At 27.2% G+C, this 58,465-nt stretch overlaps 3 protein-coding genes across 4 annotated transcripts; 1 reads left to right on the plus strand and 2 right to left on the minus strand.

Moving 5' to 3' along the window:
* Window positions 1–16,365: 16,365 nt before the first annotated feature.
* On the minus strand, window positions 16,366–18,893 carry LOC132935644 (uncharacterized). Of its 2 annotated transcripts, none has more exons than XM_061002241.1 (7): window positions 18,702–18,893; window positions 18,406–18,609; window positions 18,161–18,296; window positions 17,693–17,952; window positions 17,415–17,626; window positions 16,774–17,120; window positions 16,366–16,708 (listed from the first exon to the last, which is right to left on the minus strand). In XM_061002241.1, exons 1-7 carry the CDS (start codon window positions 18,827–18,829, stop codon window positions 16,550–16,552), a joined length of 1,446 nt encoding a protein of 481 aa, XP_060858224.1. In that variant the 5' UTR covers window positions 18,830–18,893; the 3' UTR covers window positions 16,366–16,549. The 2 variants fall into 2 exon arrangements, with proteins under 2 accessions (XP_060858224.1, XP_060858223.1); XM_061002240.1 differs by having other exon boundaries at window positions 18,104–18,296.
* On the minus strand, window positions 18,859–20,000 carry LOC132932710 (uncharacterized). The gene is made up of 4 exons (XM_060999076.1): window positions 19,671–20,000; window positions 19,121–19,313; window positions 18,914–18,945; window positions 18,859–18,864 (listed from the first exon to the last, which is right to left on the minus strand). Exons 1-4 carry the CDS (start codon window positions 19,896–19,898, stop codon window positions 18,859–18,861), a joined length of 459 nt encoding a protein of 152 aa, XP_060855059.1. The 5' UTR covers window positions 19,899–20,000.
* A 13,829-nt stretch (window positions 20,001–33,829) lies between these two features.
* LOC132932711 (uncharacterized) lies at window positions 33,830–36,050 on the plus strand. The gene is given in 3 exon segments (XM_060999077.1): window positions 33,830–33,856; window positions 35,033–35,137; window positions 35,388–36,050. Coding segments are annotated over 3 exon segments (795 nt in total).
* Window positions 36,051–58,465: the final 22,415 nt, after the last annotated feature.

Below are 58,465 nucleotides of genomic sequence, written 5' to 3' on the forward strand. Positions count from 1 at the left end.
TTCACAATAATAATATAATATATAAAAAACAACTTCAAGAACCAATAATTATACAAAATACAAAATTTAAAGAATGGTATTAGTAATTGTTAAATTGAAACTATAAACATTTCATATATTATGGTTGACCAGTTTACCACTAAACTCTATAACACAGTAACACAGTAACACACACACACACACACACACACTCTTAGTAATTTCAATTATGTAAGAGTTTGACAGTTTGAGATGAATTTTTATATTTATTATTAAATACTATATACAATATAATATGGGTATAACATTCTTATATTTAAAAGTAAATTTTTAATCCATATTAATTTCTAATTGTTTTTGAATCAGACTTTGTAGTCTATCGGTTGAGTGACGTAACCAACCAGTTACAGATTTTTGAACAATATCATCTGTATAATTTGGGTAACAGGTTCTTCCAACATCTAAAAAATTTAACATATTATCAATCAAAAAGTTATTTAAGATAGAGTACACACTGATTTAATAACAATACATACCACATATTATTTGAAACAGTTTAAGTTTGATTAAAGCCAACTTCGGAGAGGAACATTTTTTAAATGCTTTCCCAGTAAATGATATTTGTGTAGATAACTCGGTCGAAAATAATTTTTGTAAGCAGCTCTTTATAAAATGTGATATGTCTACTCCTCCAAATGTTTTAATTCGTTTTATCTATAAAATAAATTACATTAATTATAGGACAAGGAAAGACAAAATACATAATTTTTAATTAAAAAACATTTAATTTTTATTTATGATTGTTCTGTTCGCCCATGTATGTACTTGATACTACAAATAAACAATTTACTATGCCAAGAGCTCTTCAAATAAGTTTAAAATTACAATTATATGTGTAGATAGGTAAATAAACACACCACTATAGAAAAAAAAATAAGTAGGTACCTATTATTGTGAATAAAAAAAGGATTAGAAAATAATATTTAAATTACTTCAATTAATTATAATAGTAAGTTTATAACTCTATATCACAGATTTAAGAATTTATTATTAAAAAGTAAGATTAGAAGCAGTGGTGGTCACATGGTGTGGTGAGGAGAGGGGGATATATTCCCCACATGGCTTTTTTTCAATGTCTATTAGCTGATAAAGTGGTAACCATAAATTATATTTTTAATAATTAAATAGTGAATATTAAAAATCAGCCATACGGGCCCCCCCTTTTGACAAAACCACTGATTAGAAGTATATTACTAAATATAAAATATAATTATACAGTAACACCTCTCAATTACAGATCCTCTATAATACAGAATCCTCTTTATAACGGAAATGTCAAGAGTGACGGTTCAAATATATAAAATATCAGATATTTCTATAGCAGAACATTCTTTTCACTGGAAAAATTTGTTTGACCCAAGTGATTCTGTAATATAGAGATTTTACTGTATCTCAAAATGTTTGTGTCCATGATAAAATATTAAATACGTACAAAATTCATTTTAAAATCATTATTGAGTAATTTTTCTTCAACTTCCATAACTTTTTCTTTATTAGGCAATGGAAAGTATTCAGAAAACTGCATGGAAAACTGTTCAGGTATTGGTTCAAATAAATCTGTTGATTTAATACTCGTTAGATGAGCTATAATTTCTTTCTGATTTTCTAATATCATACAATTTTGCATTTTTAAATGAGCATTTGAACGCAGAATATGGTTTAATGATTTAGACATCCAACATTCTATATGATAAAAAAAGTTATTATATTGTATTTGGGATATAAATTAATAAAATATGTAAAAATAATTACCAAAATTCATTTCAGTTTGTGAAGATCTGAACATCTCATTTGAGTAAGATGGAGTTGAATTATTCTTGCACTCTATAATTATAGAACAAATAATTAATCAATTTAGAAATAATCTAGATTATTAGTTACTTAGTTTTAACTAGCTAGTTAAAACTATGTATGATTTATAATTACTTTGAGAAGAGCTGTTAATTTTATTTTCAAATTTTGAATTTGGATGAAATTCATTTTGGACTAAAATATGAATAAATATCACAAAAAAAAAAAAAATTAATTAATTAATTAGTTGTATATGAATAACAATAATATTTTTATAAAATTAAAATTACCTTGTAGTTCATTTGGAGAATTTACTATAGCTTCTAAAAACATCTCAGCATTGTCCTTCTGTGAAGAATTGTTTAAAGAGGTGCCTGGAAATAAAACTATTAATAATATCACAGGAGAACTGAATAAACATATTTATAATATATTAAATGTAACTACCTTGATTTTTAAAAGATCCACATACAGTATCATGAATCAATTTTGAATGTTCTTTAGAATAAGATCTTTGTATTGATTTTGTAGGAGTTAAAAACATGTCTAAAAAATAGGAATATCTTATTTTTAGAGATTTTCTCTTAAAAGAAATCATGAATTATGTGTATTATTGTGTATAATTAATGTATATAATTCAGTTGATTATATTTGACCCTTAATATACACCAAATATAAATTAATAATTCAAGAAATTGTATTGTTATTAATACAAATCATTCATAATTACATTTAAGATAAAAGCTGCTTATTATATTTTTATAATTTAAATTTGACTAAGGTCTATTTTGGACTAAAAAAATTAATAAATATTAAGAATAAAAAAAATAATGAGCTGAACTTTACTATTATATGAATCAATAAATTATTTACTTTGTAGTTTATTTGGAGTTTGGACTATAGCTTCCGAAAACATATCAGGATCATCCTCATGCAAAGATTTGTTTAAAGAGGTGCCTGGAAATAAAACTATTAATAATATCACAGGAGAACTGAATAAACATATTTATAAATTATATAATATCTTAAATGTAACTACCATAATTTTTAAAAGATCTATATACAGTGTCCTGAATCAATTTTGATTTTTGAATTTGGACCAGATTGCTGGAAATCTCAGATGTTTCACTATGTTTCAATTTTTTTGACCGTAATTTTTTGCCGACTAAGTTAAAAAAAAACCCATTTTGAAATTAATCAAGTTAACTAATTTTATATTGATTGTCATACTTTGTTGTATCATTGGAGGAGTTGGATAGTCATCAATCAATGTGTTGTTACAATTTGTTTCATCCTCATTACTAGAAGATATTTTTTTTCTGGCTCTAGATTTTCGTTGGGTTTTTTTGAGTATCTTCATATTCGGTATTTACTTCAGATGAATTATATTGTACAGCATCACTCATTTTTTTATTAGCTTTTTCAAAATTATCTGAGGAAATAAAAATATTTATTAAACTAGGTATTATATTATGATATAAAATAATATTAAAATTATATAATATAACAGTTTCACCACTTGACCCAATTACTTTTAGTACATCCCAGCTTTGCCAAGACTCTTTAGGTGAACTCATTGTAGCCACCATTTTATTATACTGATTTTGGTTATTTACATGAACAGGGAATACACATTTTTTTTTATCTTCTGACAGCCATCTAATTGGAACTACTTGGACACCATCAAGGAATTCAACTACTTGAAATTTACTATAAGTAAATAATAGCATTAGATACAGTATAATATTGTTATTATTACAATTAAGAAATACCTTATACCAATTACAATTTACTTTAACTTACTTAATACAGAAATGTATAACGTAATATGATTTATTATCCATCTTTCTTTTACAACTGTATATTATTGAATAAGGAGTAAGGAATAAAGAATAAAGAACTATTTAGATTATAGAGGTTTTTACAAAGTGTTGAATAAAATAAAGTTAGGTAATATGTATAAAATGAATGTAAGTAGATATTAATGTGTACAATGACAAATTATTAAATATTTTATTAATGTTCAGTTTTGTCGGTGTGGAGTATAGGAAACGCAGCTGTTGAATTAGTATCAGGTATGTTGTAAGAAAAATATTTACACATTACTGAGCTTACTGGCCACATTTTATAATTATTAGACAAATTATTTACTTCAAATATATTCAAAAGTGAGGAGCGACATGGTACAGTATATAAGTCTCGTTTTTCCAAATACTCTTTTCCAATTAAAAAATATTGTTTAGTTTTATTATTGTACACTATGTTTTTCACTAAAGCAATTATATTTTCTTTAATACCAACACAATTATTATTTATATCATCAACTTTCAAAGTAAAACTATAAAAATATGCTTCTTTAAATTGAGTACAAAAAAAAAACCATCAAATAGAGGTCCATCACTGTGCTCTTTTTTATACTTAATTTCATTATTATTTATTATTTTTAAACAATCAATTTTCAAATTATTTTCTATCTCTGTATAGCGTCTAGCTATTTGTTGTAATGGCTTATCGTCTTTACGAATTTTTTTTTTCAATTTTCCTAAGTAGTTTTCAAATCTATATGCACTAAAATTATCTTAAGGTCCAAATTGTTCTACATCATCAACTAAATGTAACAACCCATGTACATTATAACTAATATTATGACTTCCATAAAGAGACTTAAATGATGTTACAAAATGTGATAATAATTTCCTAGCATAATTAATGAATTGTGCATTTTCGCAATACATTTTAGAACTTAAAATTGTCATAACGATGTTAAGAGTTAAAAAATTGTTATAGATATCTGAACGCAGTACATTTTTAAATACTACAGGTCCAGTATAGTTAAGCAAAAGTCGAAATTCTGTGCCTTTCCGCTGCCTAAAATACAACAATGATCTTGGTTTTCTTTGGAATTCTAAGGGAACATTATGTCTGATGTTTTCAAGAGTGTCAGATATTAGTTTAATACTTTGGGATGACAATCGAACATTCAGTTCACCAGTATGCCATAAATTTATCATTTTTTTAAACACACCCAAATTAACTAAATGCAAATAATCATATGGAATATTGCATACAAGTCCAAAACCCTGTAACTTTTCAAGTGGACTTGTACCTTGATGTACTTGTGTCTTTATGTTCTAAGAAATCTATGTCAGTCCTTTTATTACCAATAAAATCAGGAAAACACACTCTATTTCTTATATATTCACCCTCAACATCACATTTAGAGCAGCTAGAATAACCACTGTGATATTTGACATTCATAATGTAAGCTTTTGCAGGTGCGTCAGCACAAAAAATTTTTACACAAACATTATATTGTTGTCCTTTATAAGTTAAGCCACTACCGATTAATTGATTAGTTTCACTAATAAAGTCATCCAAATATTGATGAATGTCAGATGGCTTTTTATTGTAACCATGATATAAACCAATTAGAAAGACATAATTTGTTTTAAATATACTACCTAAAATTGGCCAAAATTGACTATTTGATGATTTACTTATAGGTAATCCATCTATATTTATAATTAGATCAAGTTGGTTGGACTCATTTTCCTGTTGGTTAATTACAGTCAAATACTTTAAAAGACATTTTTTTAAGCCATTATGCCAATATAAACCTGGATGAACAATTCTTATTTCAGTCGACCGTGGAGTTTGAAGTAAACTTCTAGCATCAAGAGGAAGACTTTTAAAATCATTACTATTATGGTAATGCAGTATTTTAAGTAAACTAGAGATAGATTTCAAAGGAATTTTTTCGTTAATAGCCCAAGCACTAAGTTTTTCATGTATAGATGATAATGAATCAGAATCATTTAAATTGCGCATTTCCGGTTCAATAGATACATTAGAAACACTTGAAGTAAATGAAAAGTTATTACTTGAAAATTCATAAAAAGAATTGGGTGTATAATTATATGAAGAAGTGTTGTGAACATTAATGTCGTTATCAATACCATTTGAAACAGAAAACACATCTAAAGATTCAGTATTTTTAGGTTTATTTGAATTTGGAATATTATACGAAACAGGACTTATTGAAGGAGTTGATACAGTTTCAATATTATAATTTGAAATGTTTAAATCATGATCAATATTCAATAATTCGTGAGCTATCCTTCGTCTACATTGACGTTTTGAAATATCATTGTAATTTTTCAATGATCTGAAATAAAGTCATTTGATAAGTAGACTTATAATTACAAACTGAGAATATATAAATATAAAAGTATAAATAAAATTAAAGAGTTCATGGCTTTTTTTATGTTTTACTCACATTTAAACAGAAAAATAAATACTATTATCTAATATTATATTATATTTAAATAATTAAGTTAATAGCTAAGTTAGGGTAATATAGGTACAAAATATATTGTACCTAAGTACCTAATAAGTTGTATTCCATAATATTTTTTATTTATTAAATTATTGCTATTGGATAAGCTGGTCACATGAAAAATGTTTATAGCAGATCCATATGTTAACGAGTACCTAGGTAGTAGGTATAAGTAGTAATATTAGTTATACCTACTATTTAATATTCTAAGATACAATAATATATTTAATTAACACATTTTATACATCTTACCGATTTCCAGACATGGTACTATAACAAAATATATATAAATATATATAATAAAATTACACTGTCACACTGATCACAATCGCACTGCAGTATACCGTAGTACCGTACTACAGACCACTAGACCAGACTTTTGAAATCGTGATCTGCTTACTGCTAGTGCTCACGCCTCACACGATAGTACATTAGTACGACACTCGGCAGCTATAGCGACGGCCGTTGGCCGGTCGATTATCGTTATCATATGATCGTAATATATAGATACCGGGAATCCCTGTACACAATTCCATGTAGGTTTTTAAATATAGACACTGTGTGAATTTGCCGAATCGGGTGATTGTGGTCTTGAACACGGTCACCAGTGGTGGAGGGGGGGGGGGGCATACTTGAAATAGGAATGGTAAACAAGCCTTCCCCATTCCCCGCGCCGTGTATCCCGTATACCGTGACAGTAAACGTTTTCATAATATTATCGTAATACCTACGGATAAACAAGGAGTAGTTCGTGGGTCCAAGCATAATATATAGGATGTCGACGCACAAATGCACAATTTGTTTTCTCTCTCCAACCGGTCCGAGTGAATAGTGTTATGAATATGTCTGATCAAATTGATCAATGGTCTCGGGGTTAAAATTACTAGTTTAACACCTAAGAAAATATCTAAATTCTAGGTGCGCACACGTTGGCGTATTATCCGTATAGGTTAAAATATTTCGTAATTTTAACTAATTACGATAACTTTTTTTTCGAAATCTTCAGTTAGTCAGCTGATTGCTGATAGGTATTAATGCTATTATTTGCTAACTGTTTGCTAACTAACGGCGTTTGTTTGGAGACGATCGGACAAAGTGGGTGGAATTTTTTTTTCTAAAATCGGCCAAAAATAGAATTTTGATTTGCTAACTTCAAAAATTGATTTGCTATTATTTGCTAACTGTTTGCTAACTACCGGCGTTTGTTTGGTGATGATCGGACAAAGTGGGTGGGCTGAAATTTTTTTTTCTAAAATCGGCCAAAAATAGAATTTTGATTTGCTAACTTCAAAAATTGATTTGCTATTATTTGCTAACTGTTTGCTAACTACCGGCGTTTGTTTGGAGACGATCGGACAAAGTGGGTGGGCTGGAATTTTTTTTTCTAAAATCGGCCAAAAATAGAATTTTGATTTGCTAACTTCAAAAATTGATTTGCTATTATTTGCTAACTGTTTGCTAACTAACGGCGTTTGTTTGGAGACGATCGGACAAAGTGGTTGGTTACCTGAACTTGGCCCACCCAAATAAATAATGCTTATAACTGCCTCAATAATGATTTGCTAACTTCTATAGTAAATTTGCTATAATTTGCTAACTATTTGCTAACTTTTGGTATTGGTTTGGGTCTTATCATAGAAAGTGGGTGGGTCAAATTCATGGACATTACGAGCACAAATTTGGCCAATTATGCAGTGTCGGTCTGGTACTATTAAAGAACCCCAAACGTATTTATCTATATTCCATATGTTTTACTTGGAGTTCGAAAAAAAGTCCGAACACAATAATAATTATTGTAATACTTAATTACCTAACTAAACAGAAAAAAAGTCCTTGTTAATATTTTTTTTCAAAAAAAATATCTTGATTTATTAATATTATAAATAATATAGGCAATTTAAAATTAATTATAATACTTAAAAATAATGTGTTATTAATTATATAAAAAAATGATTGATACCTATAAGAATAATGACGTAATATATAATTAAAAACTAATAATTAGTTATAACGTAGTTTAGGAGTCTTTCAGATTTCCCAAGGATTTCCTACAGGAATTCCGAAACTGGAATAAAACGGGAAAGTCTTAAATTTATAGAGGGTAGTTTAGGAAGTCCTTCAGATTTCCCAAGTATTTCCTACAGGAACTCTGAAACCGGAATAAAACGGGAAAGTCTTAAATTTATAGAATGTAGTTTAGGAAGTCCTTCAGATTTCCCAAGGATTTCCTACTGGAACTCCGAAACCGGAATAAAACGGGAAAGTCTTAAATTTATATAACGTAGTTTAGGAAGTCCTTCAGATTTCCCAAGGATTTCCTACTGGAATTCCGAAACTGGAATTGAACGGGAAAATCCAAAGGAGTTCCGGTGCTGTTAGGGAACATGTCTTTTCCCGCGCATTATTACAATATTTTCCCTGTCTAATACATCGGTTACTTCATAGGGGCCTGTCCATAATGGATTTAATTTATTCTTTTGCGCGCGTTCCCTTAATAAAATTTGATCTTTCACGTGTATCTCTATAGGATTTTTGTTGCTATCGTAATTTTCTTTAGATTTTATTTTGCATTTTATTAACCTTTCCCTTGCTATTTTATGAGCCTCCTGCATTTTCTGTTTTAGATTGAAATAGTAATTGTCGTAGTTATATCTAGGTTCAGGTTCATGAGATAATTTAATTGGTATCTCCAAATGTTTACCGTATAATAGAGAATATGGTTGATAACCCGTTGATGTGTGCTCCGTAGTATTGTATGCGAAAAATGCATAGGGTAAGTACTCATCCCAATTGTTCAATTTCTTATCAACATAATGCCTAAGGTAATCTGATAATGTCCTATGAGCTCTCTCTAAAGCTCCATTAGCTTCCGGGCGGTAAGAGCTTGTGTTTATCTTATTTATTTGTAATAATTTACATACCTCGGTAAATATTTTACTTAAGAAGTCGGTACTCTGATCGGTTAATATCGTTTTTAGTATACCGTGTGTGCATACAAAATGTGTTACGAACGCCTCGGCAATAGTGTTAGCTTGGTGATTTGGGAGGGGAACTCCCATAGTATATTTAGTTAAATCGCATTGAAGTGTTAATATATATGTATTCCCTGCTAATGTAGTGACCAGTGGGCCAACGATGTCTAAACTTATTTTTTCGAATGGTTCTGAACTTGTTGTCGTGATTACCATGGGTTGTTTTACTTTTTTATTCGTGACCTTTTTCTTTTGGCACGATGCGCAATTTTTTATATATTCGATTACATCTTCTTTTAACCCTCGCCAATTAAATTGTGTTTTTATTTTTTTTTATTGTTCTATGTATTCCGACATGTCCGCCGGTTACGGAGTCGTGACATTGTTTGAATATGATTAATTTTTCTTCGTCACTGAATTCTAATTTGGAACAAATAATTATGTCTATTCCTGTGTTTCGGAAAATATATCGAATCATACCACGTACTTGTACCCATTCTAGTCGGTCTATACAACACAATTTATTCATGGCTAATTTATTCAATGATCGTTCTTCACATAATAATTTTAGATTTAATAGTGATAGATAAATATTTTCATACGTTGCTTTTTGTTTGTTTCTAATTTTGGTAGTTAAGAAAATGATGTACCTACTTTTATCTTGTAAATAATTTACCTCCCCAATTGCTTTGCTTGGTGTTAATTTTTGACCGTTGCCAAATTTTTGTTTTAATTCGTAATTTATTCCTGACATAAAATTATAACGTTTTTAAATTTCTGATACTATGTGGTACTCCTCGGGTGACTCTATTAGACTACCGTTTACTTCTTTTACGCGATTATTAGTTATTAGTTGTGTTTTGAATTTGTTCAGAAATGCGGGATATCTTTCCTTTTTTATCTCATTTATGCTATACATCCTAGTGAGTGCATCGACATTTGAATTTAATATTCCCGGTTTGTATTGAATCTCGTAATCGTATTCCTCTAAAAGTATTCGCTAACGTGCGAGTTTTGATAGTGGGTCCTTTAAATTAAATAACCATGAAAGTGCGCGGTGATCGCTTAGTATAATGAATTTTCTTCCATATAAATAAGGTCTAAATGTTTTTACTGCAAATATGATGGCTAAACACTCGAGTTCGGTAGTACTATAATTGATTTCACTTTTATTTAAAGTTCTAGATATATATGAGTAGTATATAAATGTATGTCCTGGGACAGTTTTCAATTTTCATATTATATCAATAAAAGATCACAAAGAAAGCAATGTGCAAAAAGATCAGAAAATCTAAATGCAATAATAATTAAAATATTTTTCGCAAAACTTATGAAATTAATTAATTAAATTCCAAATGAAATATTTCTTAAAATATTTTTTAAGAAAATCTAAATGCAATAATAATTAAAATATTTTTTAATAGAATTGTTCTATTTAAAATAAAAATCTAAATGTAAAAATGTATAAAAAAGAAATTTAAAAAATTAATTTAAAAATTAAAAATATAATAAATAATAAAATAATGGAAACAACTATCAAAGATTTTAATAAATTACAAGAAAAAGAAATGCAAAACGAAATAGAGAACTCAATATTAAATAATGAAATCTTTGTTAAGTTTTGTAAATACGAATACTATAATACTAATAATAATAAAAATATTAAAATTATGAAATATAATCTAAATAAAATTCCAATTAAAGGAAATATTTTAATTGTCGATCATGGACACAATATTTCTGGAAATGGAAAACCTTATGCTTCTAAAATACTAGAATCGCCAACATGGCTTGAAATTTGTAAAATAGCTAATGATTTAATAAATACAACCGGTACTTATTTTTTCAAATATCTCCATGATATTTGTGTTGTTCAACATTTCGGAAATATTAAAATATGTTGTCTTAGCATGGGAGGTACAGATTCCGATCACAAAATGCTTAGAATATAATAATATAATTAATTAAATTTTTAATAGAATTGTTCTATTAAAAAAATGTTCAACCCCATTTGGGCACGTGTTATTAAATTCCAATATAAGTGGATATTCATATAAGTGGATCAGGAGTTTATTCACTTATATTAATCCTTCAAGAATATTTTTCGTAAAACTTATGAAATTAATTAATTAAAATCTAAAAATCTTTGAAAACGATTTTACACTATGATACTATGAGGGGGACTTATAAAGAATTAAAAACAAAAATGTTTGATGTAAAAATAAACATTCCAACATAAATAGCAACGGAGTTATACTTAAATGAAAAATATGAAGCGGGGGGTAAACTTTTAATATGTAGTGTAGATAAGCATATAAAACATATCTGTGTTGATCCGTTTTGATTTTATAAAATATTAAATGAAATAAAAGATTTGTAATATTTAACTCTGTATAATTATACGAACTCATTATTAATAAAAAAAATGCAAAAAATTTGCAAAATATCTGTGTTGTACAGACATCCAGAATGGTGGCCACCTCTCACTTTTTTTTATTTTTTTATTTTTTATTTTTTTTAACTGGTTGTCTGTACAACAGAGATATTTTTTTTTTACCTAAGCACTGTGACGTGGTGGGTTAGACATGTATTTATTTGTAGAATTTAAAGTCAGAGGTGGACATTATATACGTCAGCCTTGGAACAAGACTGAGGTAGATACAAATCAAGGTGACAACGTAGGCCGCACCACGTGACAACCTACATTCGCATGTAAATCACCAATCGCCCGAAGCGCTACAATTGCCGGCTTTATAATGCCCCCCACCTAATTTCAAATCCTACTACGAGAACAAACACAGTAGGAACAAATCTGCTGCAGTCAGATTCGAACCTAATATGTTCAGTCTCAAAACACACGCCTTAACCCACCGCGCCACAATGCTTAGGCATGTAATGTATACTATGTAACACTATTTAAATAAAATTAAACTAGTATAATTATACCACGCTGTATACTTCACACTGTATACATCACACTGTATACTTCACATTGTATAGTAGTCAGCAGATAACATTCCACAACAGGATGTTAAAAAATAATCAGTCGAGTTACATATTATTATTAAAACTAGGTCATTACACTTTAATTATTATTATTCGAATCATGTAATTCCTCTTGTATTAATTTACGTAGTTTGTTTAGTGAAAGTTTAATTTCATTATAATATAAGTTTTTAATAAAACTAAGTTTTTATTAAAACATACATATGAGTACATCAACGACTCGTTAACGTAAAAAAAACGACTCGTTAACATAAAAAAACGACTCGTTAACATAAAAAAACGACTCGTTAACTCGTTATTTTTTAATAGAAATATTTCTATTAAAAAAAAAATTATGATATTTAAATAAATTTTTTATAATTTTCAATAAATTCTAAACATAAATGACCACATATAGGTGGATCATTATAGTATTGAAATTGGGAAACAGTACAAAAAAGATAATCTTTACCCAAATATTTTAAAAGTTCTTTTGGTGGCTCACCAACTATATGACCAAATGGGTCAAAATATATTTTAAATGTATTGTTTATTTTTTTCCATGCAACCCAATGAGAACCATTTTGAGTAGAATCATTTAAATTAAATACTCCACATTCATTTTCCCATGGTGTTGTAGGTAATTCATTTAACATAAAACACCCTCTATAATTTTTTATTTTATTTCCAAAGTAATTTATATCTATATTACTCAATGGGTCAATTTTTATATTATTTTCTTTAATCCAAAACCGTGTATAAATACCTTCAAATTTTTCAATATTATTTCTAAATGTTTTTATTTCAAATTTATTCATTTTTTTAATTTTTTTTTCAATATTTTTTTTTTTTTTTTTCAAACCAGAACCTTGTGATCTAATTTTTTCCATCTCTTTATTATGTCGAATTGTTTCTTCTTCCAATTTTTTTTTATGTTTAGCATCAGTTATTGCTGTATAAACTGCACTTGCACCTGCAGCCAAAGCACTTACGCCTTCAATCACAGCAATAGCTATTGGTAAAAATCCACCTTTTTTAATTTGAACATGTTTAAGTTCTAATCTTGATCTGGTATTATTTTTTTTAGCGTTTTTTAATTTTCTTATTTGTTCTGGCTCAAGAATAAATTTATTTTTTCCAATATCAATTTGATTATTTTCAATTAGAATTGATACATCTTTATTATTTTTATGAGCTTCCAATATTTTATTAAATTGTTTTTTATTTAAATTTAGATTCATTTTATAATACAAAAAAAAATAAATTAAATTAAATTCATTCCAAATCGTCTTTAACATTCATTACATTTGCTGTAAAAATGGCTGCAGTTTTTTCACCTATAGAACTATGAGGATCATAAAATCTTTCCATTGCTTTTTGTTCTAAAATTTTATCAGCAATATGTCTTGTTTTAGTATCTTTATTATCTTTATAAAAATAATCATGTTCTCTCGCAGCTTCATCTAATTTGTTTATAGGTTTTTTATTTTTTTCTAACTTTGTTCCCGGTCCTAAATAATTATAACCAGGCCAATGTATTTGAGGTAAACTTGAACAATTCAAAAGAAAATTAACAATTCCTGAACCTGTAATAATTTTCTTTGGTAAACATGAAACATATGATGATAAATAATCTGCACCAATAATAGGTATATCAATTAATTTTTCCATTTCTCTAATACAAATATTAAGAATATCAAGTTTTTCATCATGGTAAATATTATTTCCTGTACTTTCTTCAATTGATATATAATGTATACGTTTAATTATTTTTTCTTTTGATATTTTCACTTCCTTTGGTAAACAAGTTACATATTTTAGTAAATATTCAATACCTTCAGGAGTATCAATATGGTTTTCCATAATTATTTTAAACAAATGAAGAATACCAAGTTTTTCGTTTTTAAAATTATTATTTCCAGCTCTTTCCTCTGCAGAAATAAACTGTAAATTATCTATAACTTGGTTTACATTACTAATATAACGATATTCAATACGATTTTCTGTGTATTTCTTTAAACCCTCCCCTATTTGATTATCTTCAGCTAACATTTCATTATTTTCTTTCTTTTCATTAATTTCATTATCTTCATTATTTTCTTTCTTTTTATTAATTTTTTTATTATTTTTTTTATTATCAGTATTTTCTTTCTTTTTATTATCCATAGTTTCTTCATTATTTTCATTCGTTTTAATTTCATTCATTTCTCTCCAAATGTTTTTATTCATATCATTATATTTTTCACCACGACTTGATTTAGCTCTTTTCGTTGAAGGATCATTGTTTTGATATATAGAATTAGTTTCAATTAATATATTTTTATAAATATTAAAATCATCATCTGTATAAAATTTCGGATTGGTAGTATCTACATGAGTTAATAATCTCCACAAACCTAGAGTTCCTGTATATGTTTTTCCATTTAAAATTATATTATCATTTTCAAAATTTATTTTATCTTTTCCAATCATATGAATATCATCTTCTTTATTATAATATATTCCAAAAGAATTAGTATCTTTTACAGTTGGTAAATATCTTGTCGAAATAGCACCTAAGTTTATAACATTTTTAGGTAATGGAGAATTACTTGTTGATTTTTGACTAGAATATTTTGGAGTTCCAAAAGTCTCTTCTGAACTTGTTAATCTTTTTAATTCTGGATTTCTAGGTTGATATAATAATAGGGTTCATTTAATTTTTGAATGTCTCCTTCAGTTTTAATAGCAACATCTTTAACTGCATTCATTGTTGTATTAACATTTGTTAATGCGTTTATTATTGGTCCAAACTTTTTTTGTTGTTCTTCAATTACATGTTTTTGTTTTACAACTGTATTTCTAAATCTACCCTGTAAATCTTTTTTAAGATTAATTATTTTATTTACATCTGTAGATTTTAATTGTTTTTTTTCTTTTTTAATATTATCTTCATCTCCACCTTCATCATCTTTTTTTATAATAACAGTCTCTTTTTCATTAGGTTTTAATAATACATCATTAAACCTATTTTGTAATTTTTTTTTCTTATTAATTATTGTCTGAATCTTTACATCTGATGTGTTTTTTAAATTATTTCCTACCTTGGAATTGTTTTGTGTTTGATCTTCAAATGTAACATTTTTTTAAATTTTTTTTTTTAATTCTTTTTGAATTTGTTTGATATCCATTTATTATACAAAATTAAATTAAAACATAATCATTCATCGATATATAAAATCTTATTACCTTTATTGTCATAGATAAAATTTTTTATCAAGTCTATTGTTATGAAACCATATGTTTTTATTTTACTTTTTTTATCATATTTTTTACAATAAGTTCTATTAATTTCTTTAAATTTTTCTAAAGGTACATCTTCACTAATCAAATCGGACCATATTTTTTCAATATAATAATTTGATTGATTAAAAACAATTAAAACATTCAAATTATTTCTTATTGTTTTTATATCTACTGAAGTATAACTTTGTGTTAAATAAATAACACTAATATTCTTTGATCTTGATCTTATAAAATATTCAATTATCATGTCTTGTTTTTCTTTTAGAAAATCATCAAAAATTACTAAACTATTTGGTTCACAATCATCTACAGATATTATTTCATCATTAGAAAAATGTGTGTTTATAGAAGTTATATCATCAAATATTTTTTTTATTTTTTTATAGACTGGTTGCTCAATATTTTTTGTAAAATTATATAGATTTAAATAAGGAATCCAATAATTTATAATCAGATTATACAACAAGGTTGTTTTACCACAACCAGATGGTCCTATAATTAAAACACGTGAAGGTAATTCAAATAAAGATTTTTTTTTATTTTCATCTTCAATAAAAAATTTTACTTTTACTTTATCCATTTATTTAAAAAAATATATATATTTGGTAATATAAATAAGAAATGGATAATATTTTAAATAAATATGATAATTATATAATAAATAGCCAATATGAAAGTTATATACCTCAAATCACAACAGAATTAAATAAACCTAACCGAAATACAATAGTTATAGTAGATGGTAAAGATAAATTTCTGAATGTTAAAAATTCAAAACTTTATTTATTACTTGAATATGTACAAGAAGATGGTACTAAATATCCAGCAAAATCTAATGTTATGTTATCTGATAATAGTGGAGCATTTTCGTTTCAAAAAATTACAATTAAATTAAATAATAAAATTATAGATGAAAGTGAGAATACTGGAAGACCAGTGTTGTAAAAAATACTTTTAAAAAGTATTTGAGTAATTACTCAAATACTTATAAAATAAAGTATTTAAAATACCACCCAAATACTATCTATTGTATAGTATTTGAGTATTACTCAAATACTTTTTAGAAGTATTTGAAATAATTTTCAAATACAAAACAAAAAAATCAATTTAATTCTGAATCATTCATAATATAGGTATTATATTAATCGAACAATTGAGTGTTGCATTTTAAAAACATTATTTCTTCAAAATGCTTATCAGTCATGTTTGTTCTTTTTTTTGTTATTGTTGCACCACCAACACTAAACACTCTCTCTACTGACGCACTGCTAGGTAGTGGAGTGTTGTACTTCACAAATACCTGAAAACAAAGTACAAATGTTTTTGTAATATTATTACTAATAGTATAAGAAGTTTTCAACTTACTCTTTTGATAGTGGGTAAATTATGCAAACATTCTAATGTCTTTGTTGGAGATGTGCCCAAAAATCTATCGATTTCATCACTAACTGTTGATTTTTCTTCTCGGGAATTTTGTGACCATGTAAAAAAGCTAGATAAATTATCAGTCATTTGGTTATCTTCTACATCATCATTGTCATTATCATTGGTATGTAACTCGTCTAACTCATAACATGCATTTTTGAAATATTCTGAGGCCAATTGTTTTTTTGTATCATTTTTAATCCATGCTGTTTTAAATAGTGGGTGACAGACTGCAGCAACAATTAAAAATTTGTCTATCAAATAATCGGCAAATCTTGTTTTTATACCTAAAAACAAAAATTATTATTAATGAAGTTTGTTTATTTTAGCTCAAGACTCAAGAGTATATTAATGTAGGTACTACGCAGAAATATAAATATAAAGAATAGATCAGTTAATTAACATTTTACATCATACATCAGTAAGACTGTAAGAACTAAGAGATACTAAATATTTACTATTTAGTAAATAGTATTTACCAATAAAATAAACCAAAAACAGCTAAAATGAAAAGAAATTAAATGTGCAAGTACTTGGCTAAATAAGATTAATGTATTTAAAAAATATTAATTATTACATACCATTAAGTATGGCATTCACCAAAGGTTTCATATAATTAGAAACTGTTACATCATTTGTCATTAATTCATATTTATAAATTAATTCTTCAATTGTAGGTAGGAGATGACCAAAATACATGTTAGTATCACCCTGGAGTAAATCCAAGCTTATTGAAATTGGCCCCATAATTTTTTGATATTGACACATGAAATCAATATCGCTTCTATTAAATCTGAAAATATTATTTATAAAAAATATAGATAAAATAATTAGTATATTTTTAAGATTTAAAATTTACCTGCCAATAGACAATTCGTCCATTATTATTCTAAACTTAGTCTCATTATTTCTAATTAATTTATTAAGCAACACCACTGCGTCATACAGTGAATTCCAACGAGTCTCGTTTGGTGTAATTAAATAAACGCCAAGATTTTGTTTAACTAAATCAGCTGACTTAGTTGAGCGACCTTGTTTGTTCCATAAAGCGGTAGACTTAGCGAAAGTGCTTCTTGACTGTTTTTTGTATGCAGGATTAGACAAAGCTTTTTTAGAGTCCTAAAAAAAACAAGTTAAACAAATAAATAATTTTATTTTGCATTATTTATAAAATTATTTTGTATTTTATTTGGCAAAATTAAATAAGGGTACCAAATTTTATATTTTATAATTTAACTATATTAGGTTATCTAAATAAATGTTTAAATACCATTGTTGCTATTAAATTTATTGTGTGTGCACAACATCGATGGTGTTTTGGTAATACATATTGCAAATCATGGTCATCTTTATCATTTAGAATGTTCAAGTCGATTGCATCAATTTCTTCTAAATCATCATCAAACGCATCGTTCACTAGCAATGTATCAGTATTTTCATCATCAAATATATGACCAAATGTTCTAAAAAATTATAGGGTTTAAAACAGGGTTAATTAGATGGTTAACTAAATGGAATTTATTACAAACAAATTTAATGAGCAATCAATACAAATTCATAATGAAAACTTACTTGAAACATTTTACAAAATTTGAGCCATTGTCCGTAGTACAGTAGGATAATTTATCTGAAATTTCGAACTCGGTATAAACTGCATCCATAGCTTTGGCTAAAATATCATATGTGTGTGAACCTTCTAGTCGTCTCAATGCTAAAAGACGAGTACTTCTCGATAAATCCTCATTAATCCACGTGACCGTTATCCCAATGTATGATCTAACAAAATATAATATTAAACTAATTGGTATCTAGCTATGTACAATGAACATGATTGTATAATAATTATTATACTAAATAATAAAAATTACTTTTTAAAAATCGACCAGCCGTCCGCAGTCGTAGCAATATGGGCACATTTGGACATCTCAAATTTCATTTTTAATGATAATTCTTGAAAATCATTTTCAATTGTTTTCATTAGTGTAGGTCGAGACATAATTTTTTTGTTTGGGAAACCTCTACGAATTATTTCTTTCAAAACAGGATTTTCTATTATTCTGAAGGGTACATTAGCACTAACAATAAATTTTTGCAATAGTTGATCTAAAGTACCTGCAATCAAAATCATTAGTTACATACCTAATTCACAATATTTAAATATCTCAATATCTATATCATGCACATTGTAAATCATGTAGTCATGTAGATATCAACTACTTTTGTTAATGCTGTAACTTAAAACTATTTAATAAGACAAAAAATAAAAATAAACAATACACATTCTTACTTTGACTAGTTAATTTTTTGTTGTTCAAAAAATCTTCTAAAACTGGTTGTTTTAATTGGTTATTTTTATCCGATTGTTGTAAAGAACTACCAGCGTTATGCTTCAATGATCCATCATTGCATCTCTTTGTAGTGTTTTTATTCGCAGCATTATCAATGTGATCTATTTTCTTTAATATAGTTGGATGTTGTTTCTGAATAAAATTAAATAATATAACCTTTTAAGTTTTGATAAATAATTTACATTTTTTGATCAGTGGCGCAACTAGAATTTATTTTTGAGGGATAGGGTTGGGTTATTTATTTTATTTTATTTAATATACACTGAGATGACTCGTGTGGTGCCCAGGAGAATACATAATATAGAATAATGAGATCTATGATACATCTTAAGCAGTTGAAATTTAACTTTTAAAAAGCCATGTGCCACTGTTTTTTATGTACTTTTGTATTATATTATGTATTTGTGTGGTATTTAAAATTAATTTAACACACAAGACTTTTGATAGGTCAACTGTCATAGGCAGGTATGAAATTAACATTGTACTTACGCTTAAATGTTTTCTTATATTTGAGTTTGAACGTGAATCCACCTTGTAACACTTCGTACCGACACAACTTAAGCACTTCACTTCCAGCTTCTTATAAAAAAAATTATCCTCAATAACTCTTAAAACTTTAAAATATTTTTGATAATTTGGCCAAGGTAAAATAGGTTCTTCTGAATCTGCAACCTGATCAACTTGATCTACTTGGGTTGGAGAATCACAATCACTCATTGTATAACAATTTAAAAAATTTTTAATAATGAAAACAAGAGTATACCGTATACGGTTAATGCAATAAAATTGTTAATAATCTGTAGGAACGTCATGCAGACAACAGAGAACACAATACAATTAATAAGAACTCAAGTAATAAATATTACAATACCTAGTGTAAAACAGCGTCGGGTTCCACATGCAATATTGTAAAAGTGTATAACTGATTGTGCGCTAATGACCAATTGGAAATTTGTTATTCGTAGTTCGTAGACACAATAATAATATTATTTTCTAATAAAATTATGAAAATAAGATAATAGTGATAGTACCATGTTCCCCATATTAATATGGTGCTATATTAATAGCCAATAGGCAATAGTTATATTCGGATATTCCGTACAGTCGACGATAAACGATAAATATAATAAATTGACAACCATTTACTCAGTAATTAGGTATAGTACTAATAAGTAATAATATTTTTGTATAGCAGAATCAATATCAATGTATATGTTATATAATATTATATTTATAGCTTATAATTAAAAGTACCTACGTCGTACCTGCATAACATAATATTATGTTGTCTCCGCACACACCCGACACCGTACGTGTACGACATACCTAATGACTAATGTTCGTATTATATTTCGCGATAATAATATAATATTATATTGGTAGGTACCGAAAACGTACCGTTGCGATCCTCGTCGAGTGTCGACGATAAACAGACGGTTTTTCGGAGTAACTAATATTTAGTTCAGCTATTAATAGACGAAAACTAAAACCGATATAGAATTGTTCATAAATGATAAATATATATTATATTATAATGACATTATTATTATTTGTCAATGAATAAAAAATTGAAGAAATAAAAAAAGTATTCGATAAAATAGTATTCAATAGTGAAAAAATGTATTTAAAATACCGTTCGAATACTTCAAAAATAAAAGTATTTTAAAAAGTATTCAATACGGAAAAAAGTATTTGAATACTTTTACTCAAATACTTTTACTCAAATACTTTACAACACTGTGGAAGACTAAGTACAGTAAAAGGTTATATGAGTTATGCTGTTGATGGAAATGGTCCTACACAAAATTCAGGATTTCAATCTACATCTGAAGGAGGAGGAAGTGTTGAGCTCATCATTCCTTTATCACACTTAGGTTTAGGGTCAATGAAAGATATAAAACAAATTTACAATGCTAGATTTGAAATAATTTTTACAAGAAATACTGATGATGATGCATTGATTCTAGAAACAAACACTGAAGCTACAGCAGAGTCAAAAAATGTTAAAGCAAAACGTGGTAAAGTTAATATTTTAGAATTAAAAGTTCAAATGCAAAATATAGAATATGATGAAATAACAAAAATTCAAATAGTTGATGAATTAATTAAGAAACCGTTTATTTTAGATTTTAAAAAATGGCAATGTATTGAAATCAGAAATCTTACTGGAAAAAAATATAAGATACGATTTATCATCTAATTATCGAAATAATAAACATCCATTTTTTGGTGTTGTTTATTTTCAAAAAAATAAACTAGACAATCAAGAAAGTAATGCTGCTTTTTTTGATGATTGTAATGTTGTAAATTATTCTTTTAAAGTTAATGGAAAAAAATATCCTAATGAATTGCAAAATCTTGATTTTAATGATTTGAAAATTTGTCAAGCATATGAAGATCATATGAGTTATAAAAAAACCTATTATAAATCACATGAAGAAAATCCATTAATGTATTTAGATAAACAAATGTTTAAAAAGAGACCATTTTTTGTTGTTAACATGAGTAGACACCAAAGTCAAATTGCGGTCACCAACTGTACACTAATTTTAAACGTAGATTTCAGTAAAAATTTACCTGAGAACACAATTTGTTATGTTTGTTTAATTTCTAGTGCAGTGTATACGTTTGATATTGAAAGAGGAATAGTTGAGGAAGTTTTATAAAAAAGATCGTTCCATACTTTATTTTTTCATATTAACTTTTCATATTTATTTTTTTTTTATTAGATCAAGAACACCAATAAATTCTTCATCAAAATTAACAATATTACCTTTCAAATCTAAAATATAAATTTCTATTTTTTGAAACCGATTTTTACTCACTGGTCTATATATCATTTTATGAGGTTTAATCAAAACACTATTAGAATTATATTGAAATAAAAATAAAACTTCATCATAATGAGATAGCTCATCAATATCATGTGTAATAGATTCTTCAATTATATTACAATGTACTTCTAATATTTTGTTGTTATTATTTAATGATGAATTTTCTCCATAATGTGTATATATTGTATCAATCCCTCCTAAACTTAAATTTAAATCTTTATCAAATGAAAAATAATCTTTTGTTGTTATTTTAATGTAATCACCATTATTTTCCAACTTCATAATCAAATTGAATAAGATATTTAAATGCTCAATTGAATAATTTCCTTTTAATTCAGTTTTACTATTTTTAGTAGAAATAATACCTTTAATATTTTTTATAAAACCTTGTGTATAAATCATTACTTTCTTTGTACCTATTATTTTATAAAAAATATCTGGTGCTACTTCGAATGAAGCAGGCCATCTTTTATTTATAGGGATTGCATTTGTTATAAAATCTCCAATATAATCAATACCTAAACATTTTGATAAATATTCATCAAAACATAGACCGATTGAGGCTGAAATATTTATAAAACCATCAATTAATTCAAGAGTTATTTTAGGAAAATCGTAACAATTCATTAAATTTTCAATTTCATTTATTGTGTATATTCCTTTAAAAATTGTGTCCATTGGTATTTCACCATTTCTACCTAATCTAAATCTACAATCTTGTTCTATATTTATATAATTTTCATTAGAATTAGGATGATAAATTATTGGTTTACTACTAACCATTGAAAAATCAAATTCACTGTTTTCGAAACCTAAATTTTTTTTTTAATTTTTCATCTAAATTATAATAACAAGGAGATTTAATTGTAATTCTATTAGTTTCATCAGAGAATGATATAATAAGTGGTTCTATTTCTTTGTTCAATTGTTCAATACTATATCTACCTGTTTTTATATCTATTATATTCTGTTTAATTGTTATACAACACTCTGATTCAATATTAATAAAATTGTTGCCTTTCAAAACTAATGAATAGAGACCTAAAAAATGATCACTATCATTATTGTGAATAGGTTTGTTTAAATGAATACAACCCTTTTTAACTTTTATAAATACCATTTATAAAAGTAAATTTATTTTTTTATTTAAAATCAAAATCATGTCTTGTTTTCCCATTCTTTAAAATTTTTTCACAATTATAAATAAGATTCAATTTTGTTTCCGAACATGTATTATACCATGTTATTTTGTTTTCTGTAAATTCTTTTGTATATCTTTCTGGTAAATTTAACATATATTCATCGTTTAATACAACACTTATTCTTTTTCCAAACTTTATATCAATCATTATGAACTTATTTACTTTGTATGGTTTTCCTTGTTCCAAATCATTAAATTTTATAAATGTATATCCATTGTTCATTTTATTTAAAGCATCTTTAAAGTTTTCCATTTCCATTTCTTATTTATATTAGAAAATATAAATTTTTTTATTTTCAATAATTTTTTTAAAAATTTTCTATTTAAAAAATTTTTTTCAATATAAATATAAAAAATGAACGAAACTATATATTGTCTTAAATGTAAAATTCAAACAAAAAATATTAATGCAAATAAAATTCAAACAGTTAATGGTAGATGGAGAATTTCATCAATATGTTTTAAATGTAACACAAATAAAAGTAAATTTATAAAAAATCCTACAATTGGACATAATATTTCCAATAAAAAATTAAATGACACAGATAAAATGATATTAGCTAAAGAACTTCATAAACCAGTTAGAAAAAAATTTCCTAAACGAAGAATAATTACTAAAGGTATTGATGATTTATGGGCTGCTCATTTAGTTATAATGAGAAATTATTCTGATGAAAATGAGGGTTATTCTTATATAATAACTGTTATAGATACGTTTTCAAAATTTTCTTGGGCTTTAGAACTCAAAAAGAAAGATGGAATTAATGTTTCAGAAACATTTCAAAAAATAATAAAACAAGCTATATCACAAAATCATCAAGCACCAAAATTACTCCACGCAGATAAAGGTTTGGAATTTGAAAATAAACATTTTAAAAAAGTTTTGCAAGAATATGGAATTAAAATGTATCACACCCAAAATGAAGAAAAATCGTCAATTATTGAAAGATTTAACAGAACATTAAACAGTAAAATGAGATTACATTTTGAAGTTACAAATTCTAAAAAATGGATTAAAATTTTAAAAAGTTTAATATATGAATATAATTTCAAAGACATACATCGATCTATTGGTATGAGACCTTGTGAAGTAAATAAATCTAACGAAGATGATGTTTTTCATAAATTATTTTCTACAAAAAACAAACCTAAACCAAAAATTAAATTTAGTGTAGGTGATAGAGTAAGAATAACAGCTTCTAAAAAAACATTTGGTAATAAATATAGTAATAATTGGACAAAAGAAATATTTATAGTTAATGAAATTTTATACACAAATCCTATTACTTATAAAATTATAGATTTAAACAATGAAGAGATTATAGGGAGTTTTTATAACCAAGAGTTACAAGAAACAAAATTTTAAATGATATTTTTTAATAGAAATTATTCTATTAAAAAATTGAATGTAAAAAAAAAATAATATTTTGTATAATAAAGAATGGATGGATTAAATAAAATTGAACCTTTAGTTAAAGAAATTGATATTAATAATAAAATGGATGTATTAAATAAAATTGAATCTTTAGTTAAAGAAAATGATAACAATAATAAAATGGATGTATTAAATAAAATTGAATCTTTAGTTAAAGAAAATGATAACAATAATAAAAAAATATATCCTGCTAAAACTTGTGATAAATGTAATTTAACAGTTAAATACAGCAGTTGGTCTACTCATTTAAAATCTTATAATCATCAAAAAAATGATATAGATTAAACAGTTTTACCTTTTAGATTTAATAAAACATACAAGGGTATATCAATTAATCAATATAGACTAAAAAATTTTAATTATTTGAAATTAATGCGAAATAATATAAAAAGAAGTATAACAAAAAATAAATGTTATGTGAAATTTTGTGCTTTTGAATACTATGAAAATTCTGAGAATGTTAAATATAATCTAAATAAAATTCCAATTGATGGAAATATTTTCATTATTAGTCAAGGAGATGTTGATTTTGGAAATGGAAAGCCTTATGTTTCTAAACTATTACATTCACCAACTTGGTTAGAACTTTGTAAAATAGCTAATGAGCAAATTATTACAACAGGTGATTATACTCACCTTTTTCTAAATGATATTAAGTTTATTCAAGATTTAGGAAATATTAAAATATGTGAATTTAGTATGGGATCTTAATATTATTTAAATGTTATTTTTAATAAAAATTATTTTTATTAAAATATTGAATGTAAAAAAAATAATATTCTATATAATAAATGGAATATATAAATAAAATTGAACCTTTAGTTAAAAGAAATGTTAACAATAATAAAATGGTTAACAAAACTTGTGAAAAATGTAACTTAACAGTTAGTTACAAAAATTGGTCTAGACATTTGAAATCTATTCGTCATCAAAACAATGATCCAGATCAAACAATTATACCTCGATTTAGAGGAACATACAGAGGTACAACAACAAAAAATGTAAGAACAAAACAAGAGAGAATACCAAAAACAGATAAAACTTGTGATATTTGTAAGCTAACAGTTAAATACAACAGTTGGTCTAAACATTTACAGTCTATTCGTCATCAAAATAATGGTATAAGAGCAAGAATATCAAGAGAGATTATACCTAAACCACATAGAGTTTTCAATTTTAATGCAGAAATGTTTGAAAATAACAACACGATTAGACCTGTTTTAAAAACTAAAGAAACAGCATTTCAAAGTAGATTAAGAACTTATATTATTAAAAATAATATGGGTATTAAAGATATACAAACATTTTTAAATCGTTTAGATAATCCAGTAATAGGACGACTTAAACAAGAATTAAAAATAAAAAAAATAAAACAAACAAATTTAAAAGTAAATATTTGGTTGTATGCTATATATAAGAGAGGTACTAATAAAGAAAATATGGAATACGAGGAAAAAAGTTTTAAAACACCAAATAAAATTTTAACAAAAAATTCTAACTTAAATGATTTTTATACAAATACAAAAATTAAAATTGTAAAAGAAGAAGAAGATTTTATAATGAAAAAATCTCAATGGAGACTTCATGAAATTTTAAGTTTGGGAATAAATATAAATAAATATGTTCCTTTTAAGGGTTCTTCATATATTCCATTACCTAAAAACATTGGAAATAAAAAAGCTATTATAAATGTTAAAAATAAAGATGATAAATGTTTTCTTTGGGCAATACTCTCTGCCTTACATCCTGTTGAAGAACATGGAGAAAGAGTAACTAAATATAAAAAATGGGAACATGAATTTGATAAAGAATTTAAAGATATTGAATTTCCAGTAAAAATCACAGACGTTCCGAAATTTGTTAAAAGAACAAAAGATATTTCTATTAATATGTTTTGTTTAGATAACAAAGTAATTGTACCTTTAGAAATGAATGAAATCGAAAAAACTAATCATATAGATTTATTATATTTGACAGTGGATGATAAGGATAATAAAGGACATTATTGTTGGATTAAAGATTTAGGGAAACTAGTAGGAAGACAAAACACTAAAAATACTAAAAAAAGATTTTACTGTAAAATGTGTTTAAATAGTTTTGGTACAGAAAATATGTTAAATGAACATAAACATTATTGTACTAATAATAAAGCAGCTAAAATAATTCTACCAGAACCCTATAATAAAACTTTAGAATTTGAAAATTATAATCATTCATTAAGAGTCCCTTTTGTGATTTATGCTGACTTTGAATGTACACTTCAACCAATATATACTTGTCAACCAAATGATACAGAGTCTTTTACAAAATGTTATCAGAAACATATACCTAATAATTTTTGTTATTATATTAAATATAGTAATGGTGATTATAAACCACCTGTAAAATATTCTGGTCCAAACGTAGCTAAAGAATTTTATGAATGTATGAAAAATGAAGAAATACTTATTTCTGAAATATATGATAAAATAGTTCCTATGAAATCATTGAATGTAGAACAATTAAATAATTATAATAAATCTAATAAATGTCATATTTGTGAAAGATATTTATCAGATTTACCTCCAATGTTAGAGAAAAAATTTAAAATAATTAAAGACACTATTGAATATTATAAAAATACTGATGATGTTAAAAAATTTAAATTGTATGAAGATAAACTTAAAATAATTAAAGACGTTATTGAATATTATAAATTATTAAATATTATAAAATATTGTAAATTTAACAAATTTATTTTGAAACAAAAAAGTAAAATAAAAAACCTTATAAAACAAGTTCTTTGTCCTCAAACGGTTAAATTGTACGAAGATAAACTTAAAATAATTAAAGACACTATTGATTATTATAAAAATACTGATGATGTTAAAAAATTTAAATTGTATGAAGATAAACTTAAAATAATTAAAGACGATATTGAATCTTATAAAAATACTGATGATGTTAAAAAATTTAAATTGTATGAAGATAAACTTAAAAACGAAATAGAAAATAAAAATAAAAATATGAGAAAAGTTCGGGATCATGACCACTTAACTGGAGAATATAGAGGAGCAGCACATTCTATATGTAATCTTAATTACCAAAATCCTCGTTTTATTCCAATTGTTTTTCATAATCTTTCAGGTTATGATGCCCATCTATTTATAAAAGAATTTGGGAACGATACTGAAAAAATAAAATTGCTCGCAAATAATGAGGAAAAATATATTTCTTTTTCAAAAGTGATATCACGTGTAGTAACTAGGAATGGTAAAGACATAAAATTATCTACAGAATTAAGATTTATAGATTCATTCAAATTTTTACCTAGTTCTTTAGACAAATTAACAAATAATTTAAGAAATGATTCGAAATTAAATTTAAAAAATAAATTTAAAGAACTTAGTAAATATTTTCCTGAAGAACATTTAGATTTAGTTACTAGAAAGTTAGCTTATCCCTATGAGTATATGGATAGTAAAGAAAAATTTAATGAAACATGTTTACCTCCTATTGAAAAATTTTATAGTTCTCTCACTGATAAAAATATAACTAAAAAGGAATATGAAAACTCACAAAAAATTTGGAAAGTGTTTAATATACAAAATATGCGTGAATTCACAAGTTTATATAATATGATTGATGTTTTATTGTTAACAGATATAATAGAAAATTTTAGAGATATTTCTTTAAAAAATTATAAATTAGATCCTATGTGGTATTTTACAACACCAGGATTTGCGTGGAATAGTATGTTAAGAATGACAAAAGTAAAATTAGATTTATTAACAGATGTCGATCAATTGTTGATGTTTGAAAATGGAATAAGAGGTGGTTTATCTCAATGTAGTCAAAGGTATTCAAAACAAACAATAAATACATGGGAGATATATTTAAAAAAAAAGAGGAATCAATATTTTTAGAATACTTGGATGCAAATAATCTTTATGGGTGGGCAATGAGTAAATATTTACCTACTGGAGATTTCAAATGGGTTGATAATCTGAATGATTTTAATGTAATGCATATTTCTGATGAATCATGTAAAGGTTATATTTTAGAAGTCGATTTAACTTACCCTAAAGATCTTCATGATCTACATTCAGATTTCCCTGAATGACAAAAAACTCCCAAAATTATTAACAACTTTGTATGACAAGAAAAAATATATAATACATTATGAAACACTAAAATTATATATTAATTTAGGTTTAAAAATAGAGAAAATTCACAGAGTGTTAGAATTTAGTCAATCTCCTTGGTTAAAAGTGTATATTAATTTTAATACTAATCTCAGATCAGAAGCTAAGAATGAGTTTGAAAAAGAATATTTAAAATTAATGAACAACAGTGTTTATGGACGTACTATGATGAATGTTCGAAATCATGTTGATATAAGATTATGTTCTAATGCAGTCCAACTAGAAAAATTAATTGCAAAACCAAATTTTGATCGAAGAACAATTTTTACAGAAAATTTAGCTGCAGTACATATGAAAAGATGTAAAATAACTTTCGAACAACCAATATATGTAGGAATGTGTATTTTAGATTTATCTAAAATGTTAATGTATGAATTTTATTATAATATTATAAAGAAAAAATATAGAAATAGAGTTAGATTGTTATATACAGATACAGATTCACTTATATTAGAAATAAAAACTAATGATTTTTATCAAGATATGAAAATTATGTTAGATCATTTTGACACTTCAGATTATCCAAAAGATAATATTTATGGTTTACCTTTAGTTAACAAAAAAGTCTTAGGCAAGTTCAAAGATGAATTGAATGGAAAAATTATGACTGAATTTATAGGTTTAAGATCTAAATTATATTCACATCGAATCTTAGATACTGAAAAAGAAATTAAAAAAGCTAAAGGTGTTAAAAAAAATGTTGTAGAAAATAAAATATGTTTTAATGATTTTGAAAATTGTTTACTAACAAAAAAATCAAAATATATTAAACAAAATTTATTTAGAACTAAGAAACATGATATTTTTACTGTAGAACAAAACAAAAAAGCTTTAAGTGTTTATGATGATAAAAGATTTATTTTGGAAAATTGTATTGATACATTAGCTTGGGGACATTATAAAATAAATATAGATAGAAATGATTTTGTAAACCATCTCAATACACTAATTAGAAATCAAAATCAAAAAGATTAGAAAAATAGATAATAATAACGCGTCCCCTATTTGGGTGAGCGTTAAATATCAATTTCTTTTTAATACATTTTTTTTCATTTAGATTTTTATTTTAAATAGAACAATTCTATTAAAAAATATTATTAAGAAATATTGCATTTGGAATTGAATTAATTAATTTAATAAGTTTTGCGCAAAATATTTTTAATATTTTTGCATTTCATAACTTTTGTGAAAAAATATTTTTATTATTATTGCATTTCAATTTTCTGATCTTTTTGCACATTGCTTTCTTTGTGATCTTTTATTGATATAATATGAAAATTGAAAACTGTCCCAGGACATACATTTATATACTACTTATATGCAATAGGTAGATCTCGTGACACTTCCCCTTGGGATAATATGGCGCCTAAAGCTTTTAGCGGGTCTGTGGTAACAATAAATGGTTTTGTGAAATCTGGATATTGTAGTATAGGTTCCGTACAAAGGATATTCTTTAACTTATCAAATGCTTCTTGGCAAGGGGTATCCCAGTTAAAGGTAACGCCCTTCCTTAATAGGTTTGTCATTGGTTTTGCTATTAAACTATATGATTTTATAAACTTCCTATAATACCCAGAAAGTCCCAGAAATGATTTAATTTCTTTTACGTTTGTCGGTGCTGGGAACTGTAATACTGATTTGACCTTTGCGGGATCCGGCTGTATGCCGTTTTCACTAATTATATGACCTAAATACATACACTGCTGTTTTAAGAACTCGCATTTTGCTGGTTGTATTTTTAAATTATGATTTCGTAATCGTTCAAATACGTCGCGCAGTTTTTCGTTATGATCAAGTAAACCTTTTCCGTATATTATTATGCCATCTAAATACACTAAACATTTTATCCCCACTATACCAGCCATTACATTGTTCATTAAGCGTTGGAAGGAACATGGAGAAGTTTTAAGACCCATTGCCAATTTCTTAAAATGCCAGTGGCCTTGGTTAGTCGAAAATGCTGTAAGCTCTTTGCTTTTTTCATCTAACTTTACTTGGTAAAAACCCGATGCAAGATCAATAATGCTGAAAAGATTACATTTCCCTAGTTGGTCTAATATTTCGGTTATATTAGGGAAGTGGGTGGTACTCGGTTATCGTTACTTTATTTAAAGCTCGAAAATATACGACTATTCTAAATTTTGGTATTTGACTCGCGTCAAGTTTCTTTTTAACTAGTAATAAGGGAGCGTTCCATGGTGAAAAGGAAGGTTCAATAATGTCGTCCTTTTCCATTTGCTTAATTTGGGAATCTATCTCGGCCATTTGTGCGTGTGGTATGCGATACAGTCGCTTATATATAGGCTCCTGATTCTCCGGTATATTGATTTTATGTGTTAACGTATCTGTATATGTTAACGTGTCCCCCGTTAAATGAAATATATCTTGGTAATGCTCACATATATCTAAGATAGATTGCCTTTGCTCGTCATTCATGTGATCACTTCCAATTAATTGTCTAATTTCATTAACGCGTCTACCTTTATTTTCGTCATTTATTATTAACTGCGTATTGTATTCGAATTCGTGATCGTATCGTATTTTAGTTAAATTGTTTAACATAACGTTTTGAGGCTTCTCGGTTATATTTAAAATACTTATTACTACTTCACCGTTCTGTGCGGTATTTATTATATTTCCACAAAATACCCCCTCCATTATTTCTTGCTTATGAATTAAAATATCCATATTTTCTACATCCTTTGCAGCTATAGGTATCGATACAATTGTTTCTGATCTCGGTTTTAATAGTAACTCCCCGCGCCTATTCTTATTAGCGTTGATTGTTAGAGTTTTATTTGCTAAGTTGACTACAACGTTATTCTCTGATAAGAAACTATTTCCTAATATACCGTTTCTCCTTATTGGAAAATTTTCGTCAACTAAATTAAATTCTGTATTTATTTCTTGCCTTTGGATTATCAAAGGTATGGTAAGCTTGCCTATTGTTTGTATTATTTTGTCGTTAATTCCCCTTAAGTTAACCGATTGTGTTTTGTCTACTATTACATTGTTATCTAAAATATGGTTTTTTATTATATTTACTTCACTCCCTGTGTCGACTAGAAATTCTAATTTCCTATCTGTACAGGCGGGTGATTTACATTTTATATGATTATTGTTGTTTATCTCCGTTAATATAACGGGGTAACAACCTCGGATGGATCCACGGATATATGATTAATCGCACGCGCTCCGGGAGTCACGTGAGATGTCCGCTCGTTTCCCGAATTATTATTACGTCGCTCGTCGTTCTGTTTTTTATAACAGACGGCTATATTGTGTCCCGGTTTGTTGCAGTAAGTGCATGACTCGCTCCTTGCATTATAATTAATCGGTGGACGTGTGAAATTATTCTGATTGGGTGGTCTACTATTATACGCGACATTGTTCATTCGGCACTGTGACGAAAAATGTCCTTCGCTATTGCACGTATGACAACGCCTAACATTAAAATTGTTGTTCCTCGGATTTGGGTTTCTATTAGTATTCCTACCGTAGTTATTGTTTCTGTTTATATTATTGTTATTGTCGTTGCTACGATAGTTGTACGATGTGTTTTGATTATTATTGTTAAATTGTCTATTTTGATGCGTATTTCTATTGCTATACGTATTATTTGCGCGGAAAATGTCTTGTACATCATTGTATGTACGAATATTTTTTTCGGTAATTAACGCGATTTGCATTGCTTGTTCGAGAGTAGTAGGATTTTTTGTTTTTACTTCGAATTTTATTTGGTCGCTTAAACCGTTTATATAACTGACTAACGCTTGTTCCCTAATATTGTCACGTAATATTTTTGCTTCGGTGGGTGTTTTGTCTATGGCTACCGTGTTACATAGTTTCTGATATATTTCTTCTACTCTATTATTGTACGCGCATATGGTTTCATTATGTTTTGTTTTTACTATGTTTAATTCGATTTGTAAGTTAGCTGCTCCGTAGGGAGTTTCGAATGCGTCTAACAATATTTTTTTCATATCGCCCCATTCTACAATTTCCTTATATCTGATTACGTTAAAAGCTCTGTCTGATAGTTTAGTAGCTGCTATCATTTTTAACATGAAAGGGTGCTGTTCTGAGTCTACCGTACTTATAATTACTTCGCAGGCATTTAAAAATGGATATATTTCGGATTGTCCTGAATAGTTAGGAATTAATTTTATTGCGTCTAACGCGCTTATCGGTTTCATATCGGTACCGCCTGTCATTTTCTTAGCTTTGACTATTCTTTTCGGTTGTATATATTCGGTGTGAATAGTATTTCTATTACTTCGTAAACCTTGGCGAATTGTGCCAGTAGTAGGACTATTTTCAAACTCCTCTAGGTTTATTAATCTTAAACTTTTATTTAATATATCACTACTTATTGGTTTGATCTCTATACGTTCGTTAATTATTTCTTCGTTAAATGTGTCTAACTCTTCGTCTAAGTTATGTATTTCTATGTTGTCAATTATTTCGCTATCAGTATTGTTTACGTAAATTTCTAAATTATTCTCGTTTTCGATTATTTCAATTATTCTATCTAATGTTTCCCTAGCTATCGTTTTGAATTCGTCGCTAATATTTTCCTCTGAACTATTGTTCATTAATATTTGTTTAATTCTCCCTAACGTTTAATATAGATTTCAAACATAAAACTCTTTTATTCATATATTTTTATTCGATTTGGGCTTTGAAATTCGGGCATAGGGACTTCTACTCGGGCTAGTAGGCTTCAACTTGGGCTTTAAACATCGACTAGCTGTGCAGGTGACATAATCTCGATTTAAATATTAAATATAGTTATTAATTATAACTTATTAAAAATAACAATAATAGTTGATATATGTTTTCTTTATAGGTTTTCAGTAATTGCTATAGCAAAAAGTCTTAAGTTTTATCGCTCCTACTGTCCTGCATTAAAAGATTCCACAGCTACTGAAGATTTTTGTTTAAAAATAAATGAAGCGTTTGATTCATTAAATCTGAAACAGTTCAATAAAGGAATGTCACCTAACAGTCATGATTATAAAGTAAATATTTTAAATTTTGAAAACACAAAATACTTGAAAAAATAGACTACCTATATTGATTTTATATTTTATGAAAAAATATAGATATTCATAGTTATATCAATGTTTTGGAAAAATGAATTATTATTTGTCTATCAACTAGTAATTCATAAATATAAAGTAAAAATGATGTTTATTTTTAATTTTTATGTTTTTATATATTTACATATTATATGATATCATGTATCAATATGATCAAAAATCATTAATATGTTACGTCCCAACCGACGTCGATATATACATCAACTCAGAGATAGAATACGTGATGTACTAGGTATGATGAATGTTTATTAACGTAGTACAAAAATACAATGTTATAATATAAAGATAGAATATAAACTGTGAGTGGTGTTACGACCTGACTCTGAATGTCCCTAACCGTCTGAAGAGCTCTTGTCCTGGGCTTCTATATATATGATTGTGTCCTTTGGAGTGGGTGGTTCATGAGACAGAGTTCGGGTCTCGTATTTGGTATGCTGGTCGACTCGTATCCTGCGTATGGGTGTTGGCTTTCCAGGAAAGCTACGTATGTGACGGCACCTTCTATAGTTTAATTGTTTTCTCTACGATTTTGCAACGACCTCCACATGTTATACTATACTAATTGCCTTATTAGTTATAGTGTCAAATATTATTAGAAACGTGCGGCGCGCTGTACATAGTTAATATATGATTAATTAATACGTGGGTACGTAACAAATATACGACATAAGAATGAACAAATAAGTGAAATTTTAAATAGTTTAGTTGGATCATCTTGAAGTATTTAAAATGAGTAAGAAAAAATTATAACCATACTTCTGGCTTATATACTTATGCACCAGGTTTTTACATGCTTTTACAAAGATAAAAACATATTTTGCTCTATTATTTAACTATTATAGCACATTATTTAATTATAAATATAAAATACTTAATAAATTGCTTAAATATTTTGAGATTTATGTATTTAATTACTACCATTTTATTCATTAAAATAATAATTTTATATTTTTGACAAAAAAAAAAATACTATGCTAATTATGCTCTTAATTATGCTTTTTTCAGCAAAATAAAATTTGTTATTTTGGCAATTTTATTTTAAAGCTTTGAAATTGTTCCTATTTACTTCATTTTAATTTGGTTGATTATTTACAGGTTTTAGAAAGTACTCTCAAGTGGCTTGACGAATGGGAACGTGTTCTTGATAAAAAGATCAAACCTAACCACTTCCTAACAAAAAATACTGCAGATGGGTTAAAAGTGACTATAACCTCCACTTTGCAAATTTGTAATTACTTACACAAACATTATAATATGGCATACATACTTACGGGAAAAATTAATCAAAACCGTGTAGAAGTATAACTATGATATTTACTGTTAAACGTCCATAGTTATTGTTTTACATCTATAATTTTATTTAAAAATGTCAGCGCTTTTTTGGTACAGTTCGGCAGACAGTTGGTGCAAATGAAACCCTGCAACAATAACTTTTTTGCAATTATATAAGTTGTTGTCGGTTTACAGTGTCTTAAAACCACTCAAATCTGGAGAAAACAATAAACCTTCCCAGAATTTAATTACTCTTGATAGTATCAAACAAATTTACAATAGTTATGACAATAAGAACAAATCATTGTTACAAATTATTCGTGATAGACTGGATTTTGCTATTGAACAGGAAGACTGGAGTTTGGATGATACTGTAGAAGTCAGCGATCATGATTATTATTTATCCCCTGTAATAGACTGCATTTTATATTATGTCACCGGTTATTTGTCTAAACAAATAATCCGTTATTTCTAACGTACTACTTGCTAAGCTGCAATTAAGCAACCATATTTGAATTCGGTTGAACCTGTTGCTCGACTAACTAACTTAACTTCCAGAGGTGGACTTATTCAACCAAATTTACATTTTTTTAATTTTGTCTGTAAAATTGATCAATTATTTACAAAGTATTGTTTAATGGCAGACGTTTTTGAATTAATATTAACCGAATTATTAACAAACAATATTATTTATTTTCCATGTTTCCAGCATACCGAAGAAATAATTGCTTTTGCAATTAGATATTATATTAATATGAGAATGCGGCAATTTTCCCAAAAATGTAATGCTGAAACAAAAAAAGAAAACATGATAAAAAAAAAGGTTTCAAAATTTACTTGAAGTTAGGCATTACTTATTTAAGTTAAGTAAACTTAATTTGTACATAGTACCTAATGTTTTAAATAAAAAAATTAATTAATGCTTCATTACAATAGTTTGTGTTTTGTAGACATTTTTTATTTTTTCAATTAACTATTACCTACTAGTTTTATTTTATGATTTATTAATACCTACCTTTATTTTATCATCCCATACCTACATTAATAAAATAGTTAATTGTATTCTGATCTGGATAAATTATTTTAGATATTAATAAATTACATATTCAACTAATTATTAGGTACAACATATTTTTATTTTGCTATATACTTAAAAAAATACGGCTTTTTTGATATTTAAGAAAGTTTTGTTTTTTAATTCTTGATTTCATTCAGTTTTAACAAGTATGCAGTAGGTACAATAAATTGTAATTTCAATACTTTATTTTCAGATGAACCTACCTATAATGAAAATGTGTAATAAATATTATAAATCATTATTACTTAACCTTAACAAAATAACTGCACCAGACTACTGACTACTGATGTATTCAATATAATGATTTATGAAAGTATGAAATAATCGTTAAAATGTTTGCATAATCCTGTTCCCGAATTTCAATCATTATTAATTATAATAACAACTCTTATTTTATTTTTAATCGGTGAAAATACTTAAAAAGTAAGATAATTAAAATTTTATAATATAATATAGGTACTATACAACATTATATAATTAATTATATCATGCAGTACAATTTGAAGTTGGTAAATTTGAAGTATTACTTGTTTGTATACGCTAATTACGCTTCTACATTGGCGGCAATAGGGCGAATGCACAGTAGCGATCCTAGCGGATCATTATTGAAATGGCGACAATAAGCGAATCACACTGGTCGAGCAGTAGCCAGTCCTTACTATTATATGTTCGTGCTCGTGCCGACGTGCAGTTCGACGACGATACGCCGCCCCACGGCTCCCAACATCGTCCGAAGACGCTGACTGTAGAGATGTTAAGTTCGTGAACGAATAGTTCATTTGAACTATTCACTTTGATGAACTATTCTGAACTGTTTCAGTACCTGTAACTTAACAGTTCACAGTTCAAAAAAAAAATTGGTTTCATTGTTTTAATGATATAGTTCGTGAATGGTAAACGTCTTTTGAACTTTAGCTGTGATCGGATCGGAATGGTCATGAACTAGATAGTAAGGTACTTTGTCCAGTAAATAGGTTTTATCACTGGTATCTGTCCGTAACACGGTCTAGATTAGAACGAAAATTCGAAATCCTGAAAACAGCTGTTCATAATCAGATACAATAATATATTAGAAATAAAATATAATATAGATATTAGATATTACTGATATTAGATTTCTGATTGGAATTAAACATTGAAGTATTGAACCACGGATTTATAAAATATTATAATTATATATTATTTTTATTATTATAATATATTATATAATATTATTATAATTGTTATTATATATATATCGGTGGAATGTGGATTGAACTTAAATTAATAGTTACTAGTTAGTCCACACTCCACACCCCGTTACTACTCTAAAAACTAACACACTAAGAAAAATTAAATTGTGGACACTGGATAGTGGATACCGATCAAGTAAATTTTGTAAATACCTATTACTTTCATAATAATAATAATAATGATTTTCTGTTGATTTATTTCTAATGATTTATTCCTTTTTTCTACCTAGAAAAGATTTTTAACTTATTATTATTACCTATTTAATTAATAAAACATCTCACATTAAATACTAATAGAATGCTAAAGACAAATTTAGTTATCTATAAAAGTAGATTATAAAGTTAATAATTTTAAGTTTAAGATTATATATAAGTTTCTTATAAATTATTATGCAGGAAAATAAGTTGTGATGCTTTTTTTGTATCCAAGCGGTTTCTCTTCAAAGTTATAATCTGGCCAGCTTCTGAAAATATCCTTTCACAAGGAACACTAGTTGCAGTCACACAGAGTCGCTTAATGACAAATTTGTGTAGATGAGGATATATATGTTTTCGTTCATGCCACCATTTCAAAGGATCCTCATGCCGATCTAATAATGGCTCTTGCATATATCTATCCAATTCTATTATTCCGGATGCTGTTGATGTCTGAATGGCTTTGAATTGTTCTACTTTTTCTTCATAGACTTTCCACAACAGAGATACTGAAGGAGATGGAGATGGAGTTGATGTAGATGTGGAAGGTGTTTGTTCAGCATTGTCTATTTGATTTGATGGTAAGCGAATATTTCCTAAACGTGATCTCAAAAGAGAAAAAGCATTTTTAAATTTGTTATCACTCATTAAGCCATATTTTTTAAACCTCGGATCTAAAATCGAGGCTTGTGCCATTACTTCATTTTCCTCACTGAACCTTTTCTTTAATTGATTTTTTAGAGAAATGGCCATTTGGTTTACTTCATACGGCAAAGAAATGTTATGAACATAAGTTTCTTAGTCTGGAACATAGAACTAACTAAAACAATTACCTTTGACACAGACAGTGTTTTTTCTGAACTGACTTCGATGGTGACTTCATTAAAAATTTGCAGTACATCAATGGCCTTTTCAACTATATCCCATTCAGCTGGAGTTAAAACTGCAATTTCGGTTTGTAACACAGCTAAAGTTGAAATTACAGCATCTTTGATGGAAACAATTCTCTTCAACATATCATATGTCGAATTCCATCTGGTCACACAGTCTTGCTTTAATTTTAATGTAGGTAGACCCATTTGAGTTTGTGTTGAATTAAGTTTTACTAATGCATTACTACTACGTTTAAAAAACTCAACAATTTTTTTTACTTTAGATACTATTACCGAAATATTCTCTAGAGAGTGTTGAACAACAAGATTAATGGAATGGGCGAAACATCCTATATGTCGATAATGTAATTGACCTACAGCTTTAGAAATATTTGAAGCATTGTCGGTAACAATGGCTACAACTTTATTATTCACTTTCCATTCAATTTCTATTTTTTTTAAAAAGGCAGCTATATCAGTTCGATTCGATCGGTTATCCTAATCGGTCGTGTGTTTCGATTAGTGTTCAGTGCGCTCTCTTATCTAATCTTTAGGCAATATTACTTCGATAATAATGTCTTGTGGCAAGTGCAATACTGTTATTTCCCCAGCTAAATCGGTTGTGTGTATTACATGTGATAAAAATTATCATCCGGTATGCACTAAACTCAAAACACTGACAAATTACAAAATCAATAAAGATTTCTGGAATTGTGATCTTTGCTTGAGTAAGTTGAAAAATATTTCTACTCGTAATAAAAAAAACTGATATTTCATATGTGGATGAATCCGATTTAAATTATGATCTTGACTCAGTAAAAACTGACTTTAGAAATGTGTTACAAAAGATTGAAGCACTTTCAAAAAATATGGTTACTATTGAAACATCAATTAAAATTTGTTCTGATTCTATTGATGATTTTAGTTCAAAACTAGAATCGGCTGTTCAAAAAATATCGGTCATGGAAAATAAAATTGAATTTTATGAACAAAAATGTAATAAACTTGAGAAAGAAGTAAATTTTCTCAAAGGCAATATTTGTAATGCTGAACAAGCTTCTATGATCAATAATATTGAAATTTCTGGAGTTCCTAAAACTGCAAATGAAAATGTGTCAGAAATTGTAAAAAAAATAGCTAACGTTTTAAACTATGAAATTATACCTAGCGATATTTTACATTCATTTAGAGGAAAATCATATAAAAACAAAGATGGAAATATTTTTGTGCAGTTTTGCTCAAAAACCGTTAAAGATTCATTATTAAATAATATTAAACTTCGTCATAAAAATAAAAACCCAGTAACCGCAAAGCACCTCCATTCAAGTTTTGATGATTCGAATATTTACATAAATGATCAATTAACTCATTACAACAAAAAGCTATTATGGACTGCTAAGGAAGTAGCAAAAAACTACAACTTCAAATACACTTGGGCGAACTCGGGAGGAATATTCATCAGAAAACAAATTGATGGACAAGCGTTCAAAATTTCAAATTTAGAGATTCTACAAAAAATGGACGAAGAACAAAAGGTAAAAGTTCTTTGGGAAAATATTGATTAATAAGTACCTATATTTTTATAACATGTATTAGTATTTTTTTGTTTATCCATGGTTAATAATTTAGATTTTAATTTTTTAGACACTAAGTCCAATTTAGAATATAGTACATACAATATAAATAATTTAAATGATATTCATAATAAAACTAATGAATTTTCTTTACTGTGCATGAACATACGTAGTATTTGTAAACATTTTGATGAATTTATTATATTCTTGAATGATTGTGAAGTTATCTTCGATGTTATTTGTTTGGTTGAAACTTGGCTAGAAGATAATTCTTTAGAGTTTGAAATAGAAGGGTACATAAATTATAACTACTATAGGAAATTAAATAAATCTGATGGTATCTCTATTTATATTAGAAAAACAATAAATGTAAAAACTATTAATTACGGTGTAATTGATCATTGTAGCTCTATAAACTTTAACTTATTAAAAAATAATTCTATATTCAATATAATATGTGTATATCGTTCACCAAGTCTGTCACAAAATCTTTTTATCGATAGTTTAGAAAATTACTTAAACAATTTTACTGCAAAAGACACAGTTATATTTTGTGGAGACGTAAATATTAATTTACAGCTAGATACCGTTGACACTGTTAATTATCTTAATGTCTTATCTACTTTTGGTTTTAAATCATGCATTAATAATACTACTAGATACAACTTATTAAATAGCTCGTCATCTTGCATTGACCATATTTTTTATAAAGATTGTCTTGGTCTTGATAATGTTAAGGGATATGTATGTAAAAATACTATTACTGACCATTATACTGTAATTTTCACTTTAAAAAAAACTAAAAATGGAAACATAAACGTTAGTGAAATTGCTGTAAATAAAAAAATCGAACGTATAAATTTTGATCTACTTAAAAAATTATGTAAAGAAGAAACATGGTATGATGTTGTTAATACAAGTGATATCAATAATGCAATAAATTCGTTCTTTTATAAAATAAATAATGCAATTAATTTGTCCATTACTACTAAACAATTTCGCCAACCTGAATTTAAATATAAAATTAAAAAATGGGTCACTACAGGCATAATTGTATCGATGCGGCACAGAGATAAAATGTTTAATAAAATTAAACAACAACCTTTCAATACTAAACTCAAATCTAGCTACAAAATATATAGAAACTTACTAACAAAAATTATTAAATCTGCTAAAGATTTATTTTTTTCTAAGGAAATAATTATAGCACAAGGAAATACACAAAAGGTATGGATTTTAATTAAGGAATCAATAAATAATAAAGATAATAAAAAAACTATAACTAATGTTGCATCGTTAATTGATGAACATAATCATAATAATATTATTCATGAAAGCAAAGATATTGCCAATAAATTCAATAATTTTTTTACAAATATAGGTGAAAATATTGCCAAAAAAATTAATTTACTTTCGACATCAAATATCACTATAAACAATTCTAATTACAAAACTAATATAAACTCTGTTTTCCTTAGGCCTATCTCTAAAGATAAAATTAAAAATTATATCCTCAATAGTAAAGAGCACAACTCTTTTTATATATATGGTCTAACAAACTTTGTTTTGAAGCATATTATCGATGACATTATTACACCTTTAGAATATATTTTTAATTTGTCATTAACTTCTGGAATTTTCCCAAATGCACTTAAGGAAACTATTATAATTCCACTCTTTAAACAGGGAAATAAAAATATGTGTACAAACTATCGCCCAATATCTCTTACTTACACTTTAGCTAAAGTGCTTGAAAAATGTATAAAATCAAGGTTATATGAGTTTCTTGAAGCGTCACAAATTTTCACTGAAAACCAATTTGGCTTCAGAAAAAATAAAGGTACATCTAAAGCGTTACAACATATTATTAGCAAAATCCATAAAAAGCTTGATGAGGGTGATTTTGTAATTGGAATCTTTCTTGATGTAAAAAAAGCTTTTGATTCTGTAGATCATAATTTATTATTAAAAAAACTAGAAAATTATGGAATTCGTGGTGTTGCAAACAATCTCATCAAAAGCTTTTTAACAAATCGTAACCAAAGGGTTAAAATAAATAATACATTTAGCAACTATAACATTTTAAATTACGGAGTTCCACAAGGAACCGTGCTGGGACCTCTACTATTCATTGTTTATATTAATGATCTTCTAGATTTAAATTGTGATGGATTGATTACGTGTTTTGCTGATGATACCACTATATTAATCAATGATAAAAATAAAGACGCTCTAGTTTCTAAAGCGACACAAATTATGTCCGATGTTAATAAATGGTTTAGTTTAAATTCTCTTGAAATAAACTATGAAAAAACTTGTTGCATTTCTTTCGCGATTTCAAAAAAAAGCTCTCAAATGTTAGACGGTATAAAAATACACCTTTTAAATTGTTTTAAAGTGAAATCTCCAAATAATGATAACTTTAGTTGTAATTGTACTAATATTAAATCTGTTGACTCAATTAAATACCTAGGTGTAACTCTTGATAAGTACTTAAAATGGGATACTCATATTGGTATTACTGTAAAAAAAATTAGAAGTCTTTTCTATAAATTCAAGTCTCTAAAGAATATCTTATTGCCAGTTACCATGCGAATGGTTTTTTGTGCACTTGCTCAATCTATTTTTAGTTATGGGATTTCAGCTTGGGGAGGAGCTTATATTACACATCTTAAAAAACTTACATCGACAATAAATTCGCTACTTAGAATTTCCTTTAAATTACCCTTTCGCACAAATACTGATATTATATATAAAACTTATAACTTACTCAACCTTAAACAACTATATATTAAAGAAGTTTTATGCAATTTATACTTATATAATCATAAAGAGTTTAATTTTAAACACAATTATGATACTCGCCAAATTATAAACAATACTTTTCAAATGTTCAAATGTAATAGTGAATTCGGTAAAAGAAACCCATATTATATTAGTTTATATTATTGTAATTATCTTTGTATCAATATTAACAGTTTTGATAATTTTACCCTTTATAAAAAGTATGTTATCTATAAAGTATCAATATCACAATTTGAATAGAAACTAATAAAATTAGTTTTAGTTACTTTTATATTAACACTTTAACAATTTGTCTTTTAATACACTACTTTATATCACTATGTTATTATTTATCTTTATCTTTATTTTTTGTTTTTTATGCTTGAATGTATTTAAATCAGTAAATAGTATTGTTAAGGATAATTCATAAACTTAAGAAGCATGAACTCTTGTCTCCCCACAAGCTACGGCTTTTGGAGACAAATTTTTTCACATTATATATATTATGTTTTTAAATTGTAATTTTTTGAAATAACAATAAACTAAACATTATTATTATTATTATTAATTATCTGACGTGTGACGTTGGTCAAAATATTCACAACCAAGACAAACGGAACACATTTTACCGTCACCATCAATAAAATGAGCTGTGACTGCAATATAGCTCCTATTATTTATACAAGTCCATCCATCTGTTGTTAATGATACTGCAAGTGCAGTTTCAACTTTTTTTTTTAAATCTTCTAATGTGGAATTGTATAATCTTGGAACTAGATTTTTAGATACTGTCTGGCGACAAGGAAGCTCGTATCAAGGGTTCAACATTTTTACAAATTTTCTAAATTCCTTATCGTCCACTATAAAAACGCATAGTATCTAGATCATAAAACAAGAAAAAAATTGAAATAGTGGAATTAAAATGTAGGTATTAAGCTTATATAATCTTATTTATACTAGTAAAAAACTTTCAGAAAATGCGTACGTGTATAAATATATAGATTTTAAATGTATTTAAGAGTATTTACAATTGTTAAAGCCAGTAAACATCTAATTGAATTATTTTAGTTATATGTAATTCAAAATATAATATTAAACTAAAATATAATTATTAATTTTCTTTTTGTTTCTAGACAAATTATATTAATAATTTTAATATAACTAAAAATAAAAATATGTAGTTACCCTTTAACAATCATTTTTGTAACCTGCTCATCAATTTGTTTTGATCTACTGACTGCCATAGGTTTCTTATTTTGCATAAAATGCATAATGCTACTTTGTGTTTGAGTAGGTTGGCTTGATTTAACACTGCTAGTACCAGGAACAATCATTATTTCTACTGGTGGACCTGCTGAGTTATTCATTTAAAATGACATAAAGGGTTTTAATAATAGTAAATTTAAAATTAATAAAAAAAAAATAATAGTACAAAACGATTTATTAAAAAATACCATGATCTGCAGGATCATCTACATGACTTTCATCACTAGTCACTACTGCTTTTGATATTATTACAGCGGGATGTACAGTTTTTAAGTGGCGTCTCAAATTGCCAAAAGATCCACCAGCAACACTGTACTTGTTACTGCAATACCCACATTTGGCTTTACTATCTTCCAATTCAGTAAAGTGATTCCATATATCACTCCTTTTACGTGGGGCCATTATTAACAATTTATAAAATGTACTTTTAAATGAGATGTTTTTAATTAAACTATTTAAATTTGTAAAATTCACTACGCTCAGTAAAATAAACACTGTTCACTGTTAAATGCAAATGCAGATACTGTAATAATTATTAGTATATTAATGCATACAGTCATAAAAAATACTATAGTTATACAGGGTATGGTTTCAAATTTGTGCAAGATTTTACATGTCTGCACTTGTCATTTTACAATATTATTACCACTCATATTATTGTTTGAAAATGTTATAATACCAATCTTATTATATAAGATTAGGTAGGTATCATCATCGTTTGGAGAAACATATTTGTTTTAATCTCTTTACTTATATAAAATTAAAATTTAATAGAATACAAATTTGGTCGTCTTCAAAATGTTGCCACTTCTCACATAATTAATGAACTTAGGGATTAGGAATGTAATTTTAATTAAATAATAAAAGTAATAACAACACAATAGCATAACATTTGAAGTATTTATTGAATGTAACTAACAAGAGACAAACATATAATGTGCTAAACAAAAGTATTAAAAATTATATATTTAAAAAAACCTTTTAAGATTCCTTTTCGCCATTTCTTCTTGTATTATTCTTGTTATTATTAATTCTTCTTTCTTTTATTACTAACTATTGTAATTAATTATTGTATTAGTAGCATTGATTAAATATACATAGATAGACCAAGTCAATGGACAATATGGGAATATGAATATTAGTAGCGTAAGAATGTCAATAGATAGCGGGTACAGTAATTGACCACCAAATAATTATATAAATCAAGTAGACAATGAAAACATATAATATCTATATTATGGTGGTGAGGGGTACGCCGGGAAAAGACCGCACACCCGCATATTAAATCGCGATAAGAAGTTTCAATTCCACGAATATAAATTGATATTGAATATTATTATTATTATTATTATTATTCTGGGACGAGGTGGCCGAGCGGTCTAACTTATATCATTGATTAAATATACTATAAAAAAAATATGCAAATATATTTTGAAAATTTTATGCATTTCTAAGTACAAAATATTTTGAAAGTTTACATGATTTTGACACACTTACCGTATCTTAACTCCTTTATAAACAAAAGCCGTGCCTATATTATATCTTAAAATTTAAGAGTGCCACTTATGTGGGGTCTAGTATTAAATTTTCAGTCCTTAGATATTCAAGCTGATAAAAATAAATAATCCTTCGTTATTAAAATCATGTATGATACAAACTGTACGATAGTTACAAAAGAAAATAAGGAAAGAATAAACAGTAAATACAAACCAATTTAATGATTATAATATATTTTTATTTTTATAAAATGCATTCCAACAATAATACATATTTAAGTTATTACTTATTTCTTAAAATACTTAATTTATTTTGGTTTTTTTCAACTCTGGTGCTTTTAATATTTCTGGATTTCCAATTAAAATCTCTGAGGAGCTTACAATTAATAAAATTAATAATTATATAATTAAAATGGTCATTGCATAATTCATTAAACTTACAGATATATGACAAATCACTTTTTATTTTATCAAAAAGAAATTGACGTATGAATTTTTGTGAGGCATTATTTCAACGGTTTTTTTAATTATTTGCTGTGCTAAAGTTATAAATTGAGTAAAGCTATGTGTTGGTCTTTTTAAAAATATATCAGATGTTTTAGAGTCATAGTTTCTACAAAAAATAAGAAATTCTTGTTCATTAAATTGATTTTCTTCATCAGATTTTATCATTACATTTAAACAATTGTCACATTTAAATTTTTTAAAACATTTGTGTCCCAAGTAACCTGCAAAATAACTGTTTGAGCAATTTTCAAGTGTTACTTTAGCTTCATACTCTTCTAACGTTGAAACATCAATTGTAGATATGGATGAAAACGCATGAGTAGTGGAAATGGAACTATCGGATTCTTCACCTGAATAATTTTCAGTTGACTTATCATCTTTGCTAAACAAATTTATGTCATCATCCGGTTCACAATTTGACAGCATAGTTGGCTGCATTAAATTTGACTTCACATGCATACGGAATGTTGTTCGGAACGTTCTTGCAGTAGGATTACTGGAACAAAATTAAAAAAATTAAAACAAATAATATATTTGTATGCTAACATCTTTAATGTTAAGATATTAAACTTATAGCTACCGATTATATCCTCCTCTTTGTCGAAAAACTGCAAACATGTTTTCAATTACATCAGAGTCAAGTCTTCGTGTAAGTAAATAGTTATAGCCAATATCAGCTTGTTCTTTATATAACATAATTATCGCATTAAGTGTCCACACCATCCCATCAAAACAAACTGGTCTGGTATCTCTAAGCGGTTTATTTGGATCTGTAGATATTTTTTCTAGTGATTCAAACCAACTTTTAGCTTCAAGTAAAAATTCAAGTTGGCCTGGATTTTTATCAGATAAAGCACATTTGAAAGGATTTGAATTATAAAGTGAATTACTATTCAGACAATCCAGTAAATTATTAAACTTTTTAATCATTTCAGCAGTTTGAGGAGCTGTTCTAGATTGTAGTTGTTGAGTCATAACAGATATAACAGTATTAATTTATATACTAATAATAATAATGATGATGAGGATTATTACACCACCCGTGGACAGTAGACTAAGTTCTAAATCTACGATAGTATTCTAGTAATCTTGTTGGTGGACACTGGAATACTGAAAGTATATTATCAAAATGATCGAAAATTTATGGGTCATGAGGCTTTGGACGGTTTGGAGTTCTAATGACCCATACATTTTCGATCATTTTGGATGAAAGTACCGATATAGAATTATATAGAATTTCAACAATTTTTAAATATTGAACCGCACAAACTTCTACATCCAGCACAGACTATATGGCAATCATTGCACTCGGTTGTAAAGTGAATCCATTCTCAATACCAAGCTTTAAAGTTATACTTCACATCTGTAGCGTTAAATGATTGGTTAGATAATGCGGAAATTAATCTGGATGGATTAACCAATCCATTTAACCTTACTATATTTTGAATTTCTTGATTTTGTCTTCCCGTTTTTCATCGATTTAAACATTGAAATACAGTCAACAACCGTAAAAATACATGTGTATGATAAAATTGGTTCATTATACAAGAAAAAGATTATATTTGTAACAAAGAGGTTAATGATATTCAATATAGAAACCCAGAATTCTTTTTAGAGTTAAAAGAAATATATTTAGGTGGTAAGGTTATGAGTTCAATAACCAACATGTTGAAAAGAAATTAACATATGTGATGATATAGGACTTAATAATTTCTATGCTAAAATTCCTATTGCTATGGTCAGTGTTGTTAACCATACTAAGTATATTATATCGCCTAGAAAGTCATTTATTAAATGATTGGAATGATTGAATGGTTATGGCATTTTTTCTAGGATAACCATTTTAAAATATTCTTTGGGATCTTTTAACTGTCTAGTTATGAGATAGTTTGGAATTTCTTTGGTCCAGTTTTCGTTTAGTATTTCGCTTGGATTTGAGAAGAATATATTTTGATATTTCTGTGCCTCGTGACAATATTTTATGTTGGTCCAGGACGTAGGTAATATTCTTTGTATGGTAAATTTATTTAGGTTGCTTAGTTCACATGGAAAGATTTAGGAATTAGTATTTTCTCGTTTCTTAAAAGTTCATGGTTGCAGGGCAAGGTAATATTTATTAGACCTGAGTGTGTGTAGTTTATTTTTAGTTTCTGTGTTTCAGTGTATTAATTTTTTTTTGATTTTCTTATCATTAGTGTCGGCTGGGGGTTTGTAATTGCAAAGGTGTTTACTCCAATTTGTTTAATTATTACTTCTTCATTTTCCTGTTGTTTGACACATTGAAAGTAACAGAACTTGTTTATTTGATTTAAAGGTAGATTTTTGAACTTTGCTTCTACACATCTTGGTGTTAACGTGATATCTGAAGTGAATTTAGGGATGTAGCATAAGTCTGTTTTCGGGGAGTCTGTTATCGGGGGAACCTCATAATTTTGTGATAGAAGAATCATATTTACTAATAAGTAAAGTTATTTCCAAAAAATTCCCATGGTCTAAGGAAGAATCTTCGAGTGAATAAGCAGCCTCATTTGTTTTTCCTCTATAACTTAGTCCGCGCTTTCCAATTAACTTTATCACATCAATAAGACGAAGTAATAAATTTCAATTGTTTTCAACTTTTAATTTTCTTATTGAACCAAGTCCGTGTGTTAAAAGTGAATCCACCGAGGAAAATTGCTTTTTCATCAAATGAGCATCAACATTAAAATGTAATGTGTTATTGATTCTTAATGTTCACTGACTCGCTCATAAACATGCCTCCAGACAGAAAATCCTTTAGAAAATGATCCAGTACTATCACCATAACAGAGACATATATTGCAAAATAAAGATTTTTCTTAACACAGTAAGATATCCATTTACGAAGACCTCCATCCTTACGGTTGTACAATTTTGAAGGTCTGAATGGAATGTTTGTTTTTGGTTGATGAGGATGGAATGACCAAAAGCTTGTAATATTAATACTTCTAGGTTTTATAAACATATCAGTAGTCTCTATAAAATAATAATAATTGTATACAATTATAGTTTAAAAAAGTTAACTAGAAATTACCATTATCACTATTCAGATTTTCTCTTTCATTTTCAATAGCAGTAGTGTTATATTTTTTCAAATCACTGTCACCTACAGATGATAATAGGAAAGTAGATCTACATAAATATAATTAAAAATTAGGTATATTTATTTTTTTTTTTTATTTAAATTAATATCGAAAGATTACTGGGCCTCACTGAGGAAAACTCGTGTGGAGGCCCATGGGTTATCTTAGATTACAAATAATTCTTATTATTTTAAGGTACATGTTACATTTTTAAAAAACAAATGAGGAGTTTTTCATAAATAAATCACACAAATAATTCCAGCAACAAGCAACAAGCTTAACAAGCGTTAAATTAGTATATTACATACAATTTTAAGTTTTACACACATATTCATATCGTAGCCAGTGGTTAATTTTTTTTTTGAATATGGGTAGCGGTAAATTAACCATATCATTGGGCATCAAGTTAAGTATCTGTGTTCCCAAAAAATAGTAAACTTTTCGGCAACTAGTTTTTGAGGGCCAATCTAAGGAAAATTTACTAGCTGCATACCTGGTGTTGACCACATGATTTATAGAATCCAACTGATTATGGTTTTTCAGATATATGGTGATTGTTTTTAGGTATAAGAGTTTTATATTGAGGACATTAAAGTCTTCGAATAGTTTTTCGGTTTGATATCTCCAATTATTTTTGTTAGCAACCCTGAGTATAGTGTTTTGGCATTTCTGGAGCGGTAGAAGGGCGTTGTTGTAGGCACCACCCCATCCGATTATGCCATACGATAATATTGACTCGAATAGTGTTAAGTATATAGTTCTTATGTCTTTGAAAGGCAATATTTCACGTAATTCTTTCATTATGTATATCATTTTTTTTAGTTTATTTGTGACGGATGTAATCTGGTTTATCCATTTCATATCAGAGCACATTTCTATGCCTAAATACTTACAGTTTTTAACTAACCGAGTTACAATCACAGCTTTCCAATGTATTACAGTTGGATTCGTGGATTTTTATACTGTGTATGGGTGGTAAAGTTTGTTCAGACAGTGAGTGGAGTAAGATGGTTGATTTATTGAGATTTAGAAATAAACTGTTATCGCTCAACCAATTATGGATAGATTTAAGATCGACTTCAATGTTTTCGAATACTTCATTCTAAGAACTACCAATACAGATCAGTACGGTGTCGTCTGCATAACACACTATTTTACTATTTAACTTAAGTAATTTTATATCGTTTAAATGGATGTTAAAGAGAACCGGAGATGTGTAGTACCTTGAGGTACTCCGCATTTTATAATATTTTCACTAGAAATAGTACTGTTTATTTTTACCCTCTGTTTTCTGTTTTCTAGATAGGGTTTAATGAGAGACAAGGCCGATCCAGTTATGCCTATATTCTGTGTTTTACTTAAAGGTTTATCGTGATCCACTGTATCGAAGGCTTTAGCCAGATCTAAATAAATTGTAGCACATTTTTTTCTTCATCGAGTGCGGTATAGATAAGTTTTGTGACATTAGCTATTGCTTGGTCCGTGCTTCTATGAGGTCTAAACCCGAATTGATATTCAAAAAGAAGATTATTTGATTCTAAGAAGAATATAAGTTTTTTTTTATGATTTTTTCAAATATTTTAGCTATGTTTGAGATAACTGATATCGGACGAAAGTTTTCGAGAGCTGAGATAGGACCTTTTTTATGTATGAGGGTTATTATAGCTTCTTTAAAGGCATCTGGTACTTTATTTTGTGATATGCATAGATTAAAAATATAACTTAATGGTTTACAAAATAGTACTAATAGTTTTTTGGTCTTCTTCAGCTGTTTCAATTTTTTCTTCTTCTTCTTCTTCTGTGTCATAATGTAAAATATCATTTTCATGAAGTGTTTGGGGAAGTTTTATTGGGTTTTCAAAACTAAAATATACACTACAAAACTGTAGATATTCTTTTCTAAGAATGTCAGCTGAACAAAACTTCCCATAAATACTACCAAATGCATTAAATGCATCCACAGGCAAACTAGAAGAAAGTTTTTCAACTTCTCTTAAGCGTTTTCTTTGAAAAAGTGATATGTCTTTATACAAAGGTGAAAGATTTTCATTGAAACGTTCACTTATTTGTGTTATCAAAATATCTAAAATTACAATGTACGTTTTTATTCTAAAATGATCAATAGGGTCAGTAATGTTTTCATCTGATGCTGATTCGCCGACCATTTTTTTATGCGTTTTATTCGCGTTGAAACAATAGGAGTAAAAGAATAATCATTTTGTTAAGATTGAATAAATTTAATTTTTTGATCAATCAAATTTCCAAATTTAATATTATTTCAAAGATTTTTAATTCTAGTAAGTATATTTTGTACATAGTTAACCGCAGCTAATAAGTCAATATTTTTCTTTTGAAGGAATTTACTAAGTGGACTGGTCATATCAAAAATTTTTAGAAACAACATTCCAGTCAAAACAAAACGCTCTGATAATAAATACTCCATTAAGCCATTAGCTTTTACACTGCAGACACGATGAGAGGCATTGTCACTTTTTAGACTATTCAAAGTATCAATTATAGCATCAAATGTATCAAAAGTAGTTTGTAGTCAGTGTTGGGGAAGTTACTTATTTTGGGTAATTAAATTACATTACTAATTACTAATCAAAATTGTAACTAAATTATTTTTAAGTTACTTTTTTTTCATTTTGTCAAGTTACATTACTTTTGAGTTTTAAAAGTAACTCAATTACAATAGAAGTTACTTTTTTTTTTTTTATATCACTGGAGCTTAATAACTATTTTTCCTATATGACAATACACAAACTAAATAATGACTATCAACAATATGAAATTATTAACAATTAATACTAATTTTGCTACACATTAAATATCAATCTTTATTTTTCAAATTTATTTTAAACAACAATGCGTTTTCAAAATTATTGTCACTAATTTTGGATCGCTTTTTAGTGCATATATCTCCTGCTATGTTAAACAAACGTTCAACAGAAGCACTTGAGGGTAAAGCAGTATTATATTTCAGAAAAATTAATCTCATTATTGGCATGTTTTTTAAAATAGTTAAATCACCATTAAAAGTAGTAAATAAAAAACGTTCAAGTTAAGCATTAGAATGCTCTATATCTTCATCAAAAATAATGTTATCATTGACTTCCTCAAGTTGATTTTGCTCTAAACTATTATCATTAACAGGTTTGAAATATTCTATTTCATTTTGAAGGATGTCAGTGGCTTCTTCTTTTTCAATGCTGACATACCTTTGAACTTAAATCACGTATTTCACTTTCACAGTCTAATTCCATTTTATACACAAAAATGCACTTCAAAATTATAAAATCCAGTGATTCACAAATGTCGAATTGTCGAATAATCTAAAACTTAAATCGTAATGAACTAACGAGCCATAACTAATAAGTAATAGGTATCAGAAATTCATAAGATTAGATCGTCGACGGACGACGACAGACAATAGTCACCGATTACAAGAAACGAATTTCTGGGTAATTACAATAAGCAATAAATAATAATAATAATAATTAATAATTATTATTATTTTTAGTATTATTAAATTATTTATTATTATTATTGAGTTCCAACAACACTGTTGTACAAGCAGACGTCGACGTCGTGAGCCTGCTGCGGGCGACCGCGGTGACACAACACAGAGTAAAGATAACAATTCCATTCTAAAAATAACAGTTTATCGTCAAATAGTAAATAGCTATAATAACAAAAGTATTTTAGTATCACAAGTTTAGAAAATTCTACTTATAAATTATAATAATTAGGTATATGATATATTTTAATATTTACACTCATTATCAATACCTACAGGCTACGTTCTAAAAATGTATTAATCCAAAAAAAAAGTAACGAGTAATTTAGTAAAAATTACTACAAAAAAGTAACTTAAATTATATATAAATTACTTACAATAAAATGTAATTAAATTACCATCAAATTACTTAAAAAGTAATTTCGTTACAGTAACTTGTAACTTAAGTTAAGTTACTCCCCAACACTGTTTGTAGTGCAGATGCATGTGATGACCAACGAGTCGTTTCAACTCTCTTTAATTGTAGTAACGGTTTTCCTGGATAATTTTTTTTTTGGTCACTAGAATAAAGATTAACACGGTGTTTGCTACTTCCAATACAGTCGTATAGCATTTCTAAGTTGCCAAATAAATCACGTGCCTCAATACAACAACTTACTGCATCAACAATCACTAAATTGAAGCGATGAGCCCAACACCACACATAAGTAGCACATGGATTTTGCTCTTTAATGAACGACTGAAGACCATTATATTGGCCTCGCATTGATGCAGCCCCATCAAACGATTTCCCAACTAAAAATTCCTTCCAATTTAAATTTAATTCACCACAAATTTCCTCAAACATTATAAACAAGTGTTTTCCAGTAGTAGAGATTGCCTGGCGTACTGCAATAAGACGTTCACATACTATACCAGTTTTCTTATTAATATACCTGATAACCATAGATAACTGCTCTTTCTTTGATATATCGAAGGTTAAGTCTAATGAAATACTGAAGTAATGAGCATTACACAACTCTTGCTGAATGACATTTTTAATATTTGTTGAAATGGCTTGTATCAGTTGGTTTTGACGTTGCCTCGATAAAAAGTTATGAGTCTTTCTAGTTTTGAATTTCATTAATATGCATTGCCAATGGTGGCGAATATTTAGCCAAAAGAATTGCAAGATCTTTAAAATTTCCACGTATTTCATCTTTCCAGCCTTCTTTGTGTCCTCGAAATGATAGGCAATGTCTTCCAAGGAATAATGTTATGTCAATTAAATGAAAAACAATTTCCTTGTTTTGAATAACAATCATTGCAGATTTTTCTGTTAAAGATGGTATCAATGGAAAAGCTGATTCCCTATAGATTGCTTTGAGGGATGCCATAATATGTGCTTCCGATGTTTCATGTACAACAATTCTTGCAGATGCATTTTTCCAATTAGAAAACCCTTCACGGCTCCAGTTTATTTGTTCATTTTTTCCAAAGAGAGCACAATAATGACAAAAAATTTTGTCTAATTTTTTTGAGTATGATAGCCACTTTCTCCTAGACAATTCTCCGCTAGGAGAGTTCTTCCAATACCAATTTTCATGAAAACAACGGCCATGGATATCTTTTGGAAATAATTTACTAGGAAGATCATTTGAAGATGGTTGAGAAGGTCCTTTTTTGAAAAAATAGTCAATAAGATCTGGTGTTAATACTTTTATTTGGCTAAAAGCAGCTGGATCATCCTCAAATTCAATTTCTATAAATATAATTCTGTATAAGCAATTTTTATTTTTTAACTAATTTAAATTTAATTTTTAAATTTGATCACCACATATTATTTAAATAATAAAAATAAAATAGTAATAAACAATATTTTTAAAAAATTGATAAACTTAGTTATTTTGTTGCAATTCATTAGCATAATATAAATAATTTGTGCTTACCAATTTCTTTAAAAGAACTAGGTGTAGACATGCTCTGTTCTACTGCTGGCTCATCACTATGAACACTAGAGCTTGGAAAACGTGCTTTTAAATCATTAATGACATTATCTAATAATGGAATAAATATGCTTAATTTATAATATTCTTCTGTACTATTTGTTTGATAATTTGCACGATTTGTTTGTCTTGAACAATTCCTTGGAATTTTCAAATCAACTTTTTGAGTTTTAGCTATACTCTCGGACGATTTATAAACTTCTTTAAACCGAGTAGAAACATTTTCTCGGCATTCTGACAGAATATTTAGTGTATCTTTCATTATATTGGCTGCTTCATGTAAATCAATAGACTTTTTTTGAAAACATTTACTTAGTTGAAGAGTGTAGCTAAGCATATGAGAGAGACTACAAAGTGAAACAATAATTTCACCGTCACATAATACTGTTGCTAGGGATTTAGCTTTTCCAGAAGTATTTAAGTCTTTCCATGATGTAATTTCTAACAATGCATCAATAATGTTATGCATATCTTGCATAAAACTCATTACTCCTTCATGTCTTTCGACCCATCTCGTTTCGCATAAACCAATCAATTGATGCCCAACATATTTTTTTAAAACAACTGTTCTTTTAGCTGATGCAGAAAAAAATGATACAGTTTCTTTAATTACTCCAATAAGATTTCTGATACTTTTGACACGTGAAGATTGTGATATAGAATTATTTAGCGAGTGATTATAACAAGGGCATCTGCGAGCATTAGGTGCTACTTTAATGATTTCACTAACAGCTCCACGAAGTTCTGATACCATTACGCTACATCCATCAGTCCCTACACCCACACATTTTTCCAAATCAAGACCAATACTATTTATTTGTTTGATAATAATTTTACCTAGTACTTCTCCAGTTATTGAAATTTCTTTTTTTTCTTCACCGTTTTCTTCACTTTCCTCGTTATCTTCAGTTTCTTCTAGTAGAGCCAAAGCTTCATCAAAAGCATCGACAAACATGACGAAATCTTCTCTAATTGTATCATTATAAATGTATCTTAACACCAAACTAATTTGTGAACGTTTTGACACATCAAGAGTTTCATCGAATATGATACTGTAAAAACCACTGCCATTTTTAATTCTTGATAGAATATGATTTAAAATTACTTTACTACAACATTCAATAATTTCATTTTGTGTTGTTTTATTTATGTATGTGGCCTTTGAAGAAGTGTTTTGAAGATGGTTTTCAAGAACACTGTCACCTGATTTAACGCGAAACTTTAATAGTTCTCTAAAGTTTCCTTCATTTAAAGAAGTACTTTGGTTATTGGTATTAATTGAAGTCGTTGTTAATAACATACCGTCATCTCTGTGGCCTCGGAGTTAAATGTTTTGTCTGCCTAAAAATATAATACTTTCGACAATTGGAATAAGGCGCATTCTATTCTCATTAACTTCTGTCAAACGTTTAGTATTTAATAAATGATGTACTTCTAAATTAGGATTATGATAAGTTTTCAAAAAACTTTTACCAAATTCTATAGATTCCTTGTGGTACTGTGTTCTTTCGTGATGTTTTAAATCCCCTGTTTCACCTAACAATTTTGCAAATTTAACTAATGGCTGTGTTACAAGTTTTAGTAAATTTACGTTTTTTTGAAAACCACCTTTGTGTAGATTATTAAAAATTGGACAATATTTGCAGAATAATCCTTGCTTCAATGGAGAAAATACCAACCAATTGAAAGAATTCAAATGTTGATGACCGACATACCGGCGTATCGGTTTTCCTCCTTTTATATGTTCCGAATAAGGAAACACATAATCTTTTGGTGGCACCCAAGGATTTTCAAGAAGCTGACATTTTGTATAATCATCAATAGTATTTCCAATGTATTGACCTATATCAGTCGAATAAAAAGTTTGAGGTATTTGAGTTGATGACATTGGTAGTGTCTGAGTTGAAGAAGGGCATGGAGTTGGTGATGGGCATGATGATATTTGAGACGGAAATTGTGATGTTTTGGACGTCAATATGTCATGTGTTAATTGAGAAGAGGATGTATCATTTTCTAAAACCTGTTTTTTAGCAGGTAAAAAATATGAATTTATAGTTCTTTTTTCATTTGATGATTGTGCCTGTGAATAATTCAATAATGATAGATAATAAAATGATTATAATTATTTTGATCCAATAATTTGATTCAAATATATTTAATTTACCTATTTAGTATATTATATTATATTATAAGCCATAATTAATACTAAATAATAAATACTATTGATTATAATTGTTATTTTGTACCTATTCAATTTCAAAATAACAACTGATGCAGGGAATGGGCAATTCCAAATGGCCTGGATAACTCGGAATATTATTTAATAAAAATAAATCGCATGAAATAAATTTTCTACAAAACTGATCAATATTATAACTTTTAGTAGGTACATGAATTATAATTTAATTTATTTCGTTTTATGATATTCTAAAATTAAGTTTTGCGTTATGTTTTGTTTTAATGATATATTGTAGATTTTGTTAATCGTTACCTATGTTTTGTTTTGTGGTACCTATTTAATTGTTTATGTTTATCGTTTTCCGTTATAATTACATAATTTTATATTATATTTGTATATTAATATCATAAATTCATAAAACTAAAATGTATTTAATACAAATTACGATACGTACCATTTTTAAAGATGTATTATCTTCGTTGTCAGTACTCAGTAGTTCATGTATAGTTGCACAGAACAAAATGAATGATACGGAATGAAAATATATTTTATAAGTTATAACGGTAGACATATCAATGCGGGCGATTACGATATGAGACGACGACCGGTGCCCGTCATGTCGTCAATCGGCGCGATTAGGAATTACCGAATTATAAATAGAACGATTCAACGATCCGCAAAACAATATAGTAATATATTATTATTTAATATTTATGATGAACATAAAAACTAAGAAATAACAGCCTAAACAGTTTTTTTTCATAGTCGCTATAAAAAAATATAATTTTTAAATATGATGACTTTTTTATTCGTTTCGTGATATTTGGGGGGGGGGGCATCGCTCCCATGGCCCCCCCCCCCTTGGATCCGCGCCTGAAAGACATACACATAAAAGAAACGTATGGAAAGAAATAGCCACGCGTTTAAAGAAAAGTGGTAAGTATATTTATTTACATTTAATTATTATAATAATTAGTTTGTAATATTATATTTTATAAATTAAAAAAAATTAAAGTTAAACATGTAAAAAAAAATTAATTAATTTTGAAAATGATCATAGTTGAACATAATATACAAGAAATAATAATACCTACCTAATAATTTTAATACTAAAATTCTGAATACAATATTTTCTTTTTTAGATAATAATACATATACCTACTCGTAATATGAAGTCATAATATAAAATTATAAAGTATAAAGTAATAATAAAATAAAAGTAATAAGTATCAAGTATCAGTTTGTTGTGTTTGTTGATCTTGCCATGGAACAGCCCCTTGTGTACTATTAAAATAACATTTAAACTTGTCTCTCACAAAAAAACCATCAAAATTTGCATATCCTCCCGATCTAGCAAGTGGAATCATACTTTGGGAGGGGGGTGCTTCACTATTGTCAAATTCATAGTAATAATTGTTTGTTGTTTCCAAATATCTATTACGAAGCAGATTGTGAAGGCAACAAGCT

The sequence above is a fragment of the Metopolophium dirhodum genome, chromosome 1 (assembly GCF_019925205.1).
Source record: "Metopolophium dirhodum isolate CAU chromosome 1, ASM1992520v1, whole genome shotgun sequence".
Taxonomy (NCBI): Eukaryota; Metazoa; Arthropoda; class Insecta; order Hemiptera; family Aphididae; genus Metopolophium; species Metopolophium dirhodum.

Excerpts from the sequence above, each read along its gene's own strand:
- LOC132935644 (XM_061002240.1), bottom strand. The coding sequence starts at position 18,829 with ATGTCTCGACCTACACTAATGAAAACAATTGAAAATGATTTTCAAGAA. Across the intron at positions 18,610-18,701 it reads GGCTGGTCGATTTTTAAAAA|ATCATACATTGGGATAACGG; the intron begins GTAATTTTTATT and ends ATATTTTGTTAG. Across the intron at positions 17,121-17,414 it reads GGTGAATGCCATACTTAATG|GTATAAAAACAAGATTTGCC; the intron begins GTATGTAATAAT and ends TTTTGTTTTTAG.
- LOC132932710 (XM_060999076.1), bottom strand. The coding sequence starts at position 19,898 with ATGAGTGATTGTGATTCTCCAACCCAAGTAGATCAAGTTGATCAGGTT. Across the intron at positions 19,314-19,670 it reads ATATAAGAAAACATTTAAGC|AAACAACATCCAACTATATT; the intron begins GTAAGTACAATG and ends AATTTTATTCAG. Across the intron at positions 18,946-19,120 it reads CAAAAAATTAACTAGTCAAA|GTACTTTAGATCAACTATTG; the intron begins GTAAGAATGTGT and ends TTTTGATTGCAG.